General features: G+C 42.1%; 1 protein-coding gene across 1 annotated transcript; it reads right to left on the bottom strand.

The window, feature by feature from the left end:
• Positions 1–29,707: 29,707 nt before the first annotated feature.
• Positions 29,708–61,264, bottom strand: LOC308289427 (phosphatidylinositol transfer protein beta isoform-like; the record flags this gene model as incomplete). The annotated part of the gene is made up of 12 exons (XM_080731117.1): positions 29,708–29,803; positions 31,470–31,546; positions 36,578–36,700; positions 38,339–38,437; positions 40,474–40,551; positions 42,418–42,501; positions 44,276–44,350; positions 45,437–45,444; positions 47,231–47,322; positions 49,738–49,883; positions 60,826–60,856; positions 61,257–61,264. The coding sequence occupies 11 exons, from the start codon at positions 61,262–61,264 to the stop codon at positions 31,502–31,504; spliced, it is 789 nt and encodes a 262-aa protein (XP_080587243.1). The 3' UTR covers positions 29,708–29,803; positions 31,470–31,501.
• Positions 61,265–72,089: the final 10,825 nt, after the last annotated feature.

Here is a 72,089-nt window from a genome sequence, read left to right as displayed (position 1 = left end):
GGAAAACATCATGGAGGTAACACCAATAACACCAGAGAAAGATGAAATAACGCCCCCAGAAATATTGAAAGGAGACATAACGCTTCCAGTAGGACATGTTATTGCTACTGCACCAAGGGAGCGGTTGCGTCACATCCACTTTATCTCGCACTCATCGTTTCCATTTCTGTTTACCAGACTGTATGCCGGGAGCATTTGCCCAAATCACGGAGGCAACAGTCTGGCCTCGCGAGACTAGGCAGGCAGTGGATCTAAAGCAGAAAAACATTAAGTATTAAGTATATCATGCAATTGTTTTTACTAATATCGTGAGTAATATCGATATTGAGGTATTCAACAACCTTTTGGAATATATAAGATTTTCCTAACATCGCCCAGCCTTATCTTGTATAACTAGTATAGTATCTCTGATGTGGACATAGTGTAAATAAATATGTGGTATCTCTGATGTATATAGTGTAAATAAAATAATAAATGTATAGAGTATCTGTGATGTATATAGTGTAATAAATGGTGATTGCGTGTTGTTGCAGGTGTTGACCAGCGGAGGCGCTGCAGCAGCAGTGGGGTGCAGGGAGGGGGGGTGTGAGTGTCTGCAGTGTCCCGCTGGGCAGGAGCCGTCTAAGGTGAGAGCACACACACACACACACACACACACACACACACACACACACACACACACACACACACACACACACACACACACACACACACACTCATACACACACACTCATACACACACACACTCATACACACACACACACACACACACACACACACACACACACACACACACACACTCATACACACACGCGCACACACGTGCACGCATTACACACACTCGCACGCACAAAAAATAAATGCTCTGGATGAATGTTCATTGGGGTTTGCAGGGGTTACTGTACATACAGTATGACGCAGTGTTTTTGAGATTCAGTGAGAGATTGAGACCAGGAGCGCTTGTTTTTGGGCACAAGTATGTGGAGCAAGCGGTGCCTACTTCGGGGAACTAGCCATAATGAGTCCTACAGGGTTATAGATTTAGGAATAGTTTTACTGAGGTTAGGGTTATCATTCACCAGGTTAATATTCACCTGGTTAGTATTCACCAGTTTAGGTTTAGGCATAGTTTTACTGAGGTTAGGATTAGGGTCAGGGTTAGGTGTAGGCATTGTAGCATTCACCAGGTTAGCTTTCACCAGGTTAGCTTTCACTAGGGTGGGACTAATGGGAACAATGGAGAAGACGTGGGACCAATGCAGTCAAATGCCAAGTCCCCAATGCCATGGCATCGGCTTCTTCCAGGGACTGCCCATACAGTGAAGTAAAACAAGCGCTCCAGTCCCAATCTCACTGGTACCTAAAAGAAAACTGTAACATACTGTATATACTGTATATGCCGTTTGAATCAGAATAGACTTTTATTCAGGTTCCATGTAAACATTTGGGTATAAATCTCTATTCAGAATGAGTTCATTCTGAATAAATATTGTCTAAGTACATGTAGCCAACATGTGACATACAGTATAGCCCTGTTTACACAACGTTGCCTCCAACTGTATTATGTTCCCCCTTTCAACTGTTTTTAATACATTTTGGCACTTGCTCACATGCCAATAAAGCTCTTTTGAATTGAATCAAATCAAATCAAATCAAATCGAACCCAGGGCACCCACAGGGTGAGGTGGTGTTTTGTTTCTTTTCTTTTCTTGTTTAACAGTGAAACTCAATCTCTGACTCTCTAGATGACATGAAAAGCCACCCTGCTCTCCTGTGTTGCTGCTGTCTCTCTATTGTGTACATATCTGTTGTGAAGGCTATCCTCCCCTCTTCTTTCTTCTTTCGAGTCAGATTTCCCTTGTATTTAATGTGTCTTTGTGCCCCCTCCCCCCAGGTGTGTGGCGAGGTGGGCGGTCCCGCGGAGGGGGCGGGGCCTGTGTGCCAGCCCTGCCCTCCTCTCTCCTTCTCCCCCGCTGCGGGCGCAGAGCCGTGCCAGCCTCACACCCTCTGTGATGCCACGCTGGGGAGACTCACCCTGCAGCCGGGCACCCACAGCACCGACACCCACTGTGGAGGCTGTATGAGCGGGTGAGGGCAGGGTGTGTGTGTGTGTGTGTGTGTGTCTCTGTCTGTCTGTCTGTCTGTCTGTCTGTCTGTCTGTCTGTCTGTCTGTCTGTCTGTGTGTTTGTGCGTGTGACAACATGACACTCCTTGGCAGTTGAATAAATTATGAAGTTACATGTTCGTAGAAAGCTCTGGACACGCACACACACACACACACACACACACACACACACACACACACACACACACACACACACACACACACAATGCACACGCACACTGCATCACATGCAACTAAATGTCTACTAAGTTATATGTTTTGTTTGCTTAAACTAAATGTTGACCTTTTGTGTGTGTGTGTGTGCATGTGCGTGCGTGTGTGCGTGCGTGCGTGCGTGCGTGCGTGCGTGCGTGCGTGCGTGCGTGTGTGTGTGTGTGTGTGTGTGCATTCTACAGATTCCAACCTTCTGACCTGGGAACAAACTCCACTCTCATTCCCTGCGTGAAAGGCAAGTCAACATGCTAACGCGCGCCGCGCACGCGTGTGCGTGCGTGCGTGCGTGTGCGTGCGTGCGTGCGTGCGTGCGTGCATGCGTGCGTGTGTGTGTGTGTGTGCATGTGTGCGTGCGTTTCTGTGTATGTTGTAAGTGTACATTGAGTAGGTGTGAACCTGCGACTTACAATAAGCAGATAAAATATCACTATAATAAACAAGATAACATGTCAGAACATCATCAACAATATAACAAATGCATATGAATATCTAGAAAAACAATACAATCAGTAAAGAAAAAAGGTTCTAAAAAAACCTACAATAAAATGCTGACTAGCTTCCTGTATGGTCATTGAGTGTTTCAGTAGTGCTAAGGGTTTAGGTGGAGTCTGAAAAGGTGAGTCTTCAGTCCACGGCGAAAGCTAGCGAGTGAGTTTGTTGTTCTAAGTGCGACAGGGAGTTTATTCCACTGCTTGGGGGCCAGGAGGGCAAATTGTCTCGGACGAGTGGATTTTAGTTCACACGGTTCAAAAATAAAGGCTTCATTATACCAAAAAAAATTAAAAAATCCATAACTTGTATTCACAATATTTCCGGCAGAGCATGCCTCTCATTCTGTGGACCGCAATGACCAGATTCATAGAAAAAAGCACACAAAAAAATCAATCCAGTTTAAAGCAACAGTAAACATAAAACATAAAAAGTAAACATGTCCTCTCTCTCTCTCTCTCCTCCCAGAAGCCCCGGCGGTGCGGGCGGTGCGTACGGTGGGTGGAGGACTCGGCAGCAGCAGCAGCGGGGGTCCTTCAGGCAGCGGGGGTCCTTCGGGCAGCGGGGGCCCTCCGGCCGGCGGGGCGGGGACCCCCAACGCCACGGGGGGCGCGGCGGTGCGCAGCGGAGAGGAGAAGACTGCAGAGTACGCCGTGTTCGCTCTGGTGCCCGTCTTCTGTGTGATGGGACTGCTGGGCATCCTGATCTGTAACGTCCTGAAGAAAAGAGGATATCGATGTTCACATGACAAGGACACCATACAAGCTGCTGAGACCAAGGAGGGTTAGTTACTGTTATTACTGTATATAGACTACACTATCTACACTATCTACACTACTGTATATACACTATATATACTACACTATATATCTGTAACGTCCTGAAGAAGAGAGGATATCGATGTTCACATGACAAGGACACCATACGAGCTGCTGACACCAAGGAGGATTAGTTCTACTGATATACTATATACTGTACACTATCTATACTACACTACTAACACTAGAGGATATCGATGTTCACATGACAAGGACACCATACAGGCTGCTGACACCAAGGAAGGTTAGTTCTACTGTACATACAGTATCTATCTACACTATATATACTATCTACACTATCTACACTACTGTATATACACTATATATACTATCTATACTACTGTATATACACTATATATACTATCTATACTACTGTATATACACTATATATACTATCTATACTACTGTATATACACTATATATACTATCTATACTACTGTATATACACTATATATACTATCTATACTACTGTATATACACTATATATACTATCTATACTACTGTATATACACTATATATACTATATACACTACTGTATATACACTCTATACACTATATACATCATATACACTACCTCTGTAACGTTCTGAAGAAGAGAGGATATCGATGTTCACATGACAGGACACCATACGAGCTGCTGAGACCAAGGAGGGTTAGTTCTACTGATACTACTACTGTATATACACTATATAATACTATCTATACTCTATACACTACACTACTAACACCTACTAACACTAGAGGATATCGATGTTCACATGACAAGGACACCATACAAGATGTTGACACCAAGGAGGGTTTGTTGATTTTGTCGACTAAAACTATGACGAAGAATGTTTGTCGACTGTGTTTTTTTCACTGACGAAAACTAAATAAAAACAAGATAAAAACTAAGCATTGATGACTAAAACTAAGACAAAATATATTGACAATTTCGTCAACAAAATAAAAAAAACTAGACTGAAACGTTAGGGAGGGACTGGTGGAGAAGAGAGTCATTTTATGTTTGGTTGCTCTCAGGTGTTGCGTGATGAAAATAGCAGATCTACAACGCGTAGCAGCGCGACGCGTTTTGAGCTTGTAGATCTGCTATTTCCAGCACACAACCAAGTGTAAAATCATTACGATGCCATCAAGGCCTGCCAAAATACATTTCAGTTGACTAAATCAACACAGTAGATTTAGACGCCTAAAATCTTATGATATTTAGTCGACTAAAATTAGACTAAAACTAAATGACATGTTATTCAAAAGACTATGACTAAAACTAAATCAAAATACTGTCAAAAACAACACAGGCTTAGACCAAAGAAGGTTTGTTACTATATACACTACAAACACTAGAGGATAGCGCTGCTCACATGACGAGGACGCGAAGCAGGCTGACAGGGAGACGAGGCAAGCTTTGTTCTGCTGATACTACTGTGACAAGGACACTGTGACAGACTGATACTACTGTGACAAGGACACTGTGACAGACTGACACTACTGTGACAAGGAGACTGTGACAGACTGTGACAGACTGACACTACTGTGACAAGGAGACTGTGACAGACTGTGACAAGGAGACTGTGACAGACTGTGACAGACTGACACTACTGTGACAAGGAGACTGTGACAGACTGACACTACTGTGACAAGGAGACTGTGACAGACTGTGACAAGGAGACTGTGACAGACTGACACTACTGTGACAAGGAGACTGTGACGGACTGTGACAAGGAGACTGTGACAAGGAGACTGTGACAGACTGTGACAGACTGATACTACTGTGACAGACTGTGACAGACTGACAGACTGTGACAAGGAGACTGTGACAGACTGACACTACTGTGACAAGGAGACTGTGACAGACTGTGACAAGGAGACTGTGACAGACTGTGACAGACTGTGACAGACTGATACTACTGTGACAGACTGTGACAGACTGACAGACTGTGACAAGGAGACTGTGACACTGTGTGACAGACTGACAGCCAGAAGGAGGGTTAGACACACTGTTCCATATCGTCGTTGTCGGCTGGAAACCTCGTACGTCCAAGTTTCACATTTTTACGTTCTTTTGCAAAGGAAAGCCCTGCTTCATCATACAAGGCCTTCACGAGGCGTTGTGTGCTTGTAGATCGTCTGTTTTCACTAGTTTGAATCATTTTTAAAATAATAAATGCAAAACGAGTGGTTTTGAACATACAAGGTTTCCACCCGGCAACGACGATATGCTACTATATACACAGAGGTGGGAAAAGTACTCACATGCTGCATTCAGGTTCAGGAGAGTTTGGACGAGGCAATTCTCTTGAATGCTGCCTTCAGGTATGGCATGGAAAGAGGGAGAGTTTGCATTTCTTTCACCATAGTGAAAACTACATTCATGGTCTGGAGAGGGCACTTTTTACAGAGCAGGGGCTCAAGCCCCCTTTGATGTCTATGTGTGCACGTGCATGAGCAGAGCAAGCAGACTGAGAGAGAGACAGACAAAAAGGGTGAGAGACTATAGTACTGACAGAGAGAGAGAGAGAGAGAGAGAGAGAGAGAGAGAGAGTTTCCATCACACCCAATCCCTATGGTCTGATCGCCCCGTTGTAACACCACACCTGTGTGTGTGTGTGTGTGTGTGTGTGTGTGTGTGTGTGTGTGTGTGTGTGTGTGTGTGTGTGTGTGTGTGTGTGTGTGTGTGTGTGTGTGTGTGTGTGTGTGTGTGTGTGTGTGTGTGTGTGTGTGTGTGTGCGTTCATTGATACCGTTGTCCTTACATGACAACTGTCACCGTGGCGACAAGCTATTGTTAGGACACACACACACACACACACACACACACACACACACACACACACACACACACACACACACACACACACACACACACACACACACACACACACACACACACACACACTGAATAGGTTGTGATAGCTGAGTGAGCTATTCCTCTGTCTGTCTGTCTCTCTCTAGTCTAGATAATGTAAAGTGAATGTCTCTCTCTCTCTCTCTCTCTCTCTCTCTCTCTCTCTCTCTCTCTCTCTCTCTCTCTCTCTCTGTATTGTAATGTAAAGTGAATGTCTGTCTGTCTGTCTGTCTGTCTGTCTCTCTCTCTCTCTCTCTCTCTCTCTCTCTCTGTATTGTAATGTAAAGTGAATGTCTGTCTGTCTCTCTCTCTCTCTCTCTCTCTCTCTCTCTCTCTCTGTATTGTAATGTAAAGTGAATGTCTGTCTGTCTGTCTGTCTCTCTCTCTCTCTCTCTCTCTCTCTCTCTCTCTCTCTCTCTCTCTGTATTGTAATGTAAAGTGAATGTCTCTCTCTCTCTCTAATATAAAGTGAATGTCTCTCTCTCTCTAATGTAAAGTGAATGTCTCTCTCTCTCTCTAATGTAAAGTGAATGTCTCTCTCTCTCTAATATAAGGTGAATGTCTCTCTCTCTCTCTCTCTCTCTCTCTAATATAAGGTGAATGTCTCTCTCTCTCTCTCTCTCTCTCTCTCTCTCTCTCTCTCTCTCTCTCTCTCTCTCTCTCTAATATAAAGTGAATGTCTCTCTCTCTCTCTAATGTAAAGTGAATGTCTCTCTCTCTCTCTCTAATATAAAGTGAATGTCTCTCTCTCTCTCTCTCTCTCTCTAATGTAAAGTGAATGTCTCTCTCTCTAATGTAAAGTGAATGTCTCTCTCTCTCTGTTTAGTAATGTAAAGTGAATGTCTCTCTCTCTCTCTCTCTCTAATGTAAAGTGAATGTCTCTCTCTCACAGGTGCAGGTTGTCCATACGTCCCAGATGACCCTAATGAAGACACCATCAGTGTTCTGGTCCGCCTCATCACCGAGAAGAAAGGTACGTCCACTAATGATGATGTCACTAACCTATCCCTCATCACTGAGAACAAAGGTACGTCCATTAATGATGATGTCACTAACCTATCCCTCATCACCGAAAAGAAAGGTACGTCCATTAATGATGATGTCACTAACCTATCCCTCATCAAAGGTACGCATGACAGTTCAGTAGAACACACTGGAGTCAGTGGAAGTTCAGTAGAATGCACTGGAGTCAGTGGAAGTTCAGTAGAATGCACTGGAGTCAGTGGTAGTTCAGTAGAATGCACTGGAGTCAGTGGTAGTTCAGTAGAATGCACTGGAGTCAGTGGTAGTTCAGTAGAATGCACTGGAGTCAGTGGAAGTTCAGTAGAATGCACTGGAGTCAGTGGAAGTTCAGTAGAATGCACTGGAGTCAGTGGTAGTTCAGTAGAATGCACTGGAGTCAGTGGTAGTTCAGTAGAATGCACTGGAGTCAGTGGAAGTTCAGTAGAATGCACTGGAGTCAGTGGAAGTTCAGTAGAATGCACTGGAGTCAGTGGAAGTTCAGTAGAATGCACTGGAGTCAGTAGAAGCCTTTGGAGCAGCTCATGAACAAACAATATTTCTCATATACCTGTGAAATGTCTTCTTTTATATTCGTGAGCAGATTACATGACAAAGCTCTCAGTGGTTCATATTTATAAACAGTGTTTGTTCATGAGCTGGTCTAGAGCTCAGCTTCATTCACTGTCACTTATATTTCATCAAACTTCCGGTGTGGGTTTTGGAACCCATGGTGAGAGTCATGGCCCCGGCCTCATGTGGTGTCCTTTCATTGAAGTCATGGTAGGGCATTAACGAAAAGGTCGACAAGTCGACTCAGTCGACTTCATTACACAAGTCGACTCCCACCAGAGAAAGTCGAAAGTCGAAGTTAAAAAAAATAATAATACTTTGTTTCTATTGTGAAAATAGCAGAACTACATGCTCACAACGCCTCGCGATGCGAGGCGTTGTGAGCATGTAGATCTGCTATTTTCACAGTTTCTGCCTCTATATATTTGACAATTTGGACAATGTTTAATTTGTCATTTTAGAGGTATTAAAAAGTCCTTAAATTGTCACTTTATAAATGTGCAGATACCCTCTATACACTTAAACTTTATGTTGGTTTGTTTACTGTTGAGAGAGAAAACAATGTTTCACATTAAGTTAATCATCTGGGGACCCCCCAAAATAACTGGGGGGTCGTGTGTGATGTGATGATGTCATCAAACGATAAAGTCGACTTCAACTCAACTTTTTACTGAGTCGAGTCGACTTGCAAAAATCACAAGTCGTTAATGCCCTAGTTCATGGATGTTTTTGTCTGAGACCTTGTTCATTTAGAGGAGTTTAAAGTGTTTAAAAAGTATTTATATCATATTGTTTATGTCCCAAAAACGTTTTTCAAAAGGTTTGAGGCTTAATTACCACTCCTGAATAGAGAGCCCTCTCATTTTTGAATGGCTCTCAGAGCATTTTCAGCTGCAGTACCACCTTTGGCCTGAACTGCGCCACCCCCCAAAAATCTTTTTGAAAAATAATTTTTTTTGAAAAAAATTTTTTTTTGAAAAAAATAATAAAAAAAAAATAACAAAAAAAAAAACGGCCGATGATGACGTCACAATCGGCAGCAAATCTGGATAGCCTGTTTTCAGAACCTGTGGGATACTTTTAACCTTCGCCTTCTCAAAACCAGAGAAAGACACAACTGTCAGAAATGGGACTTTGTGAGGATAGAAGGTGCCAGTGGGACCCCAAAAAAAGTTTTTAAAATAGGAAAAGTGAAATTTCATGGTGTATCACCTTTAACAGTATTCCGTCGTGTGTGTGTGTGTGTGTGTGTGTGTGTGTGTGTGTGTGTGTGTGTGTGTGTGTGTGTGTGTGTGTGTGTGTGTGTGTGTGTGTGTGTGTGTGTGCGTGTGTGTGTGTGTGTGTGTGTGTGTGTGTAGAAAACGCGGCTGCGTTAGAAGAGCTCCTGCAGGAATACGAGACCAAACAGATGAACCTCAATAAAACCTCTTCTATCAAGTAAGATACCACACACACACACACACACACACACACACACACACAAGCACACACACACACACACACACACACACACACAAACACACACACAAACACACACACACACACACACACACACACACAAGCACACGCACACACACACACACACACACACACACACACACACACACACACACACACACACACACACACACACACACACACACAAGCACACACACACACACACACACACACACACACACACACACACACACACACACACACGCACACTTTTCCAACAAAATAACCTTGGTGACTCCAGTGTTGTAGTGCGGGAGTCATTGATTCGTCTCGGTCTCTGCCCATGATTTTGACTCGGTGTGGGACCAACGGACTCGGGACTCTTCCCCACAGAGTGACTCGGTGTGGGACCATAAGAGACTCAGGACTCTTCCCACAGAGTGACTCGGTGTGGGACCATAAGAGACTTGGGACTCTTCCCCACAGAGTGACTCGGTGTGGGACCATAAGAGACTCGGGACTCTTCCCCACAGAGTGACTCGGTGTGGGACCATAAGAGACTCGGGACTCTTCCCCACAGAGTGACTCGGTGTGGGACCATAAGAGACTCGGGACTCTTCCCCACAGAGTGACTCGGTGTGGGACCATAAGAGACTCGGGACTCTTCCCCACAGAGTGACTCGGTGTGGGACCATAAGAGACTCGGGACTCTTCCCCACAGAGTGACTCGGTGTGGGACCATAAGAGACTCGGGACGGAGTCCATTCCAGCCAAATGTCAAGACAATGCAGTGAAATAATTGTGTTATAAACGTATTTGTCATCTCTCATAGTGCACCAGAGCAATACATTTAACTTACAAAAGCAATGAAAAGAGACAATACGCACTGACCACACCTCAGTACATTTATTTTTTATTTTTTGTATCTGGTCTCGGTCTTGACTCGGACAGGCTTTAGGTGGACTGGACTACAACACTGCTTGACTCCTCTGTCTCTCCCATGTCCCCCCTGTCTCTGAAATGAGACAGGGGGGACAGGGCAGAAATTGTGAAAATAGCAGATCTACATGCTCACAACGCTTCGCAACACAAGGCGTTGTAAGCATGTAGATCTGCTATTTTCGGTCTATTTTGTATCTATCTATCTGTCCCCTATCAGTCCTTTATTGCGACCGAAGGTCGCATTTACCCTGAGAAATCTCGTAGCTTGTCTGACTGGCTGTCTGTACAGGAAGTGATGTCACGTGATGTCAGTGAGTCACAGTGATGTGGTACAGAATGGCTCATATATGGGCATAAAAAGGATGTCACGTGACATCACTTCCTGTACTGACAGTCAGACAAGCTACGAGATTTCTCAGGGTATTAAAGTCCATATATGGTCATTCCCAGAAAAAGAAAAAAAAACTTTTATGCCCATACATGGAGGTTTCTGATGTCATAAATCCCAGGCCGAAAATGAGAATGTTAGGGTACCCCATTATGCCCATATATGGAGATCCACAGGCATCAAACCAAGGCCCTAGCTCACCAAGGCACTGCTTGGCATTACTAATTAACGTACGTTTTATGCCCATATATGGAGATTCCTATATTGTCAATATTAAGGACATTATTAAGGATATTGTGTTATCAATATTAGGACATATATGGGAATGCCCATATTTGTTAATGTCCATATATGAGTAACTGGTCCCATATACATCACTGGCCAGATGGCCAAGAATTGACGCGACCTCGCCCTTTAGGGCGAGGTCGCATGTCACCCTGAGGTCGCAAGTCACCCTGAGGTGTCTTAAGCCCCTATCAGAGTCGGTGTAGTCTTTTTGAGTCATGAAACTACAACGTTACGTCATTCCTCCATTCCATGTGTCGGGACTCGCGGTGGAAAGCTCTCCACCGCAAGTCCCGACACATCTCTCTGTTTTTACTATCAGACAGATCGGCTCTTCACCCCGTTCACTGATTGGTCGATCTAGACCAGTCAGTCACGGTGAATAGGACTCCACCGTGACTGGCTATGATGGCCTCCACTTATTTTCTGACTTGAGGTGGAAAGCTTTCCACCTCAAATTTGTGGTGGAAAGCTCTTCACCTTGGATTCTGATAGAGGCTTTACTGGTCTAATCTGTCTGTCTGTCTGTCTGTCTGTCTGTCTGTCTGTCCTGTTGTCCCCCAGGTTCCCCGTCCTGTCTCCTCTGTCTCACTTCCTGTCCCTCCCCAGACTGTGTCCTCATCAGTCTCACCTCCACACCATCTCTGGTCTGTCCAGTCTAAGCTCCGCCCCCAAGCACGGCGTCTCGGGATGCTCGCGCTGCGCCCAGAGGAAGTGGCCCCCCGTCCTCATCCCGCCTCTGGAGGGCATGAGGGACCCCCTCAAACCACCCCCAAACCTGGAGGAGGGCCTGGGGGACCCCCTGAAGCAGTCCCAGCACCTGGAGGAGGCGCTCGAGGACCCCCTGAAGGCCCCCCAGCACCTTGAGGAGGCCCTGAAGGACCCCCTGAAACACCAGGACCCCCATCACACCCAGGTTAGTAGTTAGTTTGGTTTTAGTTTGGCTTAGATTCAACCTGATTTAAATTCTTATCCCAGGTTAGTAATAGTTCTGGATGTTTCATTTTAGTTTAGCTTAACTCACCAGATGCTGACGACTAGGGGTAACTAGTAACTGAATCGAAAAATCAATTTTAATTGATCTACTATATCTTTATGCAAAAGCAAAATATCGTACCGTTTTGGCTTTGTATCTTATCTCTTTAAAATGCAGTAATCGGTATCGAATGGTTTTGCAGTGAAAATAATCGATTGTATTTAATTGGGCCTACTTTTCCATTCCATAAAGCTACTCTTGGTCTATTGATAAATGTGTGTAATCTCTGTGTTCATGTCAAGGTGTGGGTTTGTCCATATGTGTTGAAATATAATGTCCATGTATTTGCTAGATAATCACAGTGTTTACTTCTTTATATCCATAATAATAACATTTTCCCTTGAAAATCCTGCACTATTGACACATTTCTTTGCTAAATAGTTACTATATATTATATATATATTATATATTATATTTTAAATCATTGAATCGAATCGAATCGTATCGTATCGCCATGAATGAACCAATATCGTCCATGTATCGTATCGTTGTTCAAATGTATCTATCACCCCTACTGACGACGCATACACGGGTAAAAACCCTTTGAAGTCGCCCTTTTGTGGCGTCGACGGAGTTAACCGTAGCTTGCTGTCTGCATGGGGGCAGCCGCGGCTGAAGAGAAATACTCCAATTCCCACAATGCAACGGGAGATAACGTGATCAGGAAGTCTGGTTCTCCGCGATCACATTCATGTTTAAAACGAGTCCTCCTTCTCTAGCGGCCGTTACAAAAGCACTGGTTCCCACGATTGTAATTTTTCTAGTTTCAGTTGGTTTTAGTCAGTATTGATGACACACAATACAGTTTCAGTGTTGTTGTTTTTTTTGTGTTGTTTAGTTAGTTGAAAGTTCAAATCGAGTGGCAAAGTGAGTTTAACGTCGTTTAACGTCATGTAATGCAATCAGACAGGACTTTTCTGTGTGGATGTATGGGCTGTCAAGACCAGAAAGTAGTTTTCTGTGTGGATGTATGGGCTGTCAAGACCAGAAAGTAGTTTTCTGTGTGGATGTATGGGCTGTCAAGACCAGAAAGTAGTTTTCTGTGTGGATGTATGGGCTGTCAAGACCAGAAAGTAGTTTTCTGTGTGGATGTATGGGCTGTCAAGACCAGAAAGTAGTTTTCTGTGTGGATGTATGGGCTGTCAAGACCAGAAAGTAGTTTTCTGTGTGGATGTATGGGCTGTCAAGACCAGAAAGTAGTTTTCTGTGTGGATGTATGGGCTGTCAAGACCAGAAAGTAGTTTTCTGTTTGGATGTTTGGGCTGTCAAGACCAGAAAGTAGTTTTCTGTGTGGATGTATGGGCTGTCAAGGCCAGAAAGTAGTTTTCTGTGTGGATGTATGGGCTGTCAAGACCAGAAAGTAGTTTTCTGTGTGGATGTATGGGCTGTCAAGACCAGAAAGTAGTTTTTTGTGTGGATGTATGGGCTGTCAAGACCAGAAAGTAGTTTTCTGTGTGGATGTATGGGCTGTCAAGACCAGAAAGTAGTTTTCTGTGTGGATGTATGGGCTGTCAAGACCAGAAAGTAGTTTTCTGTTTGGATGTTTGGGCTGTCAAGACCAGAAAGTAGTTTTCTGTTTGGATGTTTGGGCTGTCAAGACCAGAAAGTAGTTTTTTGCCACTCAGTAGGCGTTCCTGCTTAACTTCCTTGTATGATGATGTCACATGCATACCCTCTATATCAGGGGTCCTCAAATACAAATCTTGAAGGTCCAGAAATATTTTTTTGAAACAGGTCCGGGTCCGAAAAAAAAGGCGAAGGCGAAATAAGGCGGATACATTTATACAGTATGTACTGTATGTATGTATGTTTATTTTATAATCATTAGAATTGTTTATTTTAATTATTATTATTATTATTTGGAACTTTGGAAATCTCAGTTGGAACTGTTACCCCTGCTACCCGATGCTGGATAAGCGGTTGAAGATGGATGGATGTATGAATGGATAATTATTTATGCATGTAGAGTAGGCTACATTATTTACATTTATTGTGTAGCAATAAAACACTGGCTTATAGTTTAATTATTGGAAACTAAAGAGCATGAATGCAATATTAGGCTTGTCGTTCAGAATGGAAAATAAAGTGAAACTTAGCGTGAGGGGGAGAGGATTACTTGACATTCAGTTGACACACTACTGCACAAGCCAGACTGTGCTGGTTGCCTATGTCAAATGGCCAGTCAAATCAGGGTCAACGAGTCATAGTTATTAACCTAACACAGCCTAGGATAGCTGGCAATAATATGCGACGACACATCACATTGTTAAAGACGCATGATCACGCATCGCGAGTTTCGCGACCATTTCTCGTCTAATGCAAGCAGTTGGAGCCTTACATCGTGGATATTAATGTGTTGCTGTTGTCCTCTCCAATTGAACAGCCAAAGGTAGAAGATCTCTAAGTTATTAATCCAGTGGGAGCAATGGTTTCCAAGAGGTTTTAGCAACTTTTTCAGGCAGCGAGCAGCATGAGTGTGTGGAGAGGGGAGGGGAGGGGGGGAGCAGCATGGAGAGCGCTGCTTCGGAGGGAAGGAAAACCTTTGATCTACAAGCCCACAGCACGTTGCACCCGCTACGCTTTGTGGGCTTGCAAATTGGCGTAGGGGTGTGTCTTGTGAGCCTGTGTATGTGTTTGAGCGAATGAGCACATACACACCCACGCACACACAAACACAAATCACACACAGTCAGTCCGATCGTCAGATACAACTGTGCGGAGATTTCTCAGAAATGTGCCGCGGTCCGGACGGAGGTGCGCCTGGGTCCGGACATGGACCGCGGTCCGCCTATTGAGGACCCCTGCTCTATATTAACACATGGGAAGCCAAGGTTTCTAACATTTCTAGCTGTTGCTGCTGCCGCCGTTCACTCACGCTTTAATTTGAAGAGCCTCGGAAGCTTCGTGCGTGTGCACGTGAGTGTCCACTGACGATTGAGGAAGATAATCCATTTGTTTACAAACGCTCGCAAAACTAAAATCCAAACCGGGGCAGACCATAGCGGTAAAGTGTCGCCGTGAAAACAATCAGATCTCTGCTTCCCTGGCGTTTCACCTCATTCATAGATAAAGCCCTTTTTATGTTTTCAGCCTAGAATAGAAATCAATGCAGCCTGGTCGCGCCATTTTGTCTCTCCGCGAGCCACGTTATGACGTATGGACCAGCGTCTTTCACTGACAACACAGGATGCATGCAGCTGCGTGTAACCAAGTTAACCCTTTGTCTCGTTCCTGAACGAGACAACTCCTTTTGGCACAGCGACCTCCAGTGGCCTTGTCTCGTTACTGAACGAGTTTGGCCCCTTGTTTGTTAATAACCCCCCCCCCCCCCGCCACACACAGACCCTCGTCAGCCTGCCCTCGTTGGAGCTGAGCGTCAAACAGCCCCCTCTAGAGGAAGCAGGGAGCATCAACAGTGAGCAGCAGCAGGTGAAACAGCGCCCTCTACTGGAGACAGTGAGCATCAACAGTGAGCAGCAGCAGCAGCAGCAGGTGAAACAGCGGCCTCTACTGGAGACAGTGAGCATCAACAGTGAGCAGCAGCAGCAGCAGCAGCAGAGGGTGAAACAGCGCCCTCTACTGGAGGCTCTCCGCACGCCGGGCACGGCGGCGTGGCAGGTGGAGGCTCCGCCCACCCCCGCTGTCGCCGTGACGACGGCGACGCCCCACAGGAAGCAGGAAGTGAAGGACAGGAAGCAGGAAGTGAAGGACGGAGCTCCGGCGGTGCTCTCTGTGGGAAGGTGAGCTGCTGTTGCCATGTCTGATTCTTATAAGCCACTTTGACTGTTCTTCTTTTGTGAAATATCCCTCTAACTTAAAAAAAGAAAAAAAAAATATATATATTATATATAGGAATAGTGACAGTTGTCCTGTTTGATTTGATTGACAGCTTTGAGTGACAGTTGTCCTGTTTGATTTGATTGACAGCTTTGAGTGACAGTTGTCCTGTTTGATTTGATTGACAGCTTTGAGTGACAGTTGTCCTGTTTGATTGACAGGTTTCAAGTGGCTCAGATCCCAGAGCAGAAGCCTGTCATCGTTACCATGGAAACCAAAACCAAGCCCTCCTCGAGCCAGGAGTCCACTTTTAACCCCCTGTTCACTTTCAGAAGGTACACATTTAACCATAATATAATAACACTGTATCACCCTTTAAACCCTGACCCTTTCAGACCCTTTAAACCCAAACCCTTTCAGACCCTTTAAACCCTAACCCTTTCAGACCCTTTAAACCCTAACCCTTTCAGAAGGTACACATTACACCCTTTAAACCCTCCACAAAGGAGGACGGCTTAGTTGTTTTGCGACAAGGGTTCATATTTTTGCAACCGTCAGGTCGCACTTACTATCAAAACCTCCACCGCCTGTCTGTCAGTCAGCAGTCCGTCCGTCAGTGTGTCTGTCACGTCACGTCACACTTTTGCCCTGCTCATATCTCTGCAACCGTTGCCCCAATCCATGCCAAATTTTGCACACATACTCCTTGCCTGCCAAACCACAACCTCCACCCATCAATTCTCACATCACCCTCTTCTAGCGCCACCATGAGGCCCATTCTTGCAAAACACATTTTTGGACACTACTCCTACAGATTTGGCCCTAAAATCACGCAAATCGGTACACAGAATGTCTACACTCATGTCATCAACATGGATCTGTCCCATATAGCGCCACCTTCAGGCCGATTTTTTCAAAGACATTTTTGGACACTGCTCCTACAAATTTTGCCCCCAAATCACGCAAATCGGTACACACTTGCTCTACACTCATGTCTTCACCATGGATCTGGCCCATTTAGCGCCACCTTCAGGCCGATTTTTTCAAACACATTTTTGGACACTGCTCCTACACATTTTGCCCTAAAATCACGTTGCGACCTGACGGTCGCTTATCTCCCGATTAGGGAGTCTTACTGGTATACTGTAATCAGAGAAAAGAAAAGATGAGTGTTAAAATGTTTTAATTGACTGCTTTCTATTGTTTTAGTGATTTTAATGACTTTGATTTCAGTGTTTGGGGGCATGGGTACAAGTGGCTACGTATGTCTTTATAGGCACAATAAGCTCATTCCCAAGATGCATCACAATCTTTCATGGGCAGTTAGTAGAGTTATTGTAAAAAGTAATAAAGAAATTGCCGGCTTATTGTGTCTAAAAAGACATATTTAGCCAAAAAGAAAAAACAACACATAGTGACCATTTTTACACTGTTTTACACTAGTAAGCTCAGTGTCAGGGAAGCCCAAAACGAGAGTAAATGCCAGTAGAACAGTATATTGCAAGCCATTTTGGCAACATTTTGGTCGGCGCTACCCACACGTTTGGCTGTGTTGCTCATGCCTCGAATGCCCGATGCTTACAAGCTGTACCTCGTTGTAAAGGGGACGAATCACCGATATAAATGATATAAAACACAAAACAAATTGGTATTATTAAAGGGGGGATATAAATGGACCGTAGTCAAGTTTCCTTTCTTTTTGTGATGAGTTTTAGTTTCATTGTTTGACAGCACAATCATCAGTGTATTTTGTTGTGTTTTCAGATATTTAACCACTTGAACCGTCAATACTTAACTTGACCTTTCACTCCAGGGGGGGGCTGGCCATCTGGCCTGGTGGGCTGGTAGGCTAGGGGGCTGGGGGGGCTGAAAAAAAATCTGTAAAATTATCGGTCAAAATATTGGTCAAAATACTTTTCTAATGAGTGGTATCGTCCTAATTCTGCCCTGCAAGCATTGTTTCAGAGTCTCAGTTTGGTGTCTGTGTCATGCTCTAGTACATAACATACAGTAGCCTATAGCCTACTGTATATTGGGCAATCAAATACAACTTGTTTGTCCAATTCTCACTCTGTACTTAGTCTGCTCTTTTTCCCCTCTACACCAAACCTCTTTGTCGAAGATATAGCAGATCTACAAGCCCACAACGCCTCACAGTGCGACGTGTTGTGAGCTTGTAGATCTGCTATTTTTGGCCGAAGTTCTCAGAATATGAGCACTAGGGTTCAAGCGGTTAATATATAAAAAATCACACCCGTGTGAAGTGGAGCTGTGTGTGTGTGTGTGTGTGTGTGTGTGTGTGTGTGTGTGTGTAGATCATGTGTACCGATTTTTGTGACATTTGAAGAAAATATGTAGGAAAAGGAGCAAAAAGTGTGTTTTGGAGAAAATTCAAGATGGCGGAAAATCTATCCTGGCGCAAATGGGCGTGGCCTATATGGGGAGATGCGTCTTGACCCAAGGAATCCAGGGAAAAAATAATTTTAATTTTCCGATCCACGGTTCAAGAGTTACGGGGCAAAACGTAAAGTGGGCCGTTATAGCGCCACCATGAGGCCGAGTGATGTAATTATTTTTCAATTCATTCTTAAAATCATTATGAATCTCCTCTCCGAGGTTTGAAACTGTAGCTCCTATGGTTTACGAGAGAAAAATACTTGAAAGTGATTTCTTGCATTGTCCCATTATAAGTCAATGGGGACAATTAAGCGTCGTTTTTTGCCGATTACGTCGGCATGGTAAGGCGGATCGGAACGAAAGGTAATAGAACACCATTCCCGGCCGAGCCGCACATTTTGATGTATATATTGCGCGAGTGGCGTAAATGGTGCGGCACTAGTTACGCGCCGAAGTCAGGCTACATACACACACACACACACACAGACACACACACAGACCCACACAGCCACGTATAGGGAGCCTGTGTTTCACACAGCTCCAAAAAAAAGATAAAAGGTTTTTATCACACAAAGATTTGGAGGACCCCCTGTAGTAACTCAGAGGACCCCCTAGGGGTCCCAGACCCCCTGTTGAAGACCCTAATCCTTTCAGAAGGTCCAAATCTCACCTTTTCTCTTAACTGTGAACCTGCAGGTGAAAAGAGCAGCCGCGGATCCTTTTAACGCTACCTCCATGTGACCTCACCGCTGCTTCCTGATTGGTCAAGCAGCAGGGAGGCCCCACCCCCTCCTCATCCTGATTGGACAAGCAGCAGGGAGGCCCCTCCCCCTTCAGAGTGGAATACGAGAGGAAAAGGAAAACTCCGCCGGGCGGCGGCCATCATTGTAGTTTATTTATTTTTTAAAACATGCTTGCGATGCTTTTTCTACTCTGCCAGAGAAACGGTTGGACTACAATGATGGCTGCCTGCCTAACGCTGTGCTCAGCAGCTCCCCTGGTGGCTGGAGTATCAACCAATGGACTTTTTAGGAGCTTTTAGTTGTGCTTCCTTGAGAAAACCTAAAGGTCTTATGACATCACATGTTATTAATTGTTTTAGGCTTTTTTTCATGTTTCCTGACCGCAATTACACACACAACAAAAACAAAAAAAACACACCCAATGTGAAGTGAGCGGTGGTCGTGCTTGCATAACGTCTTCAGACTAGGATTTAAGTCTAGGATGTACAGGCTATGCTACGCACACACGTTTTGGTATGGCAAAACGCTGAGGAAAAAGGCTACAGACATACGACATATGACATCACTAGACAAACAAAACACTGAGGAAAAAGGCTACAGACACACGCACAGCCACTTATAGGAGCGGTTTACCACCGCTCAAAAAAAACCCTGAACTTTCAACATTCTGTGTTTTTTCTGTACTCTGTAAGCCTAGTTTATGGAATAATTAGGCTCAGAAAAGTGGCTTAATTTGAACGCAACAACCAACGTGGTGAATGGTAAACGGTTCATTGCAACGATACAAACACAGTGGAAAGTATCATTAAAGGTGATACACCCTCCACCACAGCAGGGGTTTTCAAAGTGGGTGACGGGGCACCCTGGGGTGACGGGGCAGCAGATCAGCGAGATCATTCGATAACATTTGGAATTTATTTGGATACTTGAACAAATATTTTGTATAATTTTAAACTTGAAGTACAACGTTATTTTCAGTCAGTTCTAACCAAAATGGCTGTTATCTCAACATAATCACTAAAATATCGTCTCTGTCGGGCAGAAACCTTGTATCTCCAAGTTACAGGACCGTCGCACAAAAACTAGTGAAAACAGCCGATCTACAAGTTGTGTTGTGTGCTTGTAGATCTGCTGTTTTCACTAGTTTAGTACATATTTTAGATGATAAATACAAAACGAACGGTTTTGGACATACAAATGCTACAAATCTAAGGTGCTGGAAGTGTAAATTATAATGTAGGGGTGCCTCGGATTAAAACAATATTTATGGGGTGCCCTGAGACAACAGTTTGGGAACCCCTGATCTACAACCCCACCCTCCCCTGGACGACGACGATGATGATGATGCGTTCGTCCAGAGACAAAATGAACTCACTTTTCTGAGCCGAATTATTCAAAACAACTACAGATTACAGAAAAACCACTGAATGTTGGAAGGTCAGGTTTTTGGGTGTAACTGAGGTCAGGAAAAACATGAAAAAAAACAACTAAGAATTAAAGTCATGAGATCTTTAAGATTTGGAAAACAAAGAAAAAAACTTGAAGACAAAGCAAAGACACACACACACACACACACACACACACACACACACACACACACACACACACACACACACACACACACACACACACACACACACACACACACACACACACACACACACAGAGAGAGAGACACACACACACACACACACACACACACACACACACACACACACACACACACACACACACACACACACACACACACACACACACACACACACACACACACACACACACACACACACACACAGAGAGACACACACACACGCACGCACACGCACACACACACACACACGCACACACGCACACACACGTGCACGCATGCACACACACAAGACATATTTTGGTACCTAAATGAAATTAAAACCAAAAAAAGTACAACAGAAATAACATAAAAACTAAGTATTATTATAAAGAAAAGAAAAATGTTACATCTTAGATTTGTCTTTTTATTTCATTTCATCTCATTCTTTTTTTGCTCTTTTTGGCTTCTTTGAACTTCCTACATTTCCATTGCAGCTGAAACGTTTTTATTTTATTTTATTTTATTTTATTTATTTTTTATCTCAAAATGTTGAATGTATTGTAACAGCTCACTGCGCTGAGCTCATTAAAACAGATGACATTAATTAACACAAACCGTTATGATAGACATTAAATTAATTAATGATAGACATTAAATTCATTTACATCACAACATACAGTAGCTCTGCTGCACATTGAGAGCTTGTAGATCTAATGACATCCACATGCATTGAGAGCTTGTAGATCTAATGGCCTCCACATGCATTGAGAGCTTGTAGATCTAATGGCCTCCACATGCATTGAGAGCTTGTAGATCTAATGACATCCATATGCATTGAGAGCTTGTAGATCTAATGCATTGTGAGAACGTAAAAGTCACTGGTACAGATCCCTGAGGCACTCCAGACAAACAGGATTTAATACTGGTTTAGAAACAATTAAAGACATGAATATTTAAATACATGAATATTTATCCAGCAGGCATCAGAATATGTAAATTAGTGTACATATGTAAATAAGGGGGCGGGGACTTTAGCTGGCTCATAAGAGTGATGCGTTAAAAACAGATAAAACTATGATGTCACCATAGACTACTATGATGTCACCCAGTGTTGGTGAAGTTACTTTGAAAGCGTAACTTGTACAGTTACAAGTAACTCACCATGGCAGTAACTTGTACAGTTACAAGTAACTCACCATGGCAGTAACTTGATCAAGTTAAAGTTAAACCCCTGGAGAAATATAACTTATAAAGTTTCAAGTTACATAGAAAAAGTAACTTGAGTAACTTTTTTTCCAGTGTTACATTGAGAATGTACATTTGGTGTACATGAAACAAAATATAATATCCTACAAAAAAAGTCACATGCCAGCAGAAATATGCCTCTCAACTGAGTTTTATGTTTTATTTCAAAAAGTTTGACACTTTAGTAAACATCTGTGTTCCTAAAATAAAGTAAAAAAAAAAAAAATAGAAATGTATGATCTGTTGAGGACATTTGATCGTCTTAACAAAACTTAAATGTAAAATTATAACTTCGCTTGTAACTTCTTGTAACTTGAGCCAAACATGACCCAAAAAGTATCTCAGTTACTTGACGAGTTACAGAAATATGAATGTAACTCAGTTACCGGCAGGTTACAGCAAAATGTAACTTAGTTACGTAACTCAGTTACATGTAACTTTAACTTCCCCAACACTGATGTCATCATAGACTACTATGATGTCACCAGAAACTACTATGATGTCACCATAGACTGATGTCATCATAGAGATTATGATGTCATACTTTGACCTCCCTAAAGCAGAGGATCTTTTTCATGTCAACGACCCCAAACCAACATTTATACAAATTAATATGTATATATTTATATAAATTAATATGTATATTTATACAAATTAATATGTATTTATATAAATTAATATGTATATTTATATAAATTAATATGTATTTATATAAATTAATATGTATTTTTATTTTAATTAACATGTAATTGGCCGTGGACCACCATCTGAAAAGATTCCATGCCAGGGACCCCCTGTACAACCCCTGTTAACTCGATCAAAAAAAAATCATTTTCAATTTCTTTTTTTAAAATCTGCATTTCTATAAACTTGTAGATCGGATATTTTCATGTACAGCACATCTGGTTAAAGAGGTTGAAGTGGTTTTGATGCAACATTGACTCATTCTAGCTGGGGACCCCCTGGACCCCCTCAAGGACCCCTGGGGGTCCCCGGACCCCCTGGAACCTCCTCAAGGACCCCTGGGGGTCCCCAGACCCTACCGAATCCACTGTACTAAACTACCAACCTGAATATACTGTGTTTTTATTTGGCATAATTATTATTATTATTATTATTATTGCTGGTAGAAATGTAATGGTGACAACACACTCATCATCTTAGATTGTATTTATGATATTACATTTTTTTCTGTAAATATTTTTACTCTGAAATAAAGAAGTTGTATTTTGATCGTTGCTTTCCTGTGTTTTTTTCCATCCTCATTGAGAATCAGCTGTTTTATTTTGAAATGATTAAAGCAGGGGTTTTCAAAGTGTGTGACGGGGCACCCTGGGGTGACGGGGCACCCTGGGGTGATGCGAGATCATGATAATATTTGGAAGTACAAAGTTATTTTCAGTCAGTTCTAACCAAAATGGCTGTTATCTCAACGTTTTCCTCACAACATAATCACTAAAATATCGTCACTGTCGGGCAGAAACCTCGTATCTCCATGTTTCAAATATGTGCGTCTAAACCGCTTCCAATGAATGGCTTTGTGTGTATCACGCCCATATATGGTCATTTCAGTCCAGAATGAACAGGTTTTTTCAAAAACAGAATGTCCGTTACCTCCAATGAATCTGTGTACCACGCCCATATATGGTCATTTCAGTCCAGAATGAACAGGGTTTTTCAAAAACACAATGTCCGTTACCTTATGTCCATATATGGTCACTCCAGGCCAGAATGAACAGGTTTTTCCTGTCCCGTACGTGTAAAATATCAGTCCAGAATGAATAGGCTTTTTCAAATATGCAATAGGTCTCACTTATTGCATAGGTCTCACCTATTGCATTGGATTGGTGAAGCTTCACATGACAATTCAACCCTATAGGTAATAGCATGGTTTATACTAAATAATTATTAACTTTGCTATAGTCAGCATGGAGAGGAACATGTACAATTTGATCGTCTCATCAAATGACTTGGTTTCATGTGCTATTGGAGGTTTTATCTGTCCACCGCTTCACTTTGAACCGAGGTTCGTCTTGTTAATATGTGCGTCAACGTTTTCCTCACAACATAATCACTAAAATATGCTATAAATATAAGGCGCTGGGAGTGAAAATGATCAATATCGTCTGTCAGGCAAAAACCTTGGATCTCCAAGTTTCAAATGTGTGTTTTTTGGTAAATTAAAGCCCTACTTCATCATACAAAAGTGTCACACAAGTAGTGAAAATAGCAGATCTACAAGCACTGTGCTTGTAGATCTGCTATTTTCACTATTTTAAATTGTTTTTTAAAATAATAACACAAAAAGAGAAGGTTTTGTACATACAAGGTTTCCACCCAATAACGACGATTTAATGTAGGGGCGCCTCAGATGAAAAAAAAAAATGAAAGAACGCAAACCTGTCTCACTTGCAGGTTGAAAAGACACTTAACTCTGAACTAAGTAAGATCTGCACATGGCTTAACGACAACAAATTATCAATTCACCTGGGAAAAACTGAGTCCATCCTCTTTGGATCAAATCATACCCTCAAAAAAGTCGATAACTTCACAATCAAAGTGGGTGACAAGGTCATAACACGAAAAAACGAAATCTCTTACTTAGGATGTATCCTTGAAGCTAATCTTGCCAGCGGAAAGATGACTTCTAAAGTAATAAACAACGAACTCGTTTCCTACAGAGGATCGCCCCGATGGTCAATTTCAACACACTGAAGACCATAGCTGGTGCAATAATCCAGCCCCTCTTTGACTACGGAGTCCACGTATGGTATTGTGACGCCCCACAAGCCCTGAAAACTAAACTCCAAACAGCCCAAAGCTAACTAATTAGGGTCCTGCTTAACCTTCCCTATCAGACTCACCTCACCACTACTCACCAGTTAAGAGTGGGGTGGCTCAGAGTAGATGACAGAGTACAGCAACTTGCAATGGGCCTGGTGTACAAGATACACTACACCACTATGATACCCTGTCAAAATACTTTATAAACATTAAGGATGTCCATAATTACAACACCAGAGGCAGCGCCACAGATCACTTCCAACCCAGAGTCAAAACCAACAAAGGGTCAAACTCGTTTTTCTGCTATACCACCAAAATGTGGAAAGCCTTACCGAAGGCCATAAAGGAGTGTGGATCACTAGCATCCTTTAAAATTGCCCTGAAAAACCACTTACAGGCAGCAGCCGTTCGCAACTGGTAAAAAAAACTAACCTAGCCCAACCCTACCCTCCCCTGCCCCTTCTTATACTGTTTGTTTAGACTTACTGTTTTCTTTTTTAGTTTTTCTTTACATATCTACTGCATAGTACTGTGTTCTATTTGTCTGTCATTCATTCAATGTTATATGAGATACTTAAATGGTTTCCAGTGGAAATAAGCTTAGTCTTTTCATGGATCTCCTTTTAGTAGACCTTGTACCAGTGAACTGTACCGTCATGAAACTGTACCGTTTCCTATGCAAACTTCTAATAAAGTCTTCAATCAATCAATCAATCAAAATCCTTCTAAGGTTTTAGAAAAACGTTTCTATGTTTCTCAAACTGTTTTCATGTCAAGGACCCCCTATGTATTACCTATAATAAATGATATGGTTCTCAAACTATTTTCATGTCAAGGACCCCCTATTTATTACCTATAATAAATGACATGTCAAGGACCCCCTATGTATCACCTATAATAAATGATATGAACCCCTATGTATTACCTATAATAAATGATATGCATTTGGCCGCGGACCCCCCCATCTCAACATATTTAGTTCCAGGCCTGTTTTAGTATTTTGAAGAGCCTTGTTGTGTGTTGGAATGAGCAGGGAACAACTTACATCTTAGGAACAGACCTATGCCACCTTTCACCACAAGGTGGCAGCATCCACCAGAGAGACAGGCAGCCTTGTGACGTTGCTCCAAGAGATGGGATTTATGGTTCTTTGAAGTGAGCCGGATCTCTGGGATCCGTTCCTTTCAAAGAGCCGTTCAAAAGACTGGCTCATTTGGCTTACTAGTTCGATTTTGATTATAATTACAAATAACGTCAACCCTATAGTGTGTGCCAGCGGCTACGTCATTGTAGTCCTTAGCGGCCATTTCTTGGGTCAAAACACAGGTGTTTCAAATGTTTGATTGCATAGCACTAATGCTATAGTCTAATCAGAACACCTGTGTAAGGCTGTGTTTACCCAAGAAATGGCCGCTCTTAGAACTACATTTGGCACACCCTATATACATTTATTTCTGACATACATAGGTTACATAACTGCCATTTGAAAATAGCCGATCTACAAGCTCACAATGTGTCACGTTGCGAGGCATTGTGAGCTTGTAGCTCTGCCATTATCAAATGATTTTTCTACATTTTTACTCATTGGAAAACCTGTGAAACAAGACATTCTGCATATTGAGTACGTTCTGATATTGGTACTTAAAGGAATATTCCACTTTCAAAAAAACTTTTGGTCATTTTATCATCTAATCAGGCTTTTATGAACACCCTGAACAGTTTTTAATTTGCTTGATTCAATATTTAGATATTTGATGTAAATGTTATCAGGCCCTCCAGGCTCAGGGCCTCTCCTCATACACAACCATTGTAACTTCAAACTCCATTTTAACCATGATGAATTCATTAAAAACACCTATTATTTTTTTCTGGTGACTCATAATACCATCCTAAGACGTGAGCAGGCCGTGCTTTTTTTTTATAACCTTTTTCATTTATTTTTAATATACATTTTTGTATTGTTTTTTATTCCATTTTCATAAAGAATTATTAAAAATACATGAAATAAGCCCCTTAGCTGAGAGAGAGATGAAGCAGGGACCCCTTAGCTGAGAGAGAGATGAAGCAGGGACCCCCTAGCTGAGAGAGAGATGAAGCAGGGACCCCTTAGCTGAGAGAGAGATGAAGCAGGGACCCCCTAGCTGAGAGAGAGATGAAGCAGGGACCCCTTAGCTGAGAGAGAGAGATGAAGCAGGGACCCCTTAGCTGAGAGAGAGAGATGAAGCAGGGACCCCTTAGCTGAGAGAGAGATGAAGCAGGGACCCCTTAGCTGAGAGAGATGAAGCAGGGACCCCTTAGCTGAGAGAGAGAAATGAAGCAGGGACCCCTTAGCTGAGAGAGAGATGAAGCAGGGACCCCTTAGCTGAGAGAGAGATGAAGCAGGGATCCCTTAGCTGAGAGAGAGATGAAGCAGGGACCCCTTAGCTGAGAGAGAGATGAAGCAGGGACCCCTTAGTTGAGAGAGAGATGAAGCAGGGACCCCTTAGCTGAGAGAGAGATAAAGCAGGGATCCCTTAGCTGAGAGAGAGATGAAGCAGGGACCCCTTAGCTGAGAGAGAGATGGAGCAGGGACCCCTTAGTTGAGAGAGAGATGAAGCAGGGACCCATTAGCTGAGAGAGAGATAAAGCAGGGATCCCTTAGCTGAGAGAGAGATGAAGCAGGGACCCCTTAGTTGAGAGAGAGATGAAGCAGGGACCCCTTAGCTGAGAGAGAGATGAAGCAGGGACCCCCTAGCTGAGAGAGAGATGAAGCAGGGACCCCTTAGCTGAGAGAGAGATGAAGCAGGGACCCCCTAGCTGAGAGAGAAATGAAGCAGGGACCCCTTAGCTGAGAGAGAGAGATGAAGCAGGGACCCCTTAGCTGAGAGAGAGAGATGAAGCAGGGACCCCTTAGCTGAGAGAGAGATGAAGCAGGGATCCCTTAGCTGAGAGAGAGATGAAGCAGGGACCCCTTAGCTGAGAGAGAGATGAAGCAGGGACCCCTTAGTTGAGAGAGAGATGAAGCAGGGACCCCTTAGCTGAGAGAGAGATAAAGCAGGGATCCCTTAGCTGAGAGAGAGATGAAGCAGGGACCCCTTAGCTGAGAGAGAGATGGAGCAGGGACCCCTTAGTTGAGAGAGAGATGAAGCAGGGACCCATTAGCTGAGAGAGAGATAAAGCAGGGATCCCTTAGCTGAGAGAGAGATGAAGCAGGGACCCCTTAGTTGAGAGAGAGATGAAGCAGGGACCCCTTAGCTGAGAGAGAGATGAAGCAGGGACCCCCTAGCTGAGAGAGAGATGAAGCAGGGACCCCTTAGCTGAGAGAGAGATGAAGCAGGGACCCCCTAGCTGAGAGAGAAATGAAGCAGGGACCCCTTAGCTGAGAGAGAGAGATGAAGCAGGGACCCCTTAGCTGAGAGAGAGAGATGAAGCAGGGACCCCTTAGCTGAGAGAGAGATGAAGCAGGGACCCCTTAGCTGAGAGAGATGAAGCAGGGACCCCTTAGCTGAGAGAGAGAGATGAAGCAGGGACCCCTTAGCTGAGAGAGAGATGAAGCAGGGACCCCTTAGCTGAGAGAGAGATGAAGCAGGGATCCCTTAGCTGAGAGAGAGATGAAGCAGGGACCCCTTAGCTGAGAGAGAGATGAAGCAGGGACCCCTTAGTTGAGAGAGAGAGATGAAGCAGGGACCCCTTAGCTGAGTGAGAGATAAAGCAGGGATCCCTTAGCTGAGAGAGAGATGAAGCAGGGACCCCTTAGCTGAGAGAGAGATGAAGCAGGGACCCCTTAGCTGAGAGAGAGATAAAGCAGGGATCCCTTAGCTGAGAGAGAGATGAAGCAGGGACCCCTTAGCTGAGAGAAAGAGATGAAGCAGGGACCCCTTAGCTGAGAGAGAGATGAAGCAGGGACCCCTTAGCTGAGAGAAAGAGATGAAGCAGGGACCCCTTAGCTGAGAGAGAGATGAAGCAGGGATCCCTTAGCTGAGAGAGAGATGAAGCAGGGACCCCCACTACATAATTGTATAAAACTGTGTTGTAGATTTTCATCAACTAGTTTGACATCAATGTCATCAGTCTGTTATTCATGTTAATGTGTTTTTATTTCAGACATTTAACACGTTGATACTTAGTACATTTGACCTTTCACCCCCCCCCCCCCCACACACAGGTTGAGACCCCCTACCCTAACAGAATATTTCTACATTGCAGTAGTTCAGTCTGCTACACGTTACAATACTTTTACTTTAGTAAGAATATGAGTACTTTTTCCACCGCTAACACTAATAATAGAGGGGAGAATAGAGATTATATCCAGGTGGTCCCTGCTTCAGTCCAGGGACCACCTATAGAGACTAGTATAGATTATATCCAGGTGGTCCCTGCTTCAGTCCAGGGACCACCTATAGAGACTAGTAGAGATTATATCCAGGTGGTCCCTGCTTCAGTCCAGGGACCACCTATAGAGACTAGTAGAGATTATATCCAGGTGGTCCCTGCTTCAGTCCAGGGACCACCTATAGAGACTAGTATAGATTATATCCAGGTGGTCCCTGCTTCAGTCCAGGGACCACCTATAGAGACTAGTATAGATTATATCCAGGTGGTCCCTGCTTCAGTCCAGGGACCACCTATAGAGACTAGTATAGATTATATCCAGGTGGTCCCTGCTTCAGTCCAGGGACCACCTATAGAGACTAGTAGAGATTATATCCAGGTGGTCCCTGCTTCAGTCCAGGGACCACCTATAGAGACTAGTATAGATTATATCCAGGTGGTCCCTGCTTCAGTCCAGGGACCACCTGTAGAGACTAGTAGAGATTATATCCAGGTGGTCCCTGCTTCAGTCCAGGGACCACCTGTAGAGACTAGTAGAGATTATATCCAGGTGGTCCCTGCTTCAGTCCAGGGACCACCTATAGAGACTAGTAGAGATTATATCCAGGTGGTCCCTGCTTCAGTCCAGGGACCACCTATAGAGACTAGTAGAGATTATATCCAGGTGGTCCCTGCTTCAGTCCAGGGACCACCTATAGAGACTAGTATAGATTATATCCAGGTGGTCCCTGCTTCAGTCCAGGGACCACCTGTAGAGACTAGTAGAGACTGTGTCCAGATGGCTTCAGTTCAGGGAGGAGGGGCTTCTGTTCTCTCCAGGTCCTCCTCTGTAAAGACAAACACACTGGGTCAACTGTTGGAGCGCTTTGGCACCGCTCACAACACATACAATATTACACATACCTACCTACCTACCTACCTACCTACCTACCTACCTGTATCTACCTGACTACCTATCTACCTACCTACCTGTATCTACCTAGCTACCTACCTACCTACCTACCTGTATCTACCTGACTACCTACCTACCTACCTGTATCTACCTACCTACCTACCTACCTACCTACCTACCTACCTGTATCTACCTACCTACCTTCCTACCTACCTACCTGTATCTACCTACCTACCTACCTACCTACCTACCTACCTACCTACCTGTATCTACCTGACTACCTACCTACCTACCTGTATCTATCTATCTACCTACCTACCTACCTACCTACCTACCTACCTACCTACCTACCTACCTACCTACCTACCTACCTACTTACCTGTATCTACCTACCTACCTACCTACCTACCTACCTACCTACTTGTATCTACCTACCTACCTACCTACCTACCTACCTACCTACCTACCTATCTACCAATATCTACCTAACTACCTAACTACCTGTACTTACCTACCTACCTACCTACCTACCTACCTACCTACCTACCTACCTACCTACCTGTATCTACCTACCTACCTACCTACCTACCTACCTACCTACCTGTATCTACCTACCTACCTACCTACCTACCTACCTACCTACCTACCTACCTACCTGTATCTACCTAACTACCTGTACCTACTTACATAAAGGCATGGGTACAGACAAACACACTGGGTCAACTGATGGAGCGCTTTGGCACCGCTCACAACACATACCGACGTTTTTTGTTGAGATTGGCACATTTCACCCAGGTTCTTTCAGAAAATAAGAAAATAAACAAAAATAAAAATAATTCACAGGAGGCAAGCAGTGATCGCCCCATGATGTGCACTGCAATGTAGTTTCAAATGGACTGCACTGCAGGAGCTTTTTGAGATGAAAAAAATTAGAAGACACATGTGACATCTGGGCAGCAGGAATATGTGCCAATCTCAACAGGAAACAACGGTTCAATATTACACATATCTAAATAATAATACCAGTAAGACACGCGAAAAGTCATCTGTCTTGACCATATATGGATTCTGTTAGTGTGGTTCTCCTAACAGGGCATCATCTGGGATGGGACAGAATCCCTTTTATGCCCATATATGGAGATCCCTAGCAGAATCCCTTTTATGCCCATATATGGAGATACCTAACAGAATCCCTTTTATGCCCATATATGGAGATCACTAACAGAATCCCTTTTATGCCCATATATGGAGATACCTAACAGAATCCCTTTCATGCCCATATATGGAGATCACTAGCAGAATCCCTTTTATGCCCATATATGGAGATCACTAACAGAATCCCTTTTATGCCCATATATGGAGATACCTAACAGAATCCCTTTTATGCCCATATATTATGGAGACATCCCTGCTCTGAGTATCTGACATCAGTGTGATGTCACCTGTGATGCCATAGTGATGTGTCAGGGGAACCACAGTGTCAGGCGTTTTTCAAAGGATGCTAGTGATCCACACTCCTTTAAGACCTACCCGTTCGAACACAGACGGTTCTGATAGTAAACTGCGACCCACGGTCACAATCAAAAAGCTGTTGTACTTACCGTGTGAGGTCAGAGGTCAGGAGGTCAGGAGGTCAATCACTTAAACCCATCCCTCTGCATTCTCCAGTCTCTCTCATCTGGAAACACAACATCATTAATAATCATTAATAATCATTCACTAATCATTCATTAATCGTTATACTAAACCTTCCATGAATGAATGAATTCATTGATATTACAGTTTTTCACGATTGTTAACAGACAAGAATTGAAAATTCGGCACGATTTGCACATCCTTAACTTGTGTTAACTAAGTGTTTAATTTGTCATTGAATTGGTGCTGGATTGCGGGCTGCGCTCGGCACGCGGGCTGCTCGCGTAAACTGTCGTGTGCGACAATTTACATTTTTCTCTTTCTGTTTTTTTTTTACCTAAATGTACCGTACTCACAATACAAGAAATGTAACAAAAACATTAAAATATAAAGTAAATAAAAATGTTGCAGCCTAAAAGGTCTCTATTTGGAAGGATGAAAAAATAAATGACCAAACAGCACTGTGTTGATTGACAGGGACCAGATCCAATCAAAGAGGTTCCCCCTCAAATGAAGCATGTTTAACTTCATGTTCGCATCGTATCGCTTCACCCGGTTTGGCACAACTTCAAACTTTTTCTGCATTAGACTCTGACTTTCCTTCTTTACACTGACTCAGGGCTGTTAGAGTGTGAGTGGATCCTCTGGGTTGTTAGAGTGTGAGTGAATCCTCAGGGCTGTTAGAGTGTGAGTGGATCCTCTGGGTTGTTAAAGTGTGAGTGGATCCTCTGGGCTGTTAGAGTGTGAGTGGATCCTCTGGGCTGTTGGAGTGTGAGTGGATCCTCTGGGTTGTTGGAGTGTGAGTGGATCCTCTGTTAGAGTGTGAGTGGATCCTCAGGGCTGTTAGAGTGTGAGTGGATCCTCTGGGTTGTTGGAGTGTGAGTGGATCCTCTGTTAGAGTGTGAGTGGATCCTCAGGGCTGTTAGAGTGTGAGTGGATCCTCTGGGCTGTTGGAGTGTGAGTGAATCCTCTGGGCTGTTAGAGTGTGAGTGGATCCTCTGGGCTGTTGGAGTGTGAGTGGATCCTCTGGGTTGTTAGAGTGTGAGTGAATCCTCTGGGCTGTTAGAGTGTGAGTGGATCCTCTGGGTTGTTAGAGTGTGAGTGAATCCTCTGGGCTGTTAGAGTGTGAGTGGATCCTCTGGGTTGTTGGAGTGTGAGTGAATCCTCTGGGCTGTTAGAGTGTGAGTGGATCCTCTGGGCTGTTGGAGTGTGAGTGGATCCTCTGGGCTGTTAGAGTGTGAGTGGATCCTCTGGGTTGTTAGAGTGTGAGTGAATCCTCTGGGCTGTTAGAGTGTGAGTGGATCCTCTGGGTTGTTAGAGTGTGAGTGAATCCTCTGGGCTGTTAGAGTGTGAGTGGATCCTCAGGGCTGTTAGAGTGTGAGTGGATCCTCTGGGTTGTTAGAGTGTGAGTGAATCCTCTGGGCTGTTAGAGTGTGAGTGGATCCTCTGGGTTGTTAGAGTGTGAGTGAATCCTCTGGGCTGTTAGAGTGTGAGTGGATCCTCTGGGTTGTTGGAGTGTGAGTGAATCCTCTGGGCTGTTAGAGTGTGAGTGGATCCTCTGGGTTGTTAGAGTGTGAGTGGATCCTCTGGGTTGTTGGAGTGTGAGTGGATCCTCTGGGTTGTTGGAGTGTGAGTGGATCCTCTGGGTTGTTAGAGTGTGAGTGGATCCTCAGGGCTGTTGGAGTGTGAGTGAATCCTCTGGGCTGTTAGAGTGTGAGTGGATCCTCTGGGTTGTTAGAGTGTGAGTGGATCCTCTGGGATGTTAGAGTGTGAGTGGATCCTCTGGGCTGTTAGAGTGTGAGTGGATCCTCTGGGATGTTAGAGTGTGAGTGGATCCTCTGGGTTGTTAGAGTGTGAGTGGATCCTCTGGGATGTTAGAGTGTGAGTGGATCCTCTGGGCTGTTGGAGTGTGAGTGAATCCTCTGGGCTGTTAGAGTGTGAGTGGATCCTCTGGGTTGTTAGAGTGTGAGTGGATCCTCTGGGATGTTAGAGTGTGAGTGGATCCTCTGGGCTGTTGGAGTGTGAGTGGATCCTCTGGGCTGTTGGAGTGTGAGTGAATCCTCAGGGCTGTTGGAGTGTGAGTGGATCCTCTGGGATGTTAGAGTGTGAGTGAATCCTCAGGGCTGTTGGAGTGTGAGTGGATCCTCTGGGCTGTTAGAGTGTGAGTGGATCCTCTGGGTTGTTGGCGTGTGAGTGGATCCTCTGTTAGAGTGTGAGTGGATCCTCAGGGCTGTTAGAGTGTGAGTGGATCCTCTGGGCTGTTGGAGTGTGAGTGGATCCTCTGGGCTGTTAGAGTGTGAGTGGATCCAGGACTGAGTTTTCAGCTTGGAGGTGGAAGGTTTATGAAGGGAACCCACATAGCATAACATCATGTACCGAAATAACACTTTATTTCCCTGCATATTTGTGTGCTGTTTTATGTTTGTCTATGAAAAAAGTAGTCCCTTTACAAAAGGAGAAATAGCTCATACCCCAGAGTCATTGTCATTCATATGGTGTGTTCCATTTCTACGATTGTGTTTTCAATGTTGCACTTCAGTGTGCAGAAAATGCTTGGCAGTGTGTACTTGATGAATGGTGTGTGTTGTCATTTGAACATATGGCTGTGTGTACCAAATGAAAACACCAGTTCCATTTTGTGAACAGTTAAGAGATTTGACGGCAAAGAGTCGTCTTGCGAAGCGAGTGTGAGGTTTAGCATTTTGTGTGTGCGGTTTTCAGTTTTGTGCGTGCAGTTTTCAGAAAGCCGTTATTGTATTGAGAAACTTGTGTTAACAATATTGTGGAAAAACTGTAATATATTCATTTATCACTTGTACCTCATCTTTCATAATCCATTCATATATTACCACACCATGACCAGTTAGAGGTGGTGCCATAGTTTTGTACTTTTTCTGTTTTTCATGTGTCTAGGAGGTTGACAGTACTTCATTAGACCCCCTGGTGTGGTTGTCATGAGCAATTATGTATTCTCTTGGTATGTGTTTGTTTTTCTTAGAGGCTGCCACCTTGTGGTCAAAAGTGTCAGTTAAAAAACACACATACTTATTACATCACAGAATCAACTCCTCCCCTAATTACCATTCACCCAACACACGTGGGTGTGGCTAACTTCAGCTGGGTCACCACCCACCATGACAACCATGCATACTTAATGAACTGGGGGTGTGGCCACATAAAAACCCAATTTTAACTCTTTCTGTATACTTTTTTGGGAAAAAAAACCTTCCTCCTAGTATTTCATAATAGTTGATAATCATGTTTTAGAGGGGGATAAAAATCATGGCACCGCCTCTTTAAACCAGGAGCTCCAAAGTAAAGTCAACCTGAGTGAGAGCAAGTCCTGTGTGGCCGTGTTGTCATCACTCCTGCACCACAGACTCCTCCACCAGACACTATTGATATATTCATATGTTAATATATTAATATATTGATATATTTATATGTTAATATATTAATATATTGATATATTCATATGTTAATATATTGATATATTCATATGTTAATATATTAATATATTGATATATTTATATGTTAATATATTAATATATTGATATATTCATATGTTAATATATTGATATATTCATATGTTAATATATTGATATATTCATATTTGCGACCGAAGGTCGCATATACTCTGAAGAATCGTGTCGCTTGAGTGTCCGAAGCCTCGTGACCGTCCTTCCGAAGCCTCTGTGATGTCAGTGTGATGTCAGCGAGTTGTGACATCACTTCCTGTACAGGGCAGCTACACGAAATGTGGATAACACTATATATGGAGATAGTCCAGTCCATCATGTCATATGGGACTACCGTCATAGAAAGTAGCCATTGTTAGGCCGGAGTCAATGGCTGTCTGTCTGACTGCCAAGTCTGCCATTGACTTGCAGCGCATGAACGCCGCACTGGAGCGTGAAAACCAACAGGCCTGATGGAAAATGATACATGGCCGCAGGCTTTGTGACGTCCCACATCTTATGTGCTGGGCATACTACTAACCGACGCCAAGGACCTCCAGAGGCCATACAAAGAGTATCTAACCCGAGGCCCCTTACTAAGTAGCATACATTTACAACATACCTTCTCCAAAAACATCAATATTGAACTCCATATGTATATGGATACATACATGTATTTTTATTAATAAAGGATAAAATAAAATAAAAATGCCATAGATGGGCATTCCCAAAAGCAAAATCCCTTTATGCCCATATATGGGGATTTCTGATGTCATCAATCTCTGACCCTAACTAGCTCAAAAGCCTGCTTTACTCTGATTTACACCCTACCTTTCCAGATGATGACCTATTGGGTACACACTTATGTCCAAATATAGAAATCCCAAGGCATCAAACCTAAGCTTGGCTTTACTAATTAACATATGTTTCATGCCCATATATGGAGATCCCTGTCCCAATGTTATCAATATTAAGGACATATCTGGAAATGCCCATATTTGGTAATGTCCACATATGGGCATGTTTTGACATAACATAGTCAGGGAACTCCATGTATGGGCATAACATTGATTCTGTGAGTGTGCCATGATTCTGTGAGTGTGCTGAGCTCCTAGGGTTGATACCCTCACAAAAACATGAACAAACTCCCCCCAGAATGACAACAACTAGAATCGTCAGAGAAACGCTGTGGTTGGCCAGATTGTCAAGAATTGGCGCGACCTCGCCCTTTAGGGCGAGGTTGCATGTCACCCTGAGGTCGCATTCCACCCTTGGGTGTCTTACTAGTATATTCATATGTTAATATATTGATATATTCATATGTTAATATATTAATATATTGATATATTCATATGTTAATATATTGATATATTCATATGTTAATATATTGATGTATTCATATGTTAATATATTCATATGTTAATATATTGATATATTCATATGTTAATATATTCATATGTTAATATATTCATATATTAATATGTTAATATGTTAATAAATTCATATGTTAATATATTGATATATTCATATGTTAATATATTGATATATTCATTTCATGTGTTAATATATTGATATGTTAATATGTTAATACATTGATATATTGATATATTGATGACCTCATCCAGTTGTTTCTGAGTCTCCGCCTCCATGGCTCTGATGTCATCCATGGTGAGTTCAATCCACCTGTCAATCCAACAGAACAGCTGTCTGTGGAACAACGTGAAGACACGCCTCTCCTGCTGTGAGAGAGAGACCACGTTAACATGAGAGAGAGAGAGAGAGAGAGAGAGAGAGAGAGAGAGAGAGAGAGAGAGAGAGAGAGAGAGAGAGAGAGAGAGAGAGAGACTGGTTTACTATGAGAGTAAACCACATTCTCTATGCTCAGTAACGTGATGGCATGTTTATCATAGAATATTGAACCATTACAATGCTTTATGCTCAGTAACATGATGGTATAGAATATTGAACCATTACAATGCTTTATGTTCAGTAACATGATGGTATATATTTATCAAACAGCGTTTTGTTGAAAGGCAAGTCACCATGACATGAATTAAGATGAAACCAAACATATTTCTTGCTTGAGTCAAACGTGTGGAGCACAACGCAGGCTCATCCCATGACTAGTCTGTACAGGGGCATTAACAACTTGTGATTTTTGCAAGTCGACTCGACTCAGTAAAAAGTTGAGTTGAAGTCGACTTTATCGTTTGATGACGTCATCACATCACACACGACCCCCCAGTTATTTTGGGGGGCCCCCCAGATGATTAACTTAATGTGAAACATTGTTTTCTCACTCAACTGTAAACAAACCAACATAAAGTTTAAGTGTATAGAGCAGGGGTCTTCAACAGGGGTTTCAAAAAATGTTTTTTTTTTTTTTTTTTCATTTTTCACATTTATGTTAAAAAATAAATCATGATTCTATCCATTTTGAATAGCTTGAATACATGATTACTATGCAATTGACAGATTGTTGATATTATTGACATTGGTTCTCAGTTAATTGTTGTATGTTTAGAAATGGTAGTGGTACGGCCCACCCTGCTCGCTGTAACTTGTACATGTTTAAAATAAAAAATATGTCGTAGCCCCGACCCCCCCACCCTACGAGGTGGTAGGGGGTCCCTGCTCCTTCTCCCCATCAGTTTGGGGGTCCCCGGCCTGAAAACGTTGAAGACCCCTGGTATAGAGGGTATCTGCACATTTCTAAAGTGCCAATTTAAGGACTTTTTAATACCTCTAAAATGACAAATTAAACATTGTCCTAATTGTCAAATATATAGAGGCTGAAATTGTGAAAATAGCCGATCTACATGCTCACAACCAAATGTAATGTAGCACTGTAATATTGGATCATTCCGTTCTTGACAATAATCAATCGTACTGTTTGAATGTTGTACAGACGCACACATGGAGCAAAAAAAATGATAGAAAAAAAAAATGTTTTTTTATTCCACTTCGACTTTAGACTTTCTCTGGTGGGAGTCGACTTGTGTAATGAAGTTGACTCAGTCGACTTTTTCATTAATGCCCTAATCTGTACATTAGTGTTTTCTATGAAGGCCATTGGTTCTGGGTAAAGTAAAGTGACCACTCAGTGCCTGTTCTAGTCTTGCATGTCTGAGACAAATGCTGGTTGTGCTCGCGCCAACTGCTTGTACACTTCCTGCAGTAGGTGTAACCCTGGCTGGCTACCTTGTTCCCTAGTCTGGTGTACTGCGCCCCCTCTTGCCCCGAGCCCGCAATAACAGTCCTCAATAAGTAACACACACAACATAACAAATACCCTCTGAATGAACTCCTCCACAGTGTTCTGCAGGCCTTATGAATTATTATTAATAATAATAATAATAATATTATTCTATAAATACCTTCTGTATGAACTCCTCCACAGTGTTCTGCAGGCCGCGCCACTTGAACTTCACGGTGACCAGTTTATAAGCACACATGTGAGGACCGGACACTTCCTTCTGTAACACACACACACACACACACACACACTGAGTGATGTTGGGAGGGGACAGAAATCCATGCCGTTACACCACATCTCCAGTATTCACTTGATTATGCTTAGTTCAGTGCGGTTTCACACACTGAAAAGTCAGTCGGCGCTCTCGCATTGCCACCCTGACGACTCTCCGCCAAACGCCTCTCAAAACACTGTCGCTGTAGGCCTACTCTCCTGGCTGGGTTAAGCCGGCAGCAGACTAGCCGACAATCGGGCCTCCGACTGAAACGGGCCCGACTATCGGGCATAAATGTCTTCTAGCGTGAGGGCTCACGGATTCAATCTGAGCACCGCCGAGTGGCTCGGAGGGCGATCGGGACCAGCCCGACTCTTTTCAAACATGTTTGATATTTTTCTGGGATCCCTCGTCTGGAACAGCAGCGGGTGACCAAGAGAAAGACAGCTGCTGATCGACAGATCTCTCTCTCTTTTTTTCTCTCTCTCCATCTCTCCCTCCCTCTCTCTCTCTCTCACTCACACACATGTACAGGCGCGCGCACGCAGCCACGCACACACTTTTCATACCGTCCACATCCATCCTCCCAGGTTGTATCATGATTGCTTGCGATGGGAATTAAAACTCAATACAGGTTTGTTTTATATCAGCAGAAATAGTCACTACCAGCATGGGAACAGCGCACGGGTGACTGACTGACTCGCTATATGTTGCTCTTGTAAGTACACGCCCACTGCCTGATCTACAAACCCAACAACGTAGCGTGGAGGGACACAGTTTGATCTTGGAAATCTACTGTTCCGTGCGCCACACAGTCATACGACTAATCATAAATCAGGCACCATGAGAAGCAGACAGCACGCAGACCAGTTTAGCAGCGGAGAGAGAGGGTATAGTCAGAGAGAGGAACAGAGGCATGGATGGAAACGTGTCAAAGTGAACTCATCGTCAAAATGGGACACAAATTCCTTATTGAAGCGTTTTTTCCTCCATTGCGCGAAGCGATGCGATGGTGTGTTGTGTGGATAATACGTTAATGTGTGTGTGTGTGTGTGTGTGTGTGTGTGTGTGCGTGCGTGTGTTGCAAGGCGAAGCTCTCAGAACAGCCCCGTGACATTTTGTATTCATTATATTATGTATTATTGCATTGTTCAGGCCGACTCAATCTGAATAGAATCCTGTAGCGTGCGGAGTGTCATTAATAATGGGTGTTATTAAAAACACCCATTATTTTTTTCTGGTGACTCATACTACCCTCCTAATATATGAGCAGTGTTTTTTCCATAACTTTTTTTATTTATTTGTAATAATTATTTTTTTGAATTTCATTTTTTCCATTTTTCCAAATAATTATTAAAAATAAATGAAAAAAGTTATCGAAAAAACACGGCCTGCTCACGTATTAGGAGGGTAGTATGAGTCACCAGAAAAAAATAATGTGTGTTTTTAATGAATCTATCATGGTTAAAATGGAGTTTGAAGTTACAATGGGTGTGTGTGGGGAGAGGCCCTACCACTGCTCCCTGTTGAAAGTGGAATATCCCTTTAAGTTTTTCCCGTTCTCCTCCACTGCCCTGCGAGGCGTTCCTCTGTTTGCTATCTTCTGCTTCAGTGTTTCCTTAAGTCTACCAAGTGCTTTTGTAGTCTGATGTGTTAAGCTGGACTCACACATATGCGTGAAACATCTTCTCTGTATCGTCTGAGACTACTACCGTACTAATGCATTGTCAATGGAAGGTTGTTTGGTGTTTTGTCGTTGCCGTGTCTCTAGCTCAACCACAGCCTGTCTTTTGTCCAGTGGCCATTCTCAGACGATACGGAGAAGATGTTTCACGCATATGTGTGTGCCGCGCCTTATACGACTTCAGTAAAGTTTTTGTTTGTTGCTACCTGTTCCTCCTCCGCATCATTTATTCTGCTCTCTTTCTAAGCTTCTGGGTGAATTACATGAATTACCAAGCAAACCATTAGCTTGGCTTTTCGTAGTGTGAATGAGGCATAACAGAAACAGAACTATATTTAACCAGTTGTTTACACCAGACCTTCCAGTTGGGTCCTAGAGGTCCTCTTCCTGTCTTCTCAGACTTGAACGTAGCAGGATCCTCTTCAGCCTTGTAATCCTGATAATAATAATAATAATTAATAAATATGACTGTAGCCCTAATAGAATAACACATACCAGTAAGACTCCCTAATCAGGAGATAAGCGACCGTCAGGTCTCATACACAAACTTTAGAAGGCAATGGTAGCCAATCAGGAGGGAATATGGGAAATGGGACAGATCCATGTTGATGACATGACTGTAGAGATACTGGCCCTAAGTGGTGCAGATGTGCAGATGAAAATGTGGGCGTACACCACAATTTAGGCAAGTATCGGCATTTATCACCTCAACTTGACTTTGACGTTGGCGTAGGGTAGGATGAAATCTGAAGTTTCAAGTTCAGAGGTGGTGTAGGAATCATATCCTACACCAATGGCAATGGATAAATGTATCCACTCCAAAATGCATATCTAACACTAATAAATACATTTTATAAACGCATACATGATGGACACGCACGCCGATTTTATTTTAGAAGTGACAATGACAAGCAATTAAAATCTAGCAAATGGAAACAATCTAACATCGCTTATTTTCAATGTTACAAGTTAGGTGGGAATGGGTTCCCCCATTTAAACGTTTAAAAGTGCTTTAACAGTTATTCAGATAAGATTGCCGATCTCGCGGCTCAGACATACAGGATATACAGAGCATTGTTGGTTGTCGGGACCGATGATTAAATCTTGTGGTGGACCCTGGGGTCTCTAAATGTATACAGTAGTTAGTGTACATCAGGGTAAGGGACACCCTGCGAGATCTTGATGTATTTGGAATTTATTTGGACACTTATTTATCATTTTAAACTTGAAGTACAAAGTTATTTTCAGTTCTAACCAAAATGGCTGTTATCTCAACGTTTTCCTCGCAACATAACTACTAAAATATCGTCACTGTCGGGCAGAAACCTCTTATCTCCAAGTTTCAAATGTGTACGTCTTTTGGTAAAGCAAAGCCCTGCTTCATCATACAAGACTGTCGCACAAAACTAGTGAAAACAGCTGATCTACAAGCAGGGGCGTCACAAGGGGTAGGAAAGTGGGACTGAGTTACCAGGGCCCAAGGTGGAGGGGCCCTAGTAACTTTAGCTATTGAAAAATAGCAGATATACAAGCTCACAGTGCCGCGCTGCGAGCTTGTAGATCTGCTATTTTTGAAAAGTCGTGAAAATGTGCGCAAGTCTTTGAATATATGTATGTATTTTTTAAGTGAACATTTGTGACTCAAATTTTGCTTCTGGGGGTTCCCTGGAACTAAATATTTTGAGATGGGGGGTCCTTCACATGAAAATCACACCCGCGTGAACTGAGCGGCGGTGGCGATATGTTATAAATATAAGGTGCTGGGAGTGAAAATTATAATGTAGGGGTGCCTCGGATTAAAACAATATTCATGGGGTGACCTGAGACAAAAGGTTTGGGAACCCCTGGTGTACATTATGCTGGAGGTGATGTTAAAACCCAACGCTCCACAGGCAGGCTGTGCCCCAGACCAGCACCATCTTCAAACCGTGGATTTATTTTACCACCGGGAGATCGGAGTTATAGAACCATCTCTCCTCATACAAAATAATAGCAGATATACAAGCGGCACCTTCACCCATAAAGGCCCATTTCATTATTCAACCACAGATGACTACCTGGGGTGAGCATTGGTAACCAAATGAACAAACTGGCTGCACACGTCGGACTCAGTAGCCTATGGTTTAAAATAATATCCAGAAGATTGTTAATCCCACATTAATCCCACTGTCAAAGACTGCTGTGTAAACTAGCAAATAGTTGCTGTTCCAAGTAGTTTGTGTGTGTGTGTGTGTGTGTGTGTGTGTGTGTGTGTGTGTGTGTGTGTGTGTGTGTGTGTGTGTGTGTGTGTGTGTGTTCTTACCGCTCTAGAAACCTGACTCTTGTCAGCGATGTCGATGTGCACGACTTCTGTCTTCTGCCACTGGTCTGGATCCAGACCGTGCACCTACACACACACATGCACGCACGCGCGCACACATGCACGCACACATGCACACGCGCACACATGCATGCACGCACGCACGCACGCACACGCACACACACACACACACACACACACACACACACACACACACACACACACACATTTCAAAACTTCAAAAAATAGTGGATCTGCAAGCTCTCAACAAGTAGCCAAGCGACCTTGTAGATTATTTGTTACTATTTTGGGTATTTGTTAGCTTGTAGATCAACTATTTTGGGTATTTGTTAACTTGTAGATCAACTATTTTGGGTATTTGTTAACTTGTAGATCAACTATTTTGATTATTTGTTTGTAAATCCACTATTGTATTTGTTAACAGGGGAGAAGAGTGCAGCAAGTTGGAACATGCTGGTCTATAACGAGGTTCCCAGAATCAGGACATCATTTTGAAATGTTTTATTAATTAACGGTTGAATTAAACAATAAAAGGCTTATCTTAATTATCTAACATATAATTTTCCGAATGTCTGTCTGTCTGTCTGTCTGTCTGAGTGTCTGTCTGAAACCGCGTTTCTCCTCAGTGGCTGGAGCAATTGATCTGAAATCGCATCACCATCAGCATATGAACACACCTGACATAACTGTGAAGCCCGTTTGTCACTTTCACAAATCGTATGCTGTATAATTGCATTTTTATGGTGTATCTATATCTATTTAGCCTACAGTACCTTTTGTGACCACACATGTTAAGGGAGGGGCGCTGTTGTTCAGGCCATGCACAATCACACACAAACCCACACACACACGGGGGGGGGGGGGGGGGGGGGGAGTGTGTGTGTGTGCAGGCGGGTAGGCGGGCGGGCGGGCGGGGGGGGGGGGGGGGTGGTTCTGGCCCTGTTACAGATGTTGTCCAAAATCATGCAGATCGGTACACAGTATCTCTGTAGCCGTTAAATGGAACGGGTATTTCTTACATTGATGCTCCTACATATTAGCATGCAAGCACCAGTTAAAGTTACTTTCCATCCCTCATATACTGTGTGCACAGTGCACATCCCATAATCCACACACTGCACATCATTTCGGAGCTCATATCTTTGAACGGGTAAGGGCTAGTTCAGATTAATCTGCTAAAACTGTTCAGAGTCAAAGACAATGATGAACCAAAGAACTGAATGTGAGGTTACATGTCAACACTAGAGGGCAGAAGTTGCCTTCCTATGATGACCCAGATGGAGACCTACTAACCATCCTATGATTAGTGTTTAAATCAGCCTTTCTAATATCTAAACCTAAACCTTCCTATGATCACCCAAATGGAGACATCAGCCTCAACTCTCTCTAATAGATCTAAACCAGGGGTGCCCAAAAGGTAGATTGTGATCTACCATCACCAAGGGTGTGCAGGTAGACCACATGACATGCCTCTAAAAGAATATGTCAATATGACATCAAGAAGGGCCTGTCAGCTCCCTTCATGGCTTCTAAAGTAGGCAAACCTCCAATGCAATACTTTGTTTAAGAGTCAGCAGCATTACAAAGAACCCCAAAACCTACCACTTCCATACAGAATGGGATGAAGACATTGTGTTTTTAACTTGAATCTTTCTTCCCTGGAACTGATAAATGTTAGGATTCTGAAGCCATTTTTTTGAAAATCGACCGACACTACATTACTGTGTGTGCGTGTGTGTGTGTGTGTGCGTGCGTGCGTGCGTGCGTGCGTGCGTGCGTGCGTGCGTGCATGCGTGTGTGTGTGTGCGTGTGTGTGTGTGTGTGCGTGTGCATGTCTTACATTGTCCTGTTCTCCCAGGTCAGGTTTGTGCCACGTCTCGATCTTTATGAAGAAGTTATCCTTCATGTAGTCATTCTACACACGCACACACACACACGCACACACGCACACACGCACACGCACACGCACGCGCGCGCGCACACACACACACACACACACACACACACACACACACACACACACACACACACACACACACACACACACACACACACACACAGTAGATTAGTTTTCATTTTAGTTTCACCTTTCTAAGAGAATAGACAGAATAACATTGAAGCCACAATGAATAATATGTCAATAGATTATTGTCATTACCCTGTCACTTGTCATGATCTGAAATGGCAAATCTTTGAGTAGCAGCAGCGCTATTAGTCCAGGCGTTTCGGGCAGTATTTTGATGGAATCGTGCACTTTATGAAAGAAGCATGACATTTTGGCACACAGTTAGAACATGCCATATGGAACATGTTTGGCTATAGGGGCATCGCAGATTTGTCTTGGGAAACTTGTGGGAGCCAATCAAAGTTGGGCTCTCATAGACTTTACTATAGAGTAAAATAATACAAAAAATAAATATGCTTTAAGTAGCATGTGAGGGGTCAAACTAGGCGTTTTTTAGGATTCTGAATCCAATGCAAACATTTGTTTTGCAGGAAAAACATTCCTTGGGCTAAAAACGGACCCCATATAACTATGGTTAAGTGATGAGTTATCACTTTTCAAAGTTTTGTGGCGGCCGGTTCTCGGAAAGGAATGTTTTTCATGCAAAACAAATGCTTGCATTGGTTTCAGAATCCCGAATAACACCTAGTTTGACCCCTCACATGCTACTTAAAGCAATTTTTTTAAATTATTTTTCTGTATAGTAAAGTCTATGAGAGCAACTTTGATTGGCTCCCACAAGTTTCCCAAGACAAATATGCGATGCCCCTATAGCCAAAAATGTTCCACATGGCATGTTCTAACTGTGTGCCAAATTTCATGCTTCTTTCATAAAGTGCACCATTTTTGCCTGAAACGCTCGGACTATATAGAGCTACAGAGAGAGATCTCTCTCTATAGCTCTGCAATGAGGGCCTCTACAACTCTTTTTCCCGGGCTGAATCAGGGGCCCAGCACGTCCCTGTCATCATATCAATAATAACAACAGTTACTTACAGTCAGAACTGTCCAGTCCCTGCATATCAATAATAACAACAGTTACTTACAGTCAGAACTGTCCAGTCCCTGCATATCAATAATAACAACAGTTACTTACAGTCAGAACTGTCCAGTCCCTGCATATCAATAATAACAACAGTTACTTACAGTCAGAACTGTCCAGTCCCTGCATATCAATAATAACAACAGTTACTTACAGTCAGAACCGTCCAGTCCCTGCATATCAATAATAACAACAGTTACTTACAGTCAGAACCGTCCAGTCCCTGCATATCAATAATAACAACAGTTACTTACAGTCAGAACTGTCCAGTCCCTGCATATCAATAATAACAACAGTTACTTACAGTCAGAACTGTCCAGTCCCTGCATATCAATAATAACAACAGTTACTTACAGTCAGAACTGTCCAGTCCCTGCATATCAATAATAACAACAGTTACTTACAGTCAGAACTGTCCAGTCCCTGCATATCAATAATAACAACAGTTACTTACAGTCAGAACTGTCCAGTCCCTGCATATCAATAATAACAACAGTTACTTACAGTCAGAACCGTCCAGTCCCTGCATATCAATAATAACAACAGTTACTTACAGTCAGAACCGTCCAGTCCCTGCATATCAATAATAACAACAGTTACTTACAGTCAGAACCGTCCAGTCCCTGCATATCAATAATAACAACAGTTACTTACAGTCAGAACCGTCCAGTCCCTGCATATCAATAATAACAACAGTTACTTACAGTCAGAACCGTCCAGTCCCTGCATATCAATAATAACAACAGTTACTTACAGTCAGAACCGTCCAGTCCCTGCATATCAATAATAACAACAGTTACTTACAGTCAGAACCGTCCAGTCCCTGCATATCAATAATAACAACAGTTACTTACAGTCAGAACTGTCCAGTCCCTGCATATCAATAATAACAACAGTTACTTACAGTCAGAACTGTCCAGTCCCTGCATATCAATAATAACAACAGTTACTTACAGTCAGAACTGTCCAGTCCCTGCATATCAATAATAACAACAGTTACTTACAGTCAGAACCGTCCAGTCCCTGCATATCAATAATAACAACAGTTACTTACAGTCAGAACCGTCCAGTCCCTGCATATCAATAATAACAACAGTTACTTACAGTCAGAACCGTCCAGTCCCTGCATATCAATAATAACAACAGTTACTTACAGTCAGAACTGTCCAGTCCCTGCATATCAATAATAACAACAGTTACTTACAGTCAGAACTGTCCAGTCCCTGCATATCAATAATAACAACAGTTACTTACAGTCAGAACTGTCCAGTCCCTGCATATCAATAATAACAACAGTTACTTACAGTCAGAACCGTCCAGTCCCTGCATATCAATAATAACAACAGTTACTTACAGTCAGAACCGTCCAGTCCCTGCATATCAATAATAACAACAGTTACTTACAGTCAGAACTGTGCAGCGCAGACGTCACATCATCACAGTGGAGAGAAGAGAGAAAAACACAAGTTATGAACATTAAAAACACGTTCTGATTGACAAGCTCTTTATTATTAACTAAATATGTTGACGATTTCATATAAAAAAATAATGCGCGTGTGTGCGTGCGTGCGTGTGTGCGCGCGTGCGTGCGCGTGCGTGCGTGCGCGCGTGTGTGTGTGTGTGTGCGTGTGTGCGTGTGTGTGTGCGTGTGCGTGTGTGTGTGCGTGTGTGCGTGCGTGTGTTTGTGCGCGTGTGTGTGTGTGTGTGTGTGTGTGTGTGTGTGTGTGTGTGTGTGTGTGTGCGCTCACCAGTGCGACAGTATGGATAAGCGTTCCAGGCTTTCTCGTGCACGTCGAGAGAACCTTTAGGAGCGATCATACTGATGAACTTAGGAACCTTACTGTTGAGAGAGAGACATACACAATACACAGAGAGAGAGAGAGAGAGAGAGAGAGAGAGAGAGAGAGAGAGAGAGAGAGAGAGAGATTTTTATTGGGTAAAAGAAAATCTGCTATTGATGATGTTTTGGTGTTTTGGTGTTTTCATTTACATTTCATTTCACTTTCATTCTCTTTATAAAGTCAACCTGTTCACTCCTTAAAGTAATAGGCCTATGTTTAAAGGAGTAGTTCACCCCCAAAATGACTTTTTTTCTATTGATTACTCATGCCATGGAGACTAGAGTTCAATAATATTCTTTGGTTTTTTTCACATTCCTAAGACAAAAATGTATTCGAGTAAATTTACCTTACCCCATTGATTCCGGATGGGGACCCGTTTCGAAACAGGTCCCCATCCGGAACGAATGGGAGTAAATTTATTGTTATCACATTTTTGTCTTAGGAATGCGACAAAAAACTAAAAATATTAATGAACTCTAGTCTCCATGGCATGAGTAATCAATAGAAAAAAAGGCATTTTGGGGGTGAACTACTCCTTTAAACATAGGCCTATTACTGTATCCTAGATCAGGGGTTCCCAAACCTTTTTGTCTCAGGTCACCCCATAAATATTGTTTTAATCCGAGGCACCCCTACATTATAATTTTCACTCCCAGCACCTTATATTTATAGCATATCGTCGTTGTCGGGTGGAAACCTTGTTTGTCAAAAAACGTTTTTTATTTATCATCTATAAAATTGACTAAATTAGTGAAAACAGCAGATCTACAAGCACACAACGTGAGGCGTTGTGTGCTTGTAGATCAGCTGTTTTCACTAGTTTTGTGCGACAGTCTTGTATGATGAAGCAGGGCTTTGCTTTACCAAAAGACGTACACATTTGAAACTTGGAGATACAAGGTTTCTGCCCGACAGTGACGATATTTTAGTGATTATGTTGCAAGGAAAACGTTGAGATAACAGCCATTTTGGTTAGAACTGACTGAAAATAACTTTGTACTTCAAGTTTAAAATGAGACTAAATATTTTTTTCAAGTGTCCAAATAAATTCCAAATATTATCAAATGATCTCGCTGCACCCCTGGACTGCCGTCACGGCACCCCAGGGTGCCCCGTCACCCACTTTGAAAACCCCTGCTATAGACCATGCATATGTAAGACAGGCACTCTTTGCTTAGTTATTATGCTGATGTAACTCTTTATAAGGTAAACTGTCCACAAATTATTTTGGGGGTCCCCAGATGATTAACTTAATGTGCAACATTGTTTTCTCACTCAACTGTAAACAAACCAACATAAAGTTTAAGTGTATAGAGGGTATCTGCACATTTATAAAGTGACAATTTAAGGACTTTTTAATACCTCTAAAATGATAAAATAAACATTGGTCAAATTGTCAAATATATAGAGGCAGAAATTGTGAAAATAGCAGATCTACATGCTCACAAGCATGTAGATCTGCTATTTTCACAATATAACCGTGTTATACAACATGTCTCAACTCTTAGTGCTCGTCAGGGTGGGGGGTCCCCAGTTAAAATATGATTATTTGGGGGGTCCCAGCCTGAAAAGGTTGAGAACCACCGTCTTAAACCATGAATACGTAGGATAGGCATTGCTTGTTTAGCTTCAGCCTGTTCCTTTTGATCGCCTCACAGTCATTATGCTTTTATGGATGATTTTATGATTTGTAAAAATGTATGCTTGCTACTGTGAGTTGATCAAATAAACTAAACTAAAACTGAACTAAACGATTTAATAACTATTTTATTGATCCAGTGGAGAAGGTGTCGTCATAATGTGAATGTTGGAGAATCCCTCAATGACCTCATGGAAGCTAGATAGCACTTTTTTTAGGTTTCATATAAAGCTTTTTACTGATTAGTCTACCTATGTTATTTTATTTACATTTCTATGCACGCCACATCAGGCCCATTCTTGTAAAAACAATCTTTGGACACTGCTCCTACAGATTGTGCCCTAAAATCACACAAAAGTCATGTCATCAACATGGATCTGTCCCATATTCCCTAAGATTCCCTCCCTCCCATCCTACAGTCAGTTAGTTCACACTTGGATCCCTGATGAGATGGTGCCAAGTGTGTGTGTGTGTGTGTGTGTGTGTGTGTGTGTGTGTGTGTGTGTGTGTGTGTGTGTGTGTGTGTGTGTGTGTGTGTGTGTGTGTGTGTGTGTGTGTGTGTGTGTGCACCTCTTCATGTGGTAGATCTTGTGTGTGTGTGTGTGTGTGTGTGTGTGTGTGTGTGTGTGTGTGTGTGTGTGTGTGTGTGTGTGTGTGTGTGTGTGTGTGTGTGTGTGTGTGTGTTTTGTGTGTGTGTGTGTGTGTGTGTGTGTGTGTGTGTGTGTGTGTGTGTGTGTGTGTGTGTGTGTGTGTGTGTGTGTGTGTGTGTGTGCACCTCTTCATGTGGTAGATCTTGTGTGTGTATTGTCCAGTTTCTCCATCCTTCTCGTAAGGTTCGTTGACCAGCACCTCCACCCCCTCCCCCCCTCCCGTCTCCTTCTTACTGGCCTCCGCTACCGAGTAGAGCTGACCCACCTGGTACTGAGAGAGAGAGAGAGAGAGAGAGAGAGAGAGAGAGAGGGAGAGAGGGAGAGAGAGAGAGAGAGAGAGAGAGAGAGAGAGAGAGAGAGAGAGAGAGAGAGAGGGAGAGAGAGAGAGAGAGAGAGAGAGATAGAGAGAGAGAGAGAGAGGGAGAGAGAGAGAGAGAGAGAGAGAGAGAGAGAGAGAGAGAGATTTACAATTTACAGTAGGCATGTCTTGGCCGTCTCCAGTGGCGTAAGTTCAGAAAAAGCTATGGTATGGCAACATGAAGTACATTCCAGTGATGTATATCAGACCAGTTACCCATATATGGAGACCCCTGGTACCCAAATATGGAGATATGCTGTGAGAGCCCAAACATGCTTAATCAGTTATTCCTTATGTATTCTCTCAAGACAGTCTGATAGCTTACAAACAGAGTGGGCGTTCCCTTTTCTTTGACGATGGCTAGCCAGATCGTTCATTATGTGAAAGCCTTATGACATCTGACATCATACATACAATCCCTTTAATGCCCATACATGGAGATCCCTGTCTGTAGAACCAGCCACACAGATAAGGGCTGTCTTGGCCATCTGTCTTGGCCATAATATATATGGATTATGTAAGTGTGGTACAGAAATCCACTCGTCCGAGACAGTTTGCCCTCCTGGCCCCCAAGTTGTGGAATAAACTCCCTGTCGCACTTAGAACAACAAACTCTCTCGCTAGCGTTCGCCGTGGACTGAAGACTCACCTTTTCAGACTCCACCTAAACCCATTGCACTACTGAAACACTCAATGACCATTATGAAGCTAGTCAACATTTTTTTTTTCTCTTTACTGATTTTTTGTTTTAGATTGAAATTCATATGCATTTGTTATACTAGTCCTTACCCGTTCAAAGATATGAGCTCCGAAATGATGTGCAGTGTGTGGGTTATGGGATGTGCACTGTGCACACGGTATATGAGGGATGGAAAGTAACTTTAACTGGTACTTGCATGATAATATGTAGGAGCATCAATGTAAGAAATACCCGTTTCGTTTAATGGCTATGTGTGTGTGTGTGTGTGTGTGTGTGTGTGTGTGTGCGTGCAGCGGTTTGGACCGTGAGACCATCCGCAGAGTAGTCTGTGTTTCTTTTTGAGAGGGTCGGTCCGCCTGAAAAACGCGTTTTGGAACGAAACGGTTACGTTTTGCGCGTTTGTGACGCCCTCTACGGGTGGAATTGGAAATGCTTCTGGGGATTCGTTGAGTAAGCCACCCGCAACCTGTGGCAGAAATTCAGTGTTGACTCGACGTTTTGTTTGTGATTTATGGCTATTGTTTGCAAAACGGGCCCCTCCCGCTAACTTTGGAAGCCCGTTACGAACGAACGGTATGGACTATCAAAATATCCCTTGACTATGTTCATTGCATGGGTTCAGAGATCATGTGTACCCATTTTCGTGACATTTGAAGAAAATATGTAGGAAAAGGAGCAAAAAGTGTGTTTTGGAGAAAATTCAAAATGGCGGAAAATCTATCCTGACGCAAATGGGCGGGGCCTATATGGGGAGATGCGTATTGACGAAAGGAATCCAGGGAAAAAAGAATTTTAATTTTCCGACCTACGGTTCAAGAGTTACAGGCCGAAACGTAAAGTGGACTGTTATAGCGCCACCATGAGGCCAACTGACAAAGTTATTTTTTATTTAATCCTTGATATCATTATAAATCTCCTCTCAGAGTTTTGTAACTGTAGCCCCTATGGTTTGCGAGAAAAAAAATATTGAATGTGAGTTTTTGCGATTCCCATTATAAGTCAATGGGAAAAATTAATTCACTAATAAATTAATATCAATTAAACGATTTGTGAAAGTGACAAACGGGCTTCACAGTTATGTCAGGTGTGTTCATATGCTATTGGTGATGCGATTTCAGATCAATTGCTCCAGCCACTGAGGAGAAACGCTGTTTCAGACACTCACTCAGACACTCACTCAGACATTTGGTGAATTATATGTTAGATTGTTGTTAATGTTCTGACATGTTATCTTGTTGTATTATCTGCTTATTGTAAATCGCTTTGGATTAAAAGCGTCTGCTAAATGCCTAAACTGTAAACTGTGTGGTATGTGGCCGATGTGGCCTCCATATATGGGCATGCATTCCCAAGTCCTGTTAGATATGGGCTTAATATTGATGATGTCAGGGAACTCCATATATGGGCATAAAAGGGATTCTGTTAGAGTGGTTCCCCTGCCATGATGGTGATGTCAGAGAGACAAACCCATAGACCACAGTGTCAGGCGTGACAGAAATGTAACTTATAACGTTTCAAGTTACATAGAAAAAGTAACTTGAGTTACTTTTTTTCAGCGTTAAATTGAGAATGTACATTTGGTGTACATGAAACAAAATATAATATCCTACAAAAAAAGTCACATGCCAGCAGAAATATGCCTATCAACTGAGTTTTATGTTTTATTTAAAAAAGATTTAAATGTTCTAGTAAACATCTGTGTCCCTAAAATAAAGTTAAAAAAATAAGAAAATGATGATCAGTTGAGGACATTTGATCGTCAATCTTAACAAGACTTAAATGTAAGATTATAACTTCACTTGTAACTTCTTGTACTTGTAACTTGAGCAAAAATGACCCAAAAAGTATCTCAGTTACTTGACGAGTTACAGAAATATGAATGTAACTCAGTTACCGGCAAGTTACAGCAAAATGTAACTTAGTTACGTAACTCAGTTACATGTAACTTTAAATTCCCCATCACTGGTGGTGTCTCAAGCTTCTCAGCGGTGAACAATGGTGTGGGAAATGATGACAAAATGAATCATTTGCTGCTTGATACAGCAGGTCATTTGGGCTTTATTGTTACCCACAGCTGCCCCTTTTAGTGCCGGAATCTCCACTAGATGGCGCCCAGTGGCCAGAGAATCCACCATAGACATACGCTGTATATGCACAAGCCGTGCGCAGCCATGACGCGCCTGAACACTTTCCTTTGTGTCATGAACAGGAACAGGATGAAGTTAGCTTGAAGTTAGCTATTGGCTATACCACTCATTTTAGAAGCCCAATTTTCGGCGATTTAGCCGTGATTAAACCTTGCGCATTGGAGTGGACGGCAAATATCGGCGGCGTGACGCCCTCGCGGGCCAATGTAAACAAATTGCGGCCGGCGGACCGCTCGAAAATTTAGCCCGGTGCTTCGGTAAGGCCTCTGGGTGTTTAAATAATTTTATATATAAAGCCGGACTAGTTCGGGATCGGCACAAGGAGTAGTTCACCTTAAAGGAGTAGGGTCAAGGGTCAAGTAAATGTACCCCCATTGATTCCCACTCAAATACATTTGGGTCTCCATCCGGAATCAATGGGGGTAAATTTACTATAATCACATTTTTTTCTTAGGATTGCAACAAATGCAAACAATTATTATTGAACTCAAGTCTCCATGGTTTGACTAATCAATAGAAAATAAGTCATTTTGGGGTGAACTACTCCTTTAACTGGTAACTCCAGAACGTCACCGCCCACTGCACTCACTACACTGAGAACATTTCCCAACGCACCCAAAGTATATGTTGTTGTTTTCTCATCTCCCAACCGGGTCTTCTAGCTTAGCCGTTGTTTCTGTTTACCTCTGCTATAGTGTTGAATGGGCCTCTATGGGGCCAACATGTTCTACAGTAATATAAATATATGTTTACCTCTGCTATAGTGTTGAATGGGCCTCTATGGGGCCAACAGGTTCTACAGTAATATAAATATATGTTTACCTCTGCTATAGTGTTGAATGGGTCTCTATGGGGCCAACATGTTCTACAGTAATATAAATATATGTTTACCTCTGCTATAGTGTTGAATGGGTCTCTATGGGGCCAACATGTTCTACAGTAATATAAATATATGTTTACCTCTGCTATAGTGTTGAATGGGTCTCTATGGGGCCAACATGTTCTACAGTAATATAAATATATGTTTACCTCTGCTATAGTGTTGAATGGGCCTCTATGGGGTTGTTCTACAGTAATATAAATATATGTTTACCTCTGCTATAGTGTTGAATGGGCCTCTATGGGGCCAACATGTTCTACAGTAATATAAATATAGGTTTACCTCTGCTATAGTGTTGAATGGGTCTCTATGGGGCCAACATGTTCTACATTAATATAAATATATGTTTACCTCTGCTATAGTGTTGAATGGGCCTGTATGGGGCTGTTCTACAGTAATATAAATATATGTTTACCTCTGCTAGTGTTGAATGGGCCTCTATGGGGCCAACATGTTCTACAGTAATATAAATATATGTTTACCTCTGCTAGTGTTGAATGGGCCTCTATGGGGCCAACATGTTCTACAGTAATATAAATATATGTTTACCTCTGCTATAGTGTTGAATGGGTCTCTATGGGGCCAACATGTTCTACAGTAATATAAATATATGTTTACCTCTGCTATAGTGTTGAATGGGTCTCTATGGGGCCAACATGTTCTACAGTAATATAAATATATGTTTACCTCTGCTATAGTGTTGAATGGGTCCCTATGGGGCCAACATGTTCTACAGTAATATAAATATATGTTTACCTCTGCTATAGTGTTGAATGGGTCTCTATGGGGCCAACATGTTCTACAGTAATATAAATATATGTTTACCTCTGCTATAGTGTTGAATGGGCCTCTATGGGGCCAACAGGTTCTACAGTAATATAAATATATGTTTACCTCTGCTAGTGTTGAATGGGCCTCTATGGGGCCAACATGTTCTACAGTAATATACATATATGTTTACCTCTGCTAGTGTTGAATGGGCCTCTATGGGGTTGTTCTACAGTAATATAAATATATGTTTACCTCTGCTATAGTGTTGAATGGGTCCCTATGGGGCCAACATGTTCTACAGTAATATAAATATATGTTTACCTCTGCTATAGTGTTGAATGGGTCCCTATGGGGCCAACATGTTCTACAGTAATATAAATATATGTTTACCTCTGCTATAGTGTTGAATGGGCCTCTATGGGGCCAACAGGTTCTACAGTAATATAAATATATGTTTACCTCTGCTATAGTGTTGAATGGGCCTCTATGGAGCCAACATGTTCTACAGTAATATAAATATATGTTTACCTCTCTGCTATAGTGTTGAATGGGTCTCTATGGGGCCAACATGTTCTACAGTAATATAAATATATGTTTACCTCTGCTATAGTGTTGAATGGGTCTCTATGGGGCCAACAGGTTCTACAGTAATATAAATATATGTTTACCTCTGCTATAGTGTTGAATGGGTCCCTATGGGTCTGTTCTACTGTAATTGCGACCGTAGGTCGCAGTTACTTGCACTCCTATACTATCCAAACCTCCACCGGCTGTCAGTCCGTCCGTCCCTCCGTCAATCAGTCTGTCAGTCACACGTCACACGTCACACTTTTGCCCTGCTCATATCTCCGCAACCGTTGCCCCGATCAATGCAAAATGTTGCACACACACTCCTTGCCTGCCAAACCACAACCCTAACCCATCAATTCTCACATGGCCCTCTTCTAGCGCCATCATGAGGCCGATTCTTGCAAAACAAATTTTTGGACACTGCTCCTAAATTTTTGCCCTAAAATCACGCAAATCGGTACACTGTATGTTTACACTCATGTCATCAACATGGATATGTCCCATAGAGCGCCACCATCTGGACCATTTTTGAAAAACCCTGCTCCTATCAGATTTTGCCCTAAAATCACGCAAACCGGTACACAATATCTCTACAGTCATGTAATCAAAACGCATCTGTCCCGTAAATATGTTTACCTCTGCTAGTGTTGAATGGGTCTCTATAGACGCATTTCTGGTCCACGTTACACTGATAAAAACCTAGATGCGCGCGCAGGTCAGTACCAAATTAGCCAATGAAACCAGCGCTCCCCAAAACAACAGGTTTGGGGATTGGTGGAATTGATTACATGATACACCTGTCACCTGTGCATTTAGTCTCAATGTTTGTAAACAAGAAACGTGTCTATGGGACCAACAGGTTGCATACATCACTGTACTAATCTACAGTTAATCTCTTAAAGGAGAAGTTCACCCTCAAAATGATTGAGTTCAATAATGTTTTTTTTATTTTTTATTCCTAAACCGATAATTGGATTATAGGACCCAAATGCATTTGGGTCGCAGTGCGACGCGTTTTGAGCTTGTAGATCTGCTATTTTTGCTATTTTTTAAGTGGAATCCTGAAAAGTAACTTTTTATTTTATTTTATTTGTTGATTTCAAATGCATTTCTATGTTCTTATGTTAACTTCATGAACTGAAATACAAACACATTGGACATGAAAAATACAATAACATTTTTAATACTAGTCATTAAGCTACTGATATAGACTGAAGTAATTAAAGCTGGTCATTTTTCCATGTTTGGAATCATAACATTCATAATATGAAATCAATAATATATCAGTACTCCATTATCAACCTGAGGGCCGCACTAAGTGAAGGTGGGGGCCGCATGTGGCCTCCGGGCCGCCAGTTGCCCATGTATGATGTTATTGAACTCAAGTCCCCATGAGGTGAGTCATCATTTAGGGGTGAACTACTCCTTCAGGGGCGTCAATTGGGTATGGCAGGGGTATGCAGCTGCCATACCCTGGGTCCAGGGTATGGCAGGGGTATGCAGCTGCCATACCCTGGGTCCAGGGGGGAAAATAAAAGTTACCTTTAAATATGAATCCATGAATGTCTCTTTGTCTATCTGTGCTGGTTATTATGTTGTTAAATTACAGTAAAATAACTACAAATGCAAAATGTAACAAAATGGTCACTTTAACAAGGTATTATAATTATATTCTCCCCATCTTGACAGAATGGTATATTCCCAGGTTCCGCAGGTCAGCTGCAATGCATTATTGTTAATTGTGGCACGTTTACTAACATGCCAAGTTTAGCTGCACTTGAACAACCGTTCCAGGCTGCCATATCCAGCCCAAGAAACCCTAGAAACGGGGGAAAAAAATAAAATGTACTTCTTAAAATAAATGTATCATGCCTGTTGCTAAGGTATGGCAACATGACTGGTGTCGCGCACGTTCAAGACACCAGTCATGTTGCCATACCTTAGTTTTTTCTGAACTGACCCCACTGTACTCCTTTAAAAGCAGAGCAGCAGAGCTCTGGTTGTAATCAGTAATGATGAGTCATCATACATTCCTCCCTGTCAACTCATGCTTATATGATCTGCAGCAGAGGCGTCAATTGGGCATGGCTAGGGTATGGCAGCTGCCGTATACCTTGGCCAGAGGGGAAATAAATAAAATGTGCTTCTTAAAATAAATTCATCTGGCCTGTTGCTAAGGTATGGCCACTGTTGAGGAAGTTAAAGGTACATGTAACTGAGTTACGTAACTAAGTTATATTTTGCTGTAACTTGCCGGTTCATAATTTCTGTAACTCGTCAAGTAACAGAGATACTTTTTGGGTCATTTTTGGCTCAAGTTACAAGTTACAAGAAGTTACAAGCGAAGTCATAATTTTACATTTCAGTTTTGTTAAGATTGACGATCAAATGTCCTCAACAGATCATAATTTCCTCTTTATTTTAGGGACACAGATGTTTACTAAAGAAAATGTCAACCTATTTGGCATGTGACTTTTTTTGTAGGATATTATATTTTATTTCATGTACAACAAATGTACATTCTTAATTTAACGCTGAAAAAAAAGTAACTCAAGTTACTTTTTCTATGTAACTTGAAACTTCATACGTTACATTTCTCCAGGGGTATAACTTTAACTTGATCAAGTTACTGCCATGGTGAGTTACTTGTAACTGTACAAGTTACGCTTTCAAAGTAACTTCCCCAACAGTGGGTATGGCAACATGACTGGTGTCTTGCACGCGCGCGAAGGCGCGCGTGCAAGACACCAGTCATGTTGCCATACCTTAGCTTTTTTCTGAACTGACGCCCCTGATCTCCAGTAAATCTCTTAAAGTCCTTCAGTGTCTCAAACCGGAGCGGCGGGTTTACGAGTCGCTGAGGAAGGAGAAAAATGCTGATCAGCAAGAAAACACCTTTGTTCACCGTCTGTGAGGGAGAAGAGGCCCCTCCCACTGCAGCTCCGTCACAAAACAGCAGATCTACAAGCTCACCGTGCGTGGCGGACACGACGCAATGTGAGCTTGTAGATCGGCTGTTTGTTTTTTCTTTGTTTGCCAGGACAACGCGTGACTAAAGTATGGGAGGGTGCAGTGGAACTGAGTGGAGTTTAGAAGATGTAAATCATACATGGTCAACTGGTGGCCCGGGGGCCACATGCGGCCCCCACCTTCACTTAATGCGGCCCTCAGGTTAATATTGGAGTACTGATATATTATTGATTTCAGCTGTTATGATTCCAAACATGGAAACATGACCCGCTTTAATTACTTCAGTCTATATTAGCAGCTAAATGACTAGTATTAAAAATGTTATTGTATTTTTTTATGTCCAATGTATTTGTATTTAAGTTCATAAAGTTAACATAAGAACATATAAATGTATTTGAAATTTAAAAACAAAAGAAGAAAAAAGAAAGTTACTTTCAGGATTCCATAAAAAAAAATAGCAAAAATAGCAGATCTACAAGCTCAAAACGTGTCGCAGTGCAACGCGTTTTGAGCTTGTAGATCGGCTATTTTTGCTATGTGTATGCATTGTGGCCCTCTGGAGTGAGTGTGAAAATGTAGTGGCCCTCTCCATCATCAAAGTTGTAAAGCATACATGGGCAACTGGCGGCCCGGGGGCCACATGCGGCCCCCACCTTCACTTAATGCGGCCCGTAGGTTAATATCGGAACACTGATATATTATAGATTTCAGCTGTTATAATTCCAAACATGCAACCATGATCTGCTTGAATTACTTCAGTCTATGTTAGTAGCCTATATTATTATTATTATTTTATGTCCAACGTATTTGTATTCAAGTTCATAAAGTTAACATGAGTATATAAGTAAATGCATTTGACATTAAATCAAAATGTTACATTTCAGGATTCCAACTAAAAAAGAACAGAAAAGAATTCAGGATTCCAATTCAAAAGAAGCAAAAAATAACCGATCGAGCTTGTATATGAGCTTGAATATGAGCCAAAAATAGCAGATCTACAAGCCCACAATGCCTTGCAGCGCAAGGTATTGTGGGCTTGTAGATCGGCTATTTTCGGCAAAGAGGTTTGGTGTTGAGGGGAAAAAGAGCAGACTAAGTACAGAGTGAAAGGTCAAGTTTATTAAGTATTGACGGTTCAAGTGGTTAAATATCTGAAAACACAAATTGACATGAATCCAAAATACACTGATGGTTGTGCTGTCAAACAATGAAACTATATGGAATCTATGAACAAACAGGTTGTGGGGGTCCCTGCTTAATCTCTCTCTCAACTAAGGGGTCCCTGCTTAATCTCTCTCTCAACTAAGGGGTCCCTGCTTCATCTCTCTCTCAGCTAAGGGGTCCCTGCTTCATCTCTCTCTCTCAACTAAGGGGTCCCTGCTTCATCTCTCTCTCTCAACTAAGGGGTCCCTGCTTCATCTCTCTCTCAGCTAAGGGGTCCCTGCTTCATCTCTCTCTCTCAACTAAGGGGTCCCTGCTTAATCTCTCTCTCAACTAAGGGGTCCCTGCTTAATCTCTCTCTCAACTAAGGGGTCCCTGCTTCATCTCTCTCTCAGCTAAGGGGTCCCTGCTTCATCTCTCTCTCTCAACTAAGGGGTCCCTGCTTCATCTCTCTCTCAACTAAGGGGTCCCTGCTTCATCTCTCTCTCAACTAAGGGGTCCCTGCTTAATCTCTCTCTCAACTAAGGGGTCCCTGCTTCATCTCTCTCTCAGCTAAGGGGTCCCTGCTTCATCTCTCTCTCAGCTAAGGGGTCCCTGCTTCATCTCTCTCTCAACTAAGGGGTCCCTGCTTCATCTCTCTCTCAGCTAAGGGGTCCCTGCTTCATCTCTCTCTCAACTAAGGGGTCCCTGCTTCATCTCTCTCTCAACTAAGGGGTCCCTGCTTAATCTCTCTCTCAACTAAGGGGTCCCTGCTTCATCTCTCTCTCAGCTAAGGGGTCCCTGCTTCATCTCTCTCTCAACTAAGGGGTCCCTGCTTAATCTCTCTCTCAACTAAGGGGTCCCTGCTTCATCTCTCTCTCAGCTAAGGGGTCCCTGCTTCATCTCTCTCTCAACTAAGGGGTCCCTGCTTCATCTCTCTCTCAACTAAGGGGTCCCTGCTTCATCTCTCTCTCTCAACTAACTAAGGGGTCCCTGCTTCATCTCTCTCTCAACTAAGGGGTCCCTGCTTCATCTCTCTCTCAACTAAGGGGTCCCTGCTTCATCTCTCTCTCAACTAAGGGGTCCCTGCTTCATCTCTCTCTCAACTAACTAAGGGGTCCCTGCTTCATCTCTCTCTCAGCTAAGGGGTCCCTGCTTCATCTCTCTCTCAACTAAGGGGTCCCTGCTTCATCTCTCTCTCAACTAAGGGGTCCTTGGCCTGAAAACGTTGAAGACCCCTGGTTTAAGGGAAACAAGTCAAGGAATTCACACACTTGGTGTGTTGTTCTTTGACATCATCACTTTAACCAAACGGACCCTTACAACTCTGTAACTCTGAGAGTGCACAAATGGAACCAAACGGACCCTTATGGCTCTGTAACTCTGAGAGTGTACAAATGGAACCAAATGGACCCTTACAGCTCTGTAACTCTGAGAGTGTACAAATGGAACCAAACGGACCCTTACAGCTCTGTAACTATGAGAGTGTACAAATGGAACCAAATGGACCCTTACAGCTCTGTGACTCTGAGAGTGTACACATGGAACCAAATGGACCCTTACGGCTCTGTAACTCTGAGAGTGTACAAATGGAACCAAATGGACCCTTACAGCTCTGTGACTCTGAGAGTGTACACATGGAACCAAATGGACCCTTACAGGTGTAACTTCTCTTACCTCTTCCACAGAGATGGGCAGCACCACTCGACTGGAAAGAAAAAGACAAAAAATAAAACAAAGGTCATTATGACTGTAAAGGTCATTATGACTGTAAAGGTCATTATGACTGTATGACTAAAACTAAGACTAAATATAATTTCCTCAACTAATATACACTAGACTAAAATGTCAGGGAGGGACTAGTGGAGAAGAGATCCAGTAGAACTAAGACTAGAGGAGAAGAGATCCAGTAGAACTAAGACTAGTGGAGAAGAGATCCAGTAGAACTAAGACTAGTGGAGAAGAGATCCAGTAGAACTAAAAGACAAGTTATTTTATGTTTGGTTGCGCTCTGAAAATAGCAGATCTACAAGCTCACAACACGTCACAGCGCCTAGATCCGCTATTTTCAGCATGCAACCAAATGTGAAATATGCCATTACGAGTACCACACCATCAAGCCCCGTAAAACTACATTTTAGTTGACTATACTTGTAAAAGACTAAGCCCGTACACCTCCCATTTTCCACTGTCAATATCTGCTATCTATGCGTAGCCTATTTCAATTTTCCTTTTCTTTTATTTGATTAATGTGTTCTGTCGGTCTATCATTCAATGTTATATGAGTTCAATATCTATCATAGTACTGTGTTCTGTCTGTCTGTCATTCAATGTTATATGAGTTAAATATCTATCATAGTACTGCGTTCTGTCTGTCTGTCATTCAATGTTATATGAGTTAAATATCTATCATAGTACTGTGTTCTATCTGTCTGTCATTCAATGTTATATGAGTTAAATATCTATCATAGTACTGTGTTCTGTCTGTCTGTCATTCAATGTTATATGAGTTAAATATCTATCATAGTACTGTGTTCTATCTGTCTGTCATTCAATGTTATATGAGTTAAATATCTATCATAGTACTGTGTTCTGTCTGTCTGTCATTCAATGTTATATGAGTTAAATATCTATCATAGTACTGTGTTCTGTCTGTCTGTCATTCAATGTTATATGAGTTCAATATCTATCATAGTACTGTGTTCTGTCTGTCTGTCATTCAATGTTATATGAGTTAAATATCTATCATAGTACTGTGTTCTGTCTGTCTGTCATTCAATGTTATATGAGTTAAATATCTATCATAGTACTGTGTTCTATCTGTCTGTCATTCAATGTTATATGAGTTAAATATCTATCATAGTACTGTGTTCTATCTGTCTGTCATTCAATGTTATATGAGTTAAATATCTATCATAGTACTGTGTTCTGTCTGTCTGTCATTCAATGTTATATGAGTTAAATATCTATCATAGTTGCGACCGTAGGTCGCATTTACTACCAAAACCTCCCCGGGCTGTCTGTGCGTCAGTCCGTCAGTCAGTCACACTGTTGCCCTGCTCATATCTCCACAACCGTTGCCCCCATCCATGCCAAATTTTGCACACACACTCCTTGACTGCCAAACTACAACCTCCAAGGACCCCCGGAGCCCCAGGGACCCCCAGGTCCCTGGGGGACCCCCAGATGTAAAAAATGACCAAATGTGCTCACACGTCACACGTCACACTTTTTTCCCTGCTTATATCTCTGCACCCGTTGACCCGATCCATGCCAGATTTTACACACACACTCCTTGCCTGCCAAACTACAACCTCCAAGGACCCTCGAAGCCCCAGGGACCCCCAGGTCCCTGGGGGACCCCCAGATGTAAAAAATGACCAAATGTGCAAAAATGACCAAATGACCACCCCAACGGGGCTGCTTGCGGGGAATTCCCGGGGACCACCGACTCCTGGTGCTCCAGAACGGATGCAAAAGTGGTGGCGCCCCCAGTGGAGGACCCCCTGCCACTGCAGCGCACATAAAATGCCGTAACTCGGGCTAGGAGCGTCCGGGAGAGCCGGGGCCGGTACCTATTCGTCCGCCAAGGCAACGCGGAGACCCCACCCCTCATTTCTCACATGGCCCTATTCTAGCGCCACCTTCAGGCCGATTTTTAAAACACATTTTTGGACACTGCTCCTACAGTTTTTGCCCTAAAATCACGAATATCACTACACAGCATGTCTACACTCATGTCATCAACATGGATCAGGAAGATTTGGGAAAAACAATTTTTTGCCCTATTTGTGGAGATAAGCCACCTACGGTCGCTTATCTCCCGATTAGGGAGTCTTACTGGTACTGTGTTCTGTCTGTCTGTCATTCAATGTTATATGAGTTAAATATCTATCATAGTACTGTGTTCTGTCTGTCTGTCATTCAATGTTATATGAGTTAAATATCTATCATAGCACTGTGTTCTATCTGTCTGTCATTCAATGTTATATGAGTTAAATATCTATCATAGTACTGTGTTCTGTCTGTCTGTCATTCAATGTTATATGAGTTAAATATCTATCATAGTACTGTGTTCTATCTGTCTGTCATTCAATGTTATATGAGTTAAATATCTATCATAGTACTGTGTTCTGTCTGTCTGTCATTCAATGTTATATGAGATACATAAAGTGGTTCCTGTGTAAATACACCATAAAGCCTACTAGGATCTCCTTGGCTTTTAGTTGACCTTGTACCAGTGAACTGTACTGTCATGCAAACTGACAATATTCTTCTATCAATCAATCAATCAATCAATACAAAATCAAACCGTAGATTTAGTCAACAAAAACTAGACTAAAACTGAAACATTTCAAACGACTAAAAATGTCCCTAAAACTAAATGGAATTGTGTGTGTGTGTGTGTGTGTGTGTGTGTGTGTGTGTGTGTGTGTGTGTGTGTGTGTGTGTGTGTGTGTGTGTGTGTGTGGTTACACAACAGTTCATTGCCACCTGTGTGTCTCTCTGCAGTCACATGTCTGTCATAAACTCTGTCACATCATCAACCTGTTCGCCAGGGACCCCCAGGGACCCCCAGGGCACAGCTTCTCTCCAAGGACCCCCAGACTGACTCTTATTAGCCCGCGGCCCCCCATTTGAAAACATATGCCGGGGACCCCATAAGAGAAGATTTTGTTTCACGGCTCTAGCAGTGATTCTCAACCATTTTAATTTCAAGGACCCCCAGTTTGACATGCATTTCAATGCAGGAGACCCCAATTCCTATTGTAAGATTAATTTAATTCTGAGAGTGTACAAATGCCCTCAGGGACCATTTATATATTCATATATATATATATATATATATATATATATATATATATATATATATATATATATATATATATATATATATATATATATATATATATATATATATATATATATATATATATATATATATATATATATATTTATATATATATATATATATATATAAATATATATAATATATATATATATATATATATATATATATATATATATATATATATATATTCATATATTATTTTTACTTGGTGCTGGTCAGTGTATTCTATGTAATAACAATCTAAATCTAAAAAGTAACTATATACGTTTTCAAATAATTGTAGTGGAGTAGAAGTAAAAGTAGTGGAGATTTTAAACACACATGTAAAAGTACAAATATCTAAAAAATGTACTGGAGTACATCTACTAAGCTCACAGCGCGGTATTCAAAGTCTTTGAATACCTTTGACCCGATCTTTGACCCGACTTCTAAATCCTTCTTCTAAATCATGTTGTTCTCAAACTTTTTCATGTCGAGGACCCCCAAAATTACAGGTATTTTGCCTGCAGACCCCCATCTCAAAATATGTTGTTCCAAGGACCACCCAGAAGCAAATATTTGAGTTACAAATGTTCGCTTTCAAATAGATATATTCAAAGACTTACAAAAGAAAATCATGATTTTTCAAAAATAGCAGAGCTTGTATATCTGCTATTTTTCAATAGTTAAAGCAGTCAATAATCCTAGGCCCTATCCAATGGGTTATTACACCCATTAGATTAGGTTAGATACCCTATCCAATGGGTTAAAAGTCTTTACTCACAACTCTTTGATGATCATGTTGATGACGATCAGTCCCTTCCACTGACGACTCGATGAGAGATGTTTAATTAGATGAGTTTAATCAGAGGTTTTTGATCAGAGGAGTTTAATCAGAGGTTTTTGATTAGAGGAGTTTAATCAGAGATATGTAATAATCAGATATATTTAATCAGATTAATGTAATAATCAGATATATTTAATCAGATAAATGTAATAATCAGAGGAGTTTAATGGAAGCAGAGACAGAATCAAAGTGACTTCACTTCTCCCTCAGTGAAGGGTAGACTGCAGGGGGCGGGGCTAGGAATGCACACAGGCCACACCCAGTAGAGCTACCTGTGTGTGTGTGTGTGTGTGTGTGTGTGTGTGTGTGTGTGTGTGTGTGTGTGTGTGTGTGTGTGTGTGTGTGTGTGTCTTTGTGTGTGTGTGTGTGTGTGTGTGTGTGTGTGTGTGTGTGTGTGTGTGTGTGTGTGTGTGTGTGTGTGTGTGTGTGTGTGTGTGTGTCTGTCTGTCTGTCTGTCTGTCATGTGTTTAAAGCTCACTAGGATCTCCTTTTAGTTGACCTTGTACCCGTACAACGTTCTAATAAAGTATTTTAATGAAAACTCCTTCATAAACTGTTGCTGCTGCACCACGGTGAGGACGCTGCCACCTTGAGGCCAAACATCACACCACACAATACAACATATTGCTGAAAATAGCCGATCTACAAGCTCACAACGCATTGCTTTGTGAGCTTGTAGATTGGCTAAATATTTTCATGACTTATTAAAAAAAATCTAATTCTTGGAATTTCTTTTTCGGGGAATGTTTTTTTAATGTTTTGAAATAAGAATAATTCCAAACTAAATGTAAGAAACCAAAACAAATGGGCTAAGATTACTCAAGCAATGTACTTGAGTGCAATTTTGAGGTATTCGGGCTATTTTACTAGAGTATTTCCAATTTCCAATACCTTTACCTCTACTCCCCTACATCCAAATGTTGTACTTGTACTCCACTACATTTATTTGAAAACTGTATTTGCTAGTTACTCTGCAGATATAAATTATAATATAATATGAACCACGTTTTATTCAAAATAGCCGATCTGCGTTGTGAGCTTGTAGATCTGCTATCTTCAAACATTTTCTACTTTTACTTTTGGTACATTTTGATGCCAATACTTTCATACTTTTACTCAAGTACATTTTACATTCCAGACTTTTACTTGTAACAGAGTATTTGATTGGTTGATTTACTTTATTGTCAGTTTGCATAGGAAAAGGTACAGTTCACTGGTACAAGGTCAACTAAAAGGAGATCCTAGAAAAGCACTTACAGTGGCGTCATTTCAGGGAAAAAAAACAAAAAAAACTAAGGTATGGCAACATGACGTGTCTTGCACGCGCGCGACACCAGTCATGTTGCCATACCTTAGCAACAGGTATGATACATTTATTTTAAGAAGTACATTTTATTTTGGATATGGCAGCCTGGAACGGTTGTTCAAGTGCAGCTAAACTTGGCATGTTAGTAAACGTGCCACAATTAACAATAATGCATTGCACCTGTGCAGCTGACCTGCGGAACCTGGGAATATACCATTCTGTCAAAATGGGGAGAATACAAGTGTGGAGAATATAATTATAATACCTTGTTAAAGTGACCATTTTGTTAAATTTAGCATTTGTAGTTATTTTACTGTAATTTAACAACATCAGATAGACAAAGAGACATTCATGGATTTATATTTAAAAGTAACTTTTATTTCCTCCCCTGGACCCAGGGTATGGCAGCTGCATACCCCTGCCATACCCAATTGACGCCCCCAATACTTTCATACGTTTACTCAAGTCCAAAATTTCCAATAGTGCCAATCTTTCTGTATGTTGTATAGCTCGTCGAGACGAACGTGTGTATGTGTGACACATTGCTGTGTGACCCCTGGAACCCTACTTTTTTTCGACAAATGCTAATGCTAACAAATGCTAATGCTAACAATTGCTAGATTTTTCAAAGTGCGATAACTCGGAAACCAATAGGTTTTGAGCGCCCGCCTTTTAGTATGTTGTATAGCTCTTCGAGACGAACGCGTGGATATGAAATGTATTCATTTTTTTCAGATTGACTTCAAAACCCCCAAAACTACATAAGACTATAGTAAGGCGTCAAAACATAGATTTTAAGTCCAAAATTTCCAATAGTGCCAATCTTTTGGTATGTTGTATAGCTCGTCGAGACGAACGTGTGTACAGGGTTGTTAGGGTTACTTTTAAAAAGGAATCCCCTACAGTTACAAGTTACTTGCAAAGAAAATGCAGTCAGTAACGTAATCTGATTATCACAATTTAAAAAGTAACTACTAGTTACTTTCAGTTACTTTAGGATAACTTTTTAGCAAAACTCTCTTTAATTAAATAAAACAAGTTTTACCATTGATAACTAGACAAGAATATTGAGCCTATGAAATTTGGAAAAGGACAACAGAATTTTACTTAAACAAAGTGGCAGTACTTTACGCTGATTCGACTTGATTATGTTATTGTTTGGCGTTATAACTTATTTGTAAAATTGATGAGGGCAAGGGGAGAATGTAATCAGCATGTAACCCCCATCATTTAGATCCGTTACTGTAATCCAGATTACACATTTTAAAATGTAACCTGAGACTTTACAAGTTACCTGTTTTTTGTAATCTGATTACGTAATCCCGTTACATGTAATCCGTTACTTAACAACCCTGCGTGTGTATGTGTGACACATTGCTGTGTGACCCCTGGAACCCTACTTTTTTTCAACAAATGCTAATGCTAACAAATGCTAATGCTAACAACTGCTAGATTTTTCAAAGTGCGATAACTCGGAAACCAATAGGTTTTAAGTGCCCGTCTTTTAGTATGTTGTATAGCTCTTCGAGACGAACGCGTGGATATGAAATGTATGGATTTTTTTCAGATTGACTTCAAAACCCCCAAAATTACATAAGGCTATATTAGTAAGGCGTCAAAACATAGATTTTAAGTCCAAAATTTCCGATCGTGCCAATCTTTTGGTATGTTGTATAACTCGTCGAGACGAACGTGTGTATGTGTGACACATTGCTGTGTGACCCCTGGAACCCTACTTTTTTTCGACAAATGCTAATGCTAACAACTGCTTGATTTTTCAAAGTGCGATAACTCGGAAACCAATAGGTTTTAAGCGCCCGTCTTTTAGTATGTTGTATAGCCCTTCGAGACGAACGCGTGGATATGAAATGTATTGATTTTTTTTAGATTGACTTCAAAACCCCCAAAATTACATAAGACTATTAGTAAGGCGTCAAAACATAGATTTTAAGTCCAAAATTTCCGATAGTGCCAATCTTTTGGTATGTTGTATAGCTCGTCGAGACGAACGTGTGTATGTGTGACACATTGCTGTGTGACCCCTGAACCCTACTTTTTTTCGACAAATGCTAATGCTAACAACTGCTAGATTTTTCAAAGTGCGATAACTCGGAAACCAATAGGTTTTAAGCGCCCGTCTTTTAGTATGATGTATAGCTCTTCGAGACGAACGCGTGGATATGAAATGTATTCATTGTTTTTAGATTGACTTCTATAGTAAGGCGTCAAAACATAGATTTTAAGTCCAAAATTTCCGATAGTGCCTATCTTTTGGTATGTTGTATAGCTCGTCGAGACGAACGTGTGTATGTGTGACACATTGCTGTGTGACCCCTGGAACCCAACTTTTTTTCGACGAATGCTAATGCTAACAAATGCTAATGCTAACAAGTGCTAGATTTTTCAAAGTGCGATAACTCGGAAACCAATAGGTTTTAAGCGCCCGTCTTTTAGTATGTTGTATAGCTCTTCGAGACGAACGCGTGGATATTAAATGTATTAATTGTTTTTAGATTGACTTCAAAACCCCCAAAATGACATAAGACTATAGTAAGGCGTTAAAACATAGATTTTAAGTCCAAAATTTCCGATAGTGCCTATCTTTTGGTATGTTGTATAGCTCGTCGAGACGAACGTGTGTTTGTGTGACACATTGCTGTGTGACCCCTGGAACCCTACTTTGTTTCAACAAATGCTAATGCTAACAACTGCTAGATTTTTCAAAGTGCGATAACTCGGAAACCAATAGGTTTTAAGCGCCCGTCTTTTAGTATGATGTATAGCTCTTCGAGACGAACGCGTGGATATGAAATGTATTCATTGTTTTTAGATTGACTTCTATAGTAAGGCGTCAAAACATAGATTTTAAGTCCAAAATTTCCGATAGTGCCTATCTTTTGGTATGTTGTAGAGCTCGTCGAGACGAACGTGTGTATGTGTGACACATTGCTGTGTGACCCCTGGAACCCAACTTTTTTTCGACGAATGCTAATGCTAACAAATGCTAATGCTAACAAGTGCTAGATTTTTCAAAGTGCGATAACTCGGAAACCAATAGGTTTTAAGCGCCCGTCTTTTAGTATGTTGTATAGCTCTTCGAGACGAACGCGTGGATATTAAATGTATTAATTGTTTTTAGATTGACTTCAAAACCCCCAAAATGACATAAGACTATAGTAAGGCGTTAAAACATAGATTTTAAGTCCAAAATTTCCGATAGTGCCTATCTTTTGGTATGTTGTATAGCTCGTCGAGACGAACGTGTGTATGTGTGACACATTGCTGTGTGACCCCTGGAACCCTACTTTGTTTCAACAAATGCTAATGCTAACAACTGCTAGATTTTTCAAAGTGCGATAACTCGGAAAACAAAATAGGTTTTAAGCGCCCGTCTTTTAGTATGTTGTATAGCTCTTCGAGATGAACGCGTGGATATGAAATGTATTTATTTTTTTCAGATTGTCTTCAAAACCCCAAAATTACATAAGGCTATAGTAAGGCGTCAAAACATGGATTTTAAGTCTTAAATTCCCGATAGTGTCTATCTTTTGGTATGTTGTATAGCTCGTCGAGACGAACGTGTGTATGTGTGACACATTGCTGTGTGACCCCTGGAACCCTACTTTTTTCGACAAATGCTAATGCTAACAAAAGTTTTTCTTTTTTTCAGAAAACTGTCAGGATTTAGAAGACATTTGTAGAACCAACATCAGGTCTTAATGTTTTAATTCATATATTATCCTATCACTGTTGATTTCGTCGACTAAAACTTTTAACTGACAAAAACTAAATAAAAACGAAGCTGTGATGACTAAAACTAAGACTAAATATATTGACAATTGCGTCAGCAAAATAAAAACTAGACTAAAACGTTGGGGAGGGACTGGTGGAGAAGAGAGTCATTTATGTTTGGTTGCTCTCAGGTCTGAAAATAGCAGATCTACAAGCTCACAACGCGTCGCGAGTTGTAAGCTTGTAGATCGGCTATTTTCAGCACACAAAAAAGTGTAAAATCAGTCATTACGATGCCATCAAGGCCTGCTAAAATACATGTTAGTTGACTAAATCAACTGTAGATTTAGTTGACTGTAACACACACACACACACACACAATGGATATGATTTTCTTGATTTATTTAATTCTGTCATGATATATTTATCAGTTGTTTTTTTTTTTTTTTTTTTTTCAGGTGAAAAATGACAATAACAAACAAAACGGATTGATAATGATGTCAAATAAAATCAATAAAACAAATATTCAGTTTTTACACAAGAACATGAAAACAGGGTTGCCAGTTGGGTGAAGAGTAAGTAAGCCGTGGTTCAATTCTATTCATCCACATTCACAGTGCGTCACACAACCTGCCATACCTGCGCTGAACAGCAGGAGGCAGTAATGGTGGGTTCAGTCCCAGGAATATAATAATAATTATCATTATTTAGTTTATTCATGTATTTCAGGACACATGCAATAACGGTGACACAAAGTTGCATTTTTTTTTTTTTAAGATTCATAAACGCATGCGAGTCCGTCTGTCAATCATATTTATTTATGGCTCCTTGTTCAAAAACTAAGAGACAAGTCTCTATGGACCAGGGGGTCCGGGGACCCCTAGGGGGTCCTCAGAATTACTACAGGGGGGTCTCCCCAACCACACACACACACACACACACACACACACACACACACACACACACACACACACACACACACACACACACACACACCAAGGCCGAGTACGGAACGCGTGAAAGCGTCATTGCTTTGTGAATATCAAAAATAAAAATAGCGTGGTCTTATTTCTACCTTCCCGTGTCTCCAAGACAGACGGAGGGTCAAAGACATTCTGTTTACGCCAGAATTTACTGTAGCATTATCTGCGGGACACTTCCGGTTAACAGCAAACATACAAGCTCACGTCGCGTAGCAGATGCAACCGTTGTGAGCTTGTAGATCAGGGGTTTCAAAGTGGGTGAAGGGGCATCCTGGGGTGCCGTGACGGCAGTCCAGGGGTGCCGCGAGATCATTTGATGATATTTGGAATTTATTTGGACACTATAATTATTTAGTATCATTTTAAACTTGAAAAACAAAGTTATTTTCAGTCAGTTCTAACCAAAATGGCTATTATCTCAACGTTTTCCTCGTAACATAATCACTAAAATATCATCACTGTCTGGCAGAAACCTTGTATCTCCAAGTTTCAAATGTGTACGTCTTTTGGTAAAGCTAAAAGACTAATCTCTACAGTCATGTCATCAACATGGATCTGTCCCATTTCCCATATTCCCTCCTGATTGGCTACCATTGCCTTCTAAAGTTTGTGTATGAGACCTGATGGTCGCTTATCTCCCGATTAGGGAGTCTTAAGCCCTTTGCACACAGGACAGTTGCGTTTTTTTCGTTTGCGGCATGAATAAAACGCATTGGATTTGGTGTGCGGAATCGGCGCTGCGGATCCAAAAAGGAGTCATAAAAGGAGTGATGAGTTTGTTACCGCATGCGACAAGACGCACAAATCGAACTGGGTTCGATCGAGAAAAAAACGCACGGCGGCAGCCACTCGTCGCACGGCTAATTCGGAGCCGGTGTGCATGAGGTCATAGAGAATCACTGTTTTCTTTTCAAAAAATTATATTGTCCGTTTTATCCGTGCGGTTAAACGCGCCTGTGTGCAAAGGGCTTTACTGGTATAAATGATAAAATATACATTCTATGATGTCATCAAGCAGCTGGTGTGGGGGGGGGGGGGGGGGGTTAACAAATATAGAAGTGTATCTGTCTAAGGTGCACAATGTGCCATATTCTGTTACACACACACACACACACACACACACACACACACACACATGCACACACACGCATGCACGCACACGCACTCACACAGGGGAGTAGAGACTTGTCTCTGAGTTCTGTCAATGCCTGTATCTGTCTGTCTGCCTGCCTGCTAGATACA

Source organism: Nannobrachium achirus (genome assembly GCF_963921795.1).
Source record: "Nannobrachium achirus genome assembly, chromosome: 8".
Lineage (NCBI taxonomy): Eukaryota > Metazoa > Chordata > Actinopteri > Myctophiformes > Myctophidae > Nannobrachium > Nannobrachium achirus.
Note: the sequence above shows the minus strand (reverse complement) of the source record. Positions and strands in the feature narration are given on the sequence as shown.